Genomic DNA, 72089 nt, shown 5'->3' with positions numbered 1-72089 from the left:
TCATAAGCTCTTTTATGTTCCATGGTGTACTTATCCCAAACCATCATCTTTGAATGTTGCAAGACTTTCACCTTGTATGTAGATCGGGGTAATTACATTCATTGCATTCCTAGTCTGAATCACAATCTGATTTTATGGGTGGTTACCTGGCACTGTAGGGTTGCCACCCGTCCTTTAAAATACGGAATCGTCCCGTATTTGAGAATGAAATTGCGCGTCCCGTTTTGAATCAATACGGGACGGGATTTGTCCCGTATTTTTTTTATCATTTTTTTTAAAGCAGCGTCTCATGCAAATTATCCCACACGCATTTTATGAAGATGCCTCCTTTCCTACTTTTGATTGGGTAATACTTGATGTCATTGTTAGTTTGATTGGTCCTTTTAACTGTCCAGTGAGGAGGGCGGGTCTTTTAAGTAGAGTCTGCAAAGTGTTGGCACTGGGATGTGGCACCCGCTGCAGTATGCGTCCCTTACGCAAACCAAGTGTGATCAAGAGTACTGGTTCGATCCCCACTCACTCCTATATTTGCCGTTTTCAGTAGTAAGCTGCTCTTTTTGTTAATATTATACAGTACACACATGCACTTGATTTGTGTCTGTACTTGCGCTGTTACTTAGAGAGTCAGATCGGGGGGTTGGGTGATGTTAGAGCGGGTGAGCTTATTCAGTGCTTTTTCTTTCAGTACATGTGCCTTCCCTGTTTGTTTGTATATCTCTGCCTGTCTGTCTCTGTATTACGCAGTGCTCTGTCTGTCTGTGTGTTATGGATCTTGAAAAAAATAAGTTATAAGGACGGTTTGCTGACTTGGAGCACCACTGCCTTACTGTGCCACAGAGACGCGAGTTCAATTCCCAGCTTTGAAGAAAGTGTTTTTTTTTTCCTCAAACGGACATTGAATTTATATATTGGTATACACTGTAAATCGTTAACTTTAAATGTCAATCGCGGTTATTTCTGTTGATTAATTCATGCTTTTTTACTTAGAGTCAGAACAGGAGCTTTTTCAGCTTATTCAGCTTCTGATCTGACTCAAACAGCGCCAGTATAACTTCACACCCAACCTGACGCTGTTCGTTTTCAAATAATATTGCATTACTTCGACGATGTTTTCTGATTGGTACTATTCGCGTCATAAAATGATTTCTTCAAAACGTCACATATATTTGTCTCTTTCTTTTTTTAAAATGTGTGTTGTAGCACTCAGCAACTGGCCACCTGCATGTTCTTGCGCACACTAAACAAGACAGCGCTATATGCAATCATCAGATTCAAATGTTAAGTTATATAGCACAGAATGGAAATCAGCAGTTCTTAGCATTCCACCATGCAAGCTGTCATATCAACCGCCTACTGTAACTTGCTTTCTTTTTTCTTCGGTTATAGTCTTGAATAAAAGTGCACTTGTTTTGTTATACTTTTACATCAACATATGTTCCTGTGTTTGAGCTACATGGGCATGCTCAAAAAATACACGTATACAGTAATGCCACAAAAAGTGCATGCAGACACTTCAGTTCGCAAGCATTGGTACGACAATGCAGTCACAAGTACACTGCAGGGCTTTAGCGCGTCTTTATGTGAAAACAGCATCAGATGGGGAGTGTCTGATGATTGCATATAGCGCTGAAGTTACTGCTCTTTACTATGCTTTCCTCTGCATGTCCTGGAGTACAAAAGAAACAGCATACAGCAACATGTGGGGACTGGCAATATTGGGGGAAAAAAACACGCGGTCGTATGTATCGTGATACACTGCAGAACTATAGCGCGTCTTTATGTAAAAACAGCAGTGTCAGGTGGGGGGGCGGTAGGGATGGATCCTGAACGCGACTGAGACAATGAAAAGTGAATTTTAAAAAAATAAAGCTAACCTTTACAAATATCATAAATTACACCAGCTGTTACAGACTGAAATCAAAATGTATCTTTTTATTCTAAAATAGTGAAAATAAGAACACTTCTCAAATGGGAGTTGTGCAGGATCGAACTCATGACCTTCTGATTCCCAGTCAGCGACTGATACTGTTACGCCACGGAAGCAGCGATAGTTAATTCATATCACTGTCTCACACTAAGGCGGGTTTTTTTGGCGGTGGCTTTTTTTTTGTACCTTTTGTGAAAGTGTTTCTTTGATATTTGGACTTCAGGCTTCATACATTATATAGTTTATGCCTACATTTTGTCAATTGCTACTAGAATATATAACACGTTTCTGTTTTAACAATGTGTTTACACAGATTACTGTAGAAATGCAACACATATGAAATGCGTGTGTTTCAAATAACAATCTTATTATTTCTACTCTAAAACTCCACTTCACTCCCAGGTAATCAATCAAGGCAAGAGCTGGGAAAAGCCTGTTTACGTTCTAAGTCGTTGGGGGGATGGAATAGCCAGCTGCTGGCAACATGTCTTTATCAGTACATTTAGATGACAAAAGACGCTGGCGGAGAGGTGAGAAAAAGGTTTTAAGAAGCGATTTAAGGTGGGCCGGATATACGAGTTTTTTCGTAGGCTCTGGTAATTCTAGTGTTAATAGTTTACTTTCAAATAATGCAAAGAGTATGCGACACGTGTTTCTCCCTAATTCTGGGCTCATCAGGCATACACACTCACTGCATCCCCTCTCGGGAATCGAATCTCTATCGTCAGCGCCAGAGTTGAAGCCCCTAACGTTACTGTCAGCAAGTCGGCTAACATCCGCCATGTGCTGTCTTTCAGTTGCGAGAAGCAGATCATAGAATGGTTGAAACTGTTGCCCCTAACGTTGCGCTACGGCGTGTGGTTCGTTTATATCTCGTGTCTTCTCATTAAACTTTTATCTCGCGAATATGTTATTGCAATTCGCAGCGGGAGCGTTTCTATAAACTTAATTTAAACTTACGTTTTACACCATGCTTTGTTTCCCTTATGAAGATGCTTGTATGCTTCACTCGCTCACTTCTTATTGTTTCGCTCCCTTCTCAATTGTTTAATGAATTTTTTGTTCTTCGCTGTTTGCGGCTCCTCCTTCATTTGTCCCTACTGCGTTCACAGTCTTTTCACATGATTACGTGGGAGGCGTGATGACGTGACACTCAACTCCTCCTCCCATGGCCATCGAGCTGCCGTCCATTACAGTATATTGTGAAAAAAAAGGTTCCAGTTATGACCATTACGCGTTGAATTTCGAAATGAAACCTGCCTAACTTTTGTAAGTAAGCTGTAAAGAATCAACCTGCCAAATTTCAGCCTTCCACCTACACGGGAAGTTGCAGCATTAGTGATGAGTCAGTCAGTCAGTCAGTCAGTCAGTGAGTCAGTGAGGGCTTTGCCTTTTATTAATTAGTATAGATTATTGTCAAGGCCAAAATTGTACCTCAAATACATTTCCCTGAATTCAGTTTGTCAAAAATGTACCCAGAATTACACTCTACTTATGAATTGTTGTGATAAGCTCTTTAGTGTGATAGATTATACAACACTGTAGCTCACCACCTTATTTTGCTTAACTGGAAGAATCCTAACCCACCTACTATACTACATTGGGAAGGAAACACCCTGTACTTCCTAAACCTAGAAAACATTAAAATAACCCAGCATGGAAATTCTCAAAAATAACTTAGTGTTTGAAGTATTCAATGAGAACACAATTAATAAAGGGCTGCCATACACTAAGTGTGGATTATATTTAATTACCTGTAGTGTGCTACAGAACTAATCTTGATATATATATATATATATATTTACATGTGACAACACTAAACCATTGAACCTATATACTCTAAATAAACTTGATATATATATATGGATTGTGACCTTTAAGAGCTGAACTTGAGCTAATCCAGAATTCAGACATTCCTAAGGACACCAAAATAACTTTAAAAATCTGTTTTTGTTATAAAACAAAATAATAAATCACAGAATAATCCAGGGAACTGGAAACAATAGGAACAGAGTAAATGAAAATAATTAAACTATAGCTGCAAAAGACCTAACTAAACAAAAACTCAAATCCTTACTGCATTGCAGGATGGTCATTCCACATTTCTATCTCTTCTTAGCTTGATATATTGCTCTCAATGACTCCATGCTCAACTGGTTTATAATCCTACATGAAACAAGTACTAAGTGATACCCAGCTGCCACATCTGAGCTAGGAAACTCCTGGGATCATCCTGTAGGAAACTCCTAGAAACTCCAGGGACCTCATGCATAACGCTGTGCGTAGAATTCACACTAAAACATGGCGTAAGTGGAAATGTTCGTACACACAAAAAAATCCAGATGCATAAATCTGTGCGTATGCCAACTTCCACGTTCTACCACTACATAAATCCCGGTCAGTGTGAAAAGTAACGCACGTGCACGCACCTGCTGCCACTCCCCAACTCCTCCCAGAATTACGCCTCTTTGAATATGCAAATCAATATAAATAGTGTTCTGTGAAAAGGCAATAGCAAAATCACAGGGGAAAATTGAAGAATTTCAGCGAATACTAAATGGAGGCAAGGAAAAACATACTATTTGTTGGTTTAAACAGTGGTATAAACAAAAAAAGGAAGTTGATCGAGTGACATAGAGTGTCAGAGAAACTTGAAAGCTCAAGTTCACAAAGTCGCACAGTGCCCGAAATAAAAATAAGTTGTCAGATATCAAAGTCGCTGTGAAAAGGCGAGTCATAGCCCACCGTCTGAGTGTCATATGAAAGCTTATTAGGGTACAGAGAAAAGAAAAAAAAATAGGGACACAGTGGGGAAAAAGCTTGAAATGTCAACTTTTATCTTGAAATTTCCACTTTAATCACATAGTTTATTTTGTCATTAAAGTAGAGCATCATAAACTTCATCTTAAAATCGTTTAATTTACTAGTTTATCAAATCCCATCGTAACTAAAGTAGCACGTTAAATGCTTTGTTTTGTATGTTCTCTTCTATGTGCTGTATGTGTGTGAATCACTATGTGCTTCTTAAACGGGCTTTCTCTTCTTCTGACAGGACACAGAATCCATTACATTTGTGATATTACAGTTCTCTGAATAATTTAAATACTGAGATGTATACTTGATATAATTTCAGTATTCATATCATATCAATTAAAACATGTATTAAACATTGGAACACGGTGGAGCAGTGATAGTAACAAACTGGCGCCCCATCCAGAGATTGTTCCTGCCTAACGCAAGATGCTTGCTGTGCCATCCGCGACCTTCGATGAAATAATTTATTGCAGCAGTATTGTCTCTTTCAAGCGTACTAACCCCTAATTCCTGTCCTTCCTTTTCTTTCTCCAAGTACCCAATCGCCACAAAATCAGTTCATTAACAGACATTAAGCCATCTGTAAGCTTAGAACTCAGATTCTTCAAAACTTTTAAGAAACATTGAAATATCTTCATAGTACATGTTTAATTATTCTATCCATCTATCCTTCCAGTGTTGTGCCAGCCCCAGCAAGAATACAGCGCGAGGCAGGAACAATCCCTGAACAGTGCACCAGCTCCTTGCTAGCACTGACACACCGTGTCCTCACATGTTTAATTATTAAAAATACAGATTATTTAAATGATGTTAACATTTTATCTGTATAATGTAATAAACATTTTTTGCTGCATTTCATCTTAAAAATGATATCATCATCATATGTAAATACGCGCTATATAAAGTGGCGCAGGTTGTGCAATATTATAACTGTATCGCACAGTGAAGTAATTGTACTTATAAGTACAAACAGTTCTACAAGGAGCACTTGATGGACTGATTGAGTGCATTTATAGTTCTTGGGATGAAACTGTTTCTGAACCGCGAGGTCAGTACAGGAAAGGCTTTGAAGTGTTTGCCTTATGAGAACAGTTCAAATAGGCAGCATGTGCTTGATGATGTATACCGATAATTCTCTTTCCGATCAGCTGCTGTAGAGCTGTGATTCCACACTCAGATACAGTGATATAAATACTCCGAGTGGTGCAATGAGAGTAATATGGTGTCACACACGTGCAATTAGGAGGAATTCAAAGAGCCTAAAGGTGAGTGAACTATCGCAAGATATGAGTTGGTCACGTGGTACTTACCTGGATCTCTTCTTTCCACAGAAAACCAGAAGAAAAGTACTTACCTTCACTTCCGGACATAAAAATGGCCGTGACAACGTCACTTCCGGCCATCCTCAATGACATCACTTCCGGCGCTTACAGGTCACATCACTTCCGTCTCACCTCGATGACGTTACTTCCGGTTCCTGTTCTTAACGTTACTTCCTGCTAACCATTTCCTGTTCCCATAATCCTTTTTGTATAAATCCACCATTTTCTCAAAGTAAAATGGTCAAATGTTCTTGTAAATTCAAAGACTTTGATCTCTTTATTTCTTATATTGTCTTAGGGCAATATACGGGGACGGTCCCCAAAACTTTTTCTTGACTTTTGAGTTGTTTTTTCGGGTTAAAAGCCCACAATGGAAACAGACGATCCGCTGTGGCAACCCCTGATGGGAGCAGCTGAAAGAAAAAGAAGGTGCAGTGACAGTAACAACGCTAAAGCAGCTATGGTATTTGGATTGGCCATTCCATGGACCATTATATTATTACAGGCTAATTACAATCAGATTCCTTAAACTAATAAACAATATGCGGTTAATTTCAGTGTATATGATAAAGCTGCGTCAGGGATGTGGATCTAAAAAAGAAAGGAACAAAAGCACTACTTTAACGCTGGGTGCCGCCAGTTTGCAAAACCGAGCGTAGAACTTGCATACGCCAGGGTTTGAGCTAGCATGAAAATATGCGTGTCTTTATACCAAGTTTAGGTTTTATACATTGCGATTTGAGCATGGAAACGGGAGTATGCAACATTTTTGTGTGTTCACACCATTTATACATGAAGCCCCAGGTGTCCCTGCAATCCTGGATCCCAAACTTCTTTTAAAGGTCCAAGCAATCTATTTGGACACCTAATTAGCATCATAGGGAGCAGGGATACATTTATTAAATATTTAGTCCCCCTGCTGATATCTGGGAGCATGGGGACACAAGGCATTTTTCCATAATCTCCCAGTATCTCACACTGGTCTCTCGGGAGCATCTACTATATCTCTAGAGCACCTCAGTGAACAGTTGCCTATTGTTACTGGCAGCGAAAACATTGTCAGCCACCTGGGCATCTTACTGACTGACTCTTGTCCTGACAGTGTTTCTGAAATTATATTCTCTGTATATATTGTAGTTATTTGATGTAATGCACCTGTTCTTCCAACGTATACTCTTGTGCAGCTTTTTCAAATAAAAAAACATTTGTGTAAAAGTGCTAACCCTAAGAACATTCAAATTCCTCAAAGGGAGCACCCAGGATTTGATAGCCAGTCTTCTTGTTGTGAGACAGCACTGTCATCGCAGAACTACTGTGCTGTGTTCCCATATGTGATTACTGTGAACTTAATGTATTGTTTCAATATTGTTCAAGTTTATATTTCAAAAATGCAGTTGCTTATATTGAGAAGCTATTTGTATGGGAGATTGATAGACATACAGAGCATGGATGGTTTGCAGACATTCTTGTTGTTGCAGTTTTTGTTGAGGAGCATTTGTGAATTGTGTGGGCAACTTTTTCTGAATTAACAATGCGCCTTACAGATAGTTTTGGTTGGCATTTATGGGTATTTTATAACTTTTTAATACTTAAATATAAAGGATTTTTGGTTTTTCATCTGCAAAGTAATACTATTTAATGTAATTGGAAGTATCCCTGTCACTGCTTGTAAGAATTAAGCAATGTGTATAGAGAATGGAACAGAAAGGAAGAGGAGAACAAGGCAGTGTTAGCAATGACAATGGCCAGTGAGACAGTGAGCAATTAATTCATCTTCCTTTATCTTCATTTAAAGGCATGATAGTTGGTATCTAAAAGTTTAATCCACAACTGAAAAGAGGAGTAAATTAATAAATTAAATCCATTATGGTAAATTGTTGTTTGATGTAGCCAGGGGCTCTTGAGACAGCACAAAATTGGCAAAAGCTTAGAAGCATCTGAAATTTACTCCACTGAAAATAAGAGGCACACAGCAGGCAATAATAAGGCTTGGGAAACAGCAGAGCAAAGCATAAGGCATGTAAAAGTGTAATTAACAGTGAATAAAGACCATTAATGGGCCAGCACAGTGGGTAGTACTGCTGTCTCATGGATTCAGCATCCAGGTTTCAAATTTAGCGGCCAGATGACGTCTGTGTGGAGTTTGCATGTGCTCTCTGTGACTAAATATTTTCTTCCTCCACATCCCCAAATATTTGTAGAATATGCCAATTGTGGGTGTGAGCATGCTGGTGCACTATCAATAAATGTATCCAGCCTTGCACCTGTAGGCTCTGGTCTGTTGTGACCTTCAATTGGATTAAGTAAGTTTGAGAAGGTTATATTATGATACAGATGCTTATAGATGCGTAGCACATAACCACTTACTTTACATTTTATTATTTAAAACTATTTAAAAAATTATAAAAATGAAGGCAGTGTGATGTCAGTCTAGATTAATGCTTACATTTACTGAAGCTAAGTATCTTAATACTAACATCTGCAAGAAATGCAATTTATTCACCAACTCAAGTACAGAGTAGCTGATTTTGAGGACGAGGTAGCCAGGTTGTACAGTGAGGTAGAATGTGATTGGATTAGCAAAAATGAAATCAATTTAGTTTAACTTTGGAAAGAAAAACTTCAAGTAAAAGCAAAAGTTAAATAACTTGGAGAATAGTCTAAATTTGAGGGGAAAAAATTACTTATGAAGAACTGTCATAGACATCAGGACAATATGGTATGATATACCATTTTATTATTTGAATAAAACAGGTAGCAGTTTTGAATAATAATAATAATAATAATACATTTTATTTGCATAGTACCTTTCACATGCTCAAAGCACTTACCATAAGGTCATCAAAATCCCTAAAGAAGGACCTGAACAAAATTCAGATTTGGGCAGATACGGATCAAAAGAACTGTAATGTTAATAATTGAAAACTCTTAGAAATAAAAATATTAGTAGCATAACATGAAAATTAAAATTACTTGTGAGTCCTCTGTCTTTGAGTAGATATCTGTTAAAATGTAATAAAAAGTATATTTTACAGCACAGGTTCAAAGCAGATCATGATCACATATGTCACAGTAGGGTGTGTTGTGGGTTTTGTTCCATGTTTCAGAAAGGACATGATAACTGGTGAGAAAGTCCAGGGAAGAGCTACTGGACTTATTCCAGGAAAATAGTATATCAGCTAGGAGGGTAAGACTAAGAAAGTCTAAGAAGAAGAGAGTGTTAACATGTTAGAAATGCTTTAAATTTGTAAGAACGTGTACTATAAATGAAGTAAATGTAATCTTTTCTATACAAAAAGACAGAGTTTTACATGGAGGCTAATTAAGGGCACATTTGCACAAATGTTAAAAACAACTTAACAAGAAATATATTTAAAGGCAGCACTACGAACTATGCATACATGATTCACTGATTGTTACTTTTGTGCATCTGCTTGGCCCTGTGAATATAACTTTACGTTAAGTGAAAATGTCTGGCTTCTTTGGAATCATGAATCACAAACACACTTTTCTTTTCTGAAGATTTCATACACAGTTTTAAAGACACATCACATTTTGACAACACTGGAAAACATCATTTCACCTTTATATTTGCCCAGTTTGAAATTCCCAAAGTCTGCCGCAGCATTGTATTAGCTTTCATTTTTATTTGCCTCTTTGACAGTGAGCCTCATTTTGCCAAGCTTTTCATGATGCAATGAAATATTCTTTGACTGAATGCCTCTCTCTGCATAACAGGCTAAGAATAGCAACAGAGTTTTAACAGAAAGGTGGATATTAAACAGTTAAAGCACAATGGAATGAAGCAAGTCATATTCTAAGACAAGCAGCACTTCACATATTGCATTTGCTGTTTGATACCTTTTTGAAATGAGAATGCTACTTTATTCTGGAGTGACATTTGCATGTGTGTTATTTACATTTGCAGAAGAGGCTTAAGAGTGGAGATCACTGATTCTTGTCCAAATGTCATTACGGTAGGTGGACAAAAGTGCAGTTTTGTACCTTTCATGGGGACTGGCTAGGCTGCTTTCCCAACATATACTCTTCATCTAACACTGAGCTGTTTTCATATGGGTTCATCTAAGAATGTATATGGATTAAACTATTATCCTTTGTCAAAACAAGATCAGTTCTACACATACTTTCTATATACATTTACAAAGACCAGCATTAAGTTACCGTTCAGTTCTCATTCTTGATACTTGGCCACCAGACAAATTTTTGGACTCTCTAAATATTTCCCTTACTACAGGGTCTAATGTACAGATTCATCAGGACCACTAACCACTCATATATGGTTTAATGCTGTGTGACCACTTCTTGTTACCTGGACTGCTTTCTGGAGTGAATCCTCTCACACTCACATCATACAAACCCAGGGCTTTATTTTTCATACTCTTCCTTAACAATTCTAAGATGAATCAAAGCTGCATAGCCGTGCAACCTCTGCTAGGAGTTGAATTATTTCTTGCAAGATCATATTATTCTCCTGTTGTCAAGGAAATTGTAGGTGTAGAAAATGAATGAAAATAACTGCTTAGCAACACCTTTAGTAGATGCGTGCCTTTACATATTTGTGTGCCGATTTTTTTATAATAATAAAACAAAAAATTGTATGTTTTCTGGGTAATTACTGGTGAAAGAAGAAGGCGTGATTCACATTGAACAGCAATCTCCACTTTGCAGCTGCTGTAGGTTATTGTGTGATTGCAGGATCAGTTTCAGTAACTGGTTCCAGTGTAATGGGAAAACAGGGTAATATGTGACAATTCATTCAAAATAAAGGAAAAGCTTGGTGAACCATGATGCTGTTGTTTTATTTAAGTAAGGATTATCTCTCTTCTTTGTTATGGTAGTTATGTCTCTGCTATGTTAAATAAAATCACCTAATGTTCGCATCAGCACAATGTACGAGTTGTTCAGTTGCTTAACCTGGGCTCAGTTGGAGGAGATGGCGCTAGACTGGTGCCAAACCCTTGGCCTCCACAGGCTTAGTTCTAATCTTACTGTATTCTTCTTCTCCTTCTGTAGCTACTCCCCTTTTTATATGGTGTCGCTATGTTTTTTTTTTAAATAAGTCTTCTCTAATAGGAAGCCTCACAAATAAACTGATTTTAAATCAGCCCTGTACTGTTGTCCTTTTTTTAAAGCAATGCCTCTCTTTTTTATCCTCACTGCAAAAATGTCTGTTTCATGCATGCATGAAAGTTAAGGATAGTTCAAGGACAGTTGACATGCACTAATGTGTAGCATCGTCATATCATCTGAAATAAAAGTAACAGTTTTAACCCTGAAACAGACAGTCCATTCATGGCCACTGTTATTAATCTGCACTCTCTGTCCACATCCATTTAAAAAGGTATTTTCTTCCCTATGTTCAAACAAAGAAAAATCTGACTATTAAAACACTACCTTTGTATTTTACATTTTTTATACACACTTCTCAGCTAGATACAAAAGTGCTTTAAGAACACCTCATGGAATTTAGCCTACTTGTTCAATAAATGCAAAGCCATGCTCAAGTGGTACCCATATAATTAATAGACTTTATACATTAGCAATGTGCATGCCCTATTAACATAATAAACACTGACTGTAAATCTAAAAGATTCATCGTTAAATTTAGAAAAGATGGAAATGCCACCCATCACCAAACATCTGTTTAATTTTTAGCTTCTTACAATAGTGCACCTTTTCACAGGATTACTTTCATGACCAGCAGCCTGCGCTAAGGTATCACCATGCAACAATTTGACAAACTATGCCTGTACTTTAGTCTTCACTTCTAAGTCATTACTGATATTGTCAAATTTAGTACTCCACCATGAATAATCCCTCTGCACTTACTAAGCAGTAAAAGTGTCAGGTTGTATAAAGATTAAAAGTCTGTTTATTAACCAGTAAAATCAGTGCATGAGAGAAAGCATTTACTTGCATAACCACATTCAGAATCCTTAACAACCCAACAGGCTATTACTAATACAGTATATATATATCCAATGTTAATCTAGTTCATTTTTCTTGGGGTCCAGAGAATGGCACCATCATGTTCAAGACAAAAACTAACCAAGGACAGAACCCTAGATAGATCAGCGAACTTTTCCACATGGCAGGACTCCGAGTTGTATTGGAAGTCCGATGTATATAGGCTGAACAGGACTGGAGAAAGTACAGTCCCTTGTGGCGCTCCTGTGTTGCTGACCACAATGTCAGACGTGCAGTTCCCAAGACGCACATACTGAGGTCTGTCTTTAAGATAGTCCACGATCCATGCCACCAGGTATGAATCTAATCCCATCTCTATCAGCTTGTCCCTAAGGAGCAGAGGTTGGATTGTGTTGAAGGCGCTAGAGAAGTCTAGAAACATAATTCTTACAGCACCACTGCCTCTGTCCAAGTGAGAGAGGGATCGGTGTAGCATATAGATGATGGCATCCTCCGCTCCCACCTTCTCCTGATATGCAAACTGCAGAGGGTCAAGGGCGTGTTGAACCTGTGGCCTAAGGTGGTGAAGCAGCAGCCTCGCCATGGTCTTTATCACATGTGATGTCAGAGCAACAGGCCGAAAGTCATTCAGCTCACAAGGACGTGATACCTTTGGGACTGGGGTGATACAAGATGTTTTCCAAAGTCTCGGGACTCTCCCCTGTTCCAGGCTCAGGTTGAAGATGCGCTGTAGAGGACCCCCCAGCTCCGATGCACAGACCTTCAGCAGTCGTGGCGATACTCCATCTGGACCCGCTGCTTTGCTGGCATGAAGTCTCCTCAGCTCTCTGCTCACCTGCGCTGCTGTAATTGTGGGTGGGGATGTCTCTCCTATGCTGGTATCAGCAGAAGGATGTGTGGAGGGTGCAGTACTCCGAGGTGAGAGTGAGAGTGGGTTAGGGTGGTCAAACCTGTTGAAGAAGTTGTTCATTTGGTTTGCTCTCTTCACGTCTCTCTCGATGGTGGTACCCCGCTTTGAGCTGCAGCCAGTGATGATCTTCATCCCATCCCACACTTCCTTTATGCTGTTATTCTGCAACTTCTGCTCCAGGTTTCTCCTGTACTGCTCCTTCGCCGCCCTGAGCTGATGTTATAAAATTAGCAAGTCAGAAAAACTAATGTATGCATTCATGAAAAACCTGTCCAGCGAAATGAATACAGTTATACATCTATCTATCTATCTATCTATCTATCTATCTATCTATCTATCTATCTATCTATCTATCTATCTATCTATCTATCTATCTATCTATCTATCTATCTATCTTATCCTACCAACTATACTAAAATTACTATCTATCTACTGTATCCATGTGAGGATTCAGCCCGGACACAACCAAACCGACACCTACAGTTCTTAAAACACACACGCTTAATAAACAAAAGGTCCCAAAACCCAAGTCCCGCACCAAACACCCTTACATGAGCCTTTAACTGTTCATGGGCCGCCTTTCTTCCTCCTGTCGCTGGAACGTCATCCGCCTCCATCTCCCGACTCTCACTCCCTGACTGTAGGAAGGTGGCCCCTTTCATATTCACCCGGATGTGCTCCAGGTGCTCGCTGATGTTCTTCCGGCAGCACTTCCTGGTGTGGCGGAAGTGCCGCATGAGCACCCGGAAGCACTCCGGGTGTTGCTGGAAGGTCCTTCCTCCACCTTCCCAAGTGTGGTGGAAGTGTCGATCTCCCGGGCTTCATGAGGCTAGGGGTGCCCCCTGGCGGTAACCACGGGCCCCCACAGGTTTGAGCCTTTCTGCTACTTCCCCGTGGTCCCCTTGCTATCCAGGGCGGTTGCCCCCTCGTGGCCCGGGGGATGTATGGATCTCCTTCCAGGCATCCCGGCTGGGTCTGCCCCCCAGCCTCCTGCCACACCATCTATTGAATTTATTTGCCATTTGTTATTTATCTATTAGACTCTTAGCACCAGAATTATTCTATTTTCAAACTTGAGCAGGTTGTGTCCCACTCACTTGGTAAAAAAGGAACAAAAAGGAATATTGGCTTTCCTCCTACTATGGCAACAAGTGACATCTTATTCAATATATTTCAGGACTTTCAAGGAAAGTGAATATTCATTTAATAATGAAGCAAGCCTAATGAACAGACCAATAAAAATAAATAACTGATTACAAGTCTCTTTAATTCTCAATGAAAATTTTGGAGCAAGTATTTCCAGATTTCAACTAGTAAAATTTCAGCTAAAATTTAAAAACTGCAAACCATCTACCCAAGTACAATTGTTCATTTGAATGTGGTTTAACTGAAGAGGTAAGTAAATGGAGGAATTATAGTGTATTGAGTTAGACAAAAAATGAACTGTCAGCTGTATGTCATAAATTCTAACATCAGATTTATTAAGTGGCCAGATGTCATAAGATATATTTGCTCAATTATTTTACTACCTGAGGCTCCATTACCATTATCCACAGGAATATTCTATTCTATGTAGTCTCTACTCTACAAAGTAAAGCCATGGAGTAATACCCAAGGAAGATTTTTTACTCATTATTTTTTTTTTTGGATACATATTTCTTTACATTCACATACTGACTACCGACCGCAGTAAAAGCTAACTATCCTTTACATCTCATCAACACATTGTTTAAACAAGAAAGTTGTTCAATCCTCTTCTACAAATTATATCCATGTATTGTGAGTAGGGGAATACAAGTTAACAGCAATTTGTGCAGAAAATCAGTAGAGAACAGAATTATATTTTCAAGAAGGCTTGATTTGACAAGACTAAAACTTACTTTTTAATTAAATATCTTATGACCTATTGAGCAATCTATACTGATTTATATCAACAATATTTTTTTAATAAAAAAATTGCTGTATAAAACAAATCCAAAAGTTGATTGTGTTTATAAAAACAAATTTTAAACTTACTGTATGTGTTGTGTTCAATAAAGCTATTGCGTGCTTGTACACAATAATTATGATCATCAAATTAGCTCTTGGAAGCACCTTCCTTTCATAGGTTTAATGGACTCTAAACGTCTTTAATATTTGGAAGTTGCTAAAAGGCCAAACAGATTTAAAGGATACATTTCAGATACCAAGAACTGGGTGCCCTGCCTTATAAATTTGACCATAGACATCAGTGACATGAGGCAGGTCTTATCATTCCATAGGAAAAAAATTGTGACACCACAAGTTCTTTCTTTTCAAAGGACTTAGAAATATACCAAGATCAGTCACAATAATGACGTCACCCATAGCAGTGTCCAGGAAAACCAAAATGATGTCACAGGAAGATGCAAAATAATTTCTGACTTCTAAAATGGCTGAATCCAAGTAAATTAATATCATGATTCAAGGTCTCAAAAAACCCAGAAAGACTTAGAAACCAAACAAACTGCATGGAGAAAAATGAATAAAGTACACAAATAATAACAAGAACATCCTAAATGCCTGAATAAATTAACCAGGAATGCCAACTATTTACAGGACTGACCCCAGACTCACTGGATGAATTATCAGAAAATGGGACAATGGCAAAATCTGAGGAGATTACAGCTAATGCTGCCCATCTTTCCCATGCCATGTTGTACTGGACCCCCTTAAGCCACTCGCTCATTCAACCAAAATATACTCAAAGACAAATCTTCTGATTGTGTAATTCCTCTATGGCAGCCATCTTCATTCTAGCCATTTATATAGATACACTAGTTATGATATTATTATTATAACATTATTAATATATTATGTATATAGCTCTGTAACTTGCACTTATGTAATATTATACAGTGTTTTATGACCTGTGTGTTTGTCCTATTTAAATCTGTTAACATTATCTTGAAAACTGAAAAGTAATGAGTTCTAAATATTAAGTTCTGATATTGTAACCATTTATTTCTGTGTTACAAAAATGAAGGTAATGACAGGAATGTGAACCCTTGACAACAATGAAAAGCAATTGTGAAGAGACAGTCAACAACCATTGTCTCTTCAAGTGGAATATTTTTTATTAAAATAGAGCACAGAATGATTTTTACTTTTAAAAACCAAACAGCACTATTCAGTTGGTGCCAGCCATTCAGAGTGCATTAAGTATGTCCAGGCTGTACACTTCAAAGTCACCAGTTCATTGGGATCATTTGATTTATTTTATTGTAACTGAAAAAAATGTTATTTGATAAAGAGTGGAACCCACTGTGGGCAACAAATGTTTGAAATTTAGGCTATGTGCGACTGCCTAAAATTTGTGTCTATAACTGTGAGTCTGAATGCAGAATTCATTCTTTGCATATTCAATGGCAAATAACAGCATGCAGTTCCATTGTTTTCAGGATTCATTTTACTAGCTGTTTTAAGTTTAATTCAACTCAATATAACACTTACCTTTTAGTACTAATTTAGGTTAAAAAAAACATTAAAATGTATACAAACCTAATGTTTTTACATAGTGTTTCTCTTCAGCTGTGTTGTTATCAGTCTTACCTGCTCAACCACATTTCCCCATCTATTGGTCCAGTAATGACGGAGAGAAAAACATGAGAGAGAGAAACACTCTGCTGCCTATATTCTTAGAGTGAAGTGACACACTCTTAAATAAACACTTGGACAACTGTGCTCACCACTCTCTGCCTCTCATTGTTCTCACTGCTCTGTGCTCCTTTCCTAATGGTTTAATATAAATTGAAACTCAATAAATCTTGATTTTCTGATGAATTGAACGGAGTGGTCAGAAGATATTTAAGTGTTCTCGATATTGATTGTTACCTCCAAGGAGACACAGCGCAATCAAGGATTAGTTGGCTAGCGGTAGTTTTGTGTACTTACACTTTTTTTCTTAAAAGCTTGAGGAATCCTTGAGAATCCTTATCCCTATTCTGTGCCATGGGAACCTGGCCTATGTCTGTGGCTTTGAGCACAACACAAGAACCAGCTCCAGACAGGGCAGTATCTGCTTTTCTACTGGCGCTGTACCACCTCTGCCATTGCATATATTAGCAGGTAAAACTGGCAATATTTCATAAATAGTAGATGGATGTCTTATCCTTGAATTTATCAGAGTTTGTTCCTCACTGTGTTGACTATTTTTTTCAATTGTTTTATGATAAATCTTGTTTTGTATTTGAGATGTGCAGTTGTAATCATACATTATTTAGTTTTCTCATGCTGCATGACCTCTGCTCAGTTGTTTCTAACCTTCTAGTGTTCTATTGTGCTCTTATTCTCAAGTTTCGCCCCAAGCGCTTCATGCATGCAAACCAGTTTGTTTACATATATTATTTATGTAATTACATCACAAGCAGTAACTTGCCTGACACAAACTAAGATAATGATGATATGAATCTGTGCAACATCCTAAGCTGCTATGCCACACTGCCTATCACATACAAATAACTGACACAATAACTGAACACCTACATAAATTGCTCTTATTAGTTTATGGACCAAGTTAAGTCAACAGAACAGTTTTATTGCTCCTTGGCATGCATTTTTCAAGTGCCAAAACACTGTTCTTCCATTGAATATTTCCAAACTTTTTCTTTATTATTTTTATTGATTTTAATTAGAAGCAAATAGCATTCCATACAGTCAAGTTAAACTCAACAAACCAAAATTCAACCTCCGCCCATGCATTCCTTTTCTGAAATATTAAGCGAAAGATCCTTTCCCCATTGTACTCAGGGAACTTTGAAAGGAAGGGACTTTAAAATATTTTTATATATTGTAGAGATGCTAAGACAGATCAATATTTCTTCTGGAATAGAAACAGATGGGAGGTGAGGAACATTGGGCCGGTTCTATTTAGCAAAGTTTCTAATTTGAAAATAGTTGAACAATTGTGTTGTTGAGAAGTTAAATATGAAGTGTAATTGTTCACTGAATGAAAAGATATTATCTTTGCATGCAAATCTCTAAGTGTTTTAATCCTGGATATTTTTCAAACATTAAATACAGTGTACGTTTGACATGGTGGAAAATGGTGGTTGTCATGTAGAGGTGCAACAGATAAAGGCCTCTCTGTCTTAAACTGCATCCTACATTAGTTTCATATACTGAGTGAAAGAAGGGAAACTGGGTTATTAGTGTATTGACAATAATTTGTATTTACTGGGGCAGAAAGCAGGGAATATAAAGAAGTACTGCAAGATTTTAATTCTATTCCACACCAGTCTTGTGTATGTTCATCAATTTGTGTCAATGTTCAGATCTTTATAGCTTGAATATTTACTGCTCAGTGATAACATTGAAAGGTAGTGCCATGCCACCTTTTGCCTTAGGTCATTGTAGAGTTGCCCTTTGGATGTGTGGATGTTTAGAATTCCAAATAAGTAAGGTTATGATTGACTTTAATTTCTTAAAAAATGATTTGTTACATATATATATGAATGCTTTGAAACAAAAAAGAAGCTTGGGAAGGATGTTAATCTTAACAATGTTGATTCTCCCTGCTAATGTGAAATGGGGGGTTGACCATCTCTTTACGTCTTGTTTAATTTTTCCATGCAGACAGAAAAATTTTGTTGAAAAAGAGCTTTATATTTACTTGTGATATTTACCCCTAGATATTTAAACTGATATGCTATGATAAATGGGAAGGTGTACAGTCTAATATTGTGTGCTAGAGAGTTCCCTAGAAAAACACACACTGTTATTCAAATTAATGTGAGTCCAATTATGTTTTGAAAATCTGCTAGTGCTTTTATGACTGCTGCCACGGAATTTTGTGGTTCAGATATATACAGTACCATATCATCTGCATAAAGTGATACTTTCTGTTCAAGTCCTTTTCTGATAATCCCCTTTATCTCTGATGCATTTCAAAGTAAACAGCCAATGACTCAATGGTGATTGCAAAGAGCAGTGATGATAGGGGGCATCCTTCTCACCATGTTCTTGTGGTGTAGCAGGTCCACAGCTCACATCAAAAAGGCCACTTTTTAAAATAAATAATCGCCACACTCGTGGCTTAGCAAGGGGGCGTGGTGTGTATGGCTGAGCAGTTCCTGGGTGAATTTGTGATGCGGGCGGTCCTCACTTAAGTGCACAGGTGAGGAGTCGTCCGCATCCATAACTGTTCCCGGGAGCTGGTAATTGCCACATCTGATCCACGTCCCCGTAATAAATAGAAGCGTGAGGCAGCTAGCAGGAGAAAAAGTGAATGGAGGTTAAGAGAAGTAGAAGAAGGCAGGAAGCAGCAAGGAGAAGCCTGTGCATTCATGAGTGAGCGAATGTGCTCTCTATGAAGAAGGCAGCTAAGCAGTGAGCCCTAGCGGGCCCTAGGGCAGTCGCTGAGCATTTTGAAGAGCAGGAGTGACCGGAAGAAGGATGGCTTGCTGCAGAAGACAGCAGGAGCTGGGAGGCTTGGGAGGTGGATTCCCCAGTGTGAGTATCCTGGCCGTTGGGGAAACCCAAGTCTTGGTCTGGAGAGTGCTGAACCGAAGCCAGGGATCGGGAAGCCTCCAGATCAGAAGGAAGAATGAAGGTCAGCTGCAGGTAGGGTGGCTCCCCTGGTGCATAGCCTGGACGGGAGAAGCAGGGGAGTCACCAGTAGAAAGGCACCGGGCTGATTTTAAAAGGACAGCTTGCAGACATTGTTTTAACCTCGTTGTTGTTTTTAAAAGATTTTTGGCTATTGGATTTTAACCTTCATTGATTCACTTCTGTTTTAATGGATTATTTATTTGAAAATTTTTAAAGCACTTCACTATTTATTTGGACACTGTTTTTTTGTTTGTTTTTAAATAAAAGCACTTTGCACTTTTTGCACGATCCCTTTGCTTCATTGTTGTGCCTCACTGCCTAGCTCATTGGTGATATTACCGACGATGTCGGGTTCAAGAGCACCCAGAAGTAAGACGGGAGTGTTGAGCGAACCCGCACAGTCACAGTTCTATTTTGAAGTAGTCTGAAATACTACTAATACTATTAATACAGTTAACACATTCTGAGGTTTCAGGACAAACCCAAATTTGTGCAATGTGATGAATAGGTAGTCCCATCAAACATATCGAATGCCTTTTCTACGTCCAAAAATAATAATATCTCTGGGGTATTAGATTTAATGTGTGGATATATTTCATTAAACAAGCGTAGCATAGGAGAGACATCCCCACCCACAATTACAACAGAGCAGGTGAGCAGAGAGCTAAGGAGACTTCGTGCCAGCAAAGCAGCGGGTCCAGATGGAGTATCGCCACGACTGCTGAAGGTCTGTGCATCGGAGCTGGGGGGTCCTCTACGGCGCATCTTCAACCTGAGCCTGGAACAGGGAAGAGTCACGAGGCTTTGAAAACATCTTGCATCACCCCAGTCCCAAAGGTATCACATCCTAGTGAACTGAATGACTTCCGCCCTGTTGCTCTGACATCACATGTGATGAAGACCATGGAGAGGCTGCTGCTTCACCACCTGAGGCCACAGGTTCAACACGCCCTCAATCCTCTGCAGTTTGCATATCAGGAGAAGGTGGGAGCGGAGGATGCCATCATCTATATGCTACACCGATCCCTCTCCCACTTGGACAGAGGCAGTGGTGCTGTAAGAATTATGTTTCTAGACTTCTCTAGCGTCTTCAACACAATCCAACCTCTGCTCCTTAGGGACAAGCTGACAGAGATGGGAGTAGATTCATACCTGGTGGCATGGATCGTGGACTATCTTAAAGACAGACCTCAGTATGTGCGTCTTGGGAACTGCACGTCTGACACTGTGGTCAGCAACACAGGAGCGCCACAGGGGACTGTACTTTCTCCAGTCCTGTTCAGCCTATATACATCGGGCTTCCAATACAACTTGGAGTAACTGCCACGTGCAAAAGTTCGCTGACGACACTGCTATCGTGGGCTGCATCAGGAGTGGGCAGGAGGAGGAGTATAGGGACCTAATCAATGACTTTGTTAAATGGTGCGACTCAAACCACCTACACCTGAACACCAGCAAAACCAAGGAGCTGGTGGTGGATTTTAGGAGGCTCATACCCCTCATGGACCCCGTGATCATCAGAGGTGACTGTGTGCAGAGGGTGCAGACCTATAAATATCTTGGAGTGCAGCTGGATGATAAATTAGACTAGACTGCCAATACTGATGCTCTGTGTAAGAAAGGACAGAGCCGGTTATACTTCCTTAGAAGGCTGGCGTCCTTCAACATCTGCAATAAGATACTGCAGATGTTCTATCAGACGGTTGTGGCGAGCACCCTCTTCTACGCAGTGGTGTGCTGGGGAGGCAGCATTAAGAAGAAAGACGCCTCACACCTGGACAAACTGGTGAGGAAGGCAGGTTCTATCGTTGGCATGGAGCTGGACAGTTTGACATCTGCGGAAGAGCGACGGGCGTTAAGCAGGCTCCTATCAATTATGGAGAATCCACTGCATCCACTAAACAGTGTCATCTCCAGACAGAAGAGCAGCTTCAGCGACAGACTGCTGTCAATGTCCTGCTCCACTGACAGACTGAGGAGATTGTTCCTCCCCCAAACTATGCGACTCTTCAATTCCACCCGGGGGGGTAAATGTTAACATCATACAAAGTTATTGTCTGTTTTTACCTGCATTATTATCAATCTTTAATATTTTTTTTTTGTATCAGTATGCTGCTGCTGGAGTAAGTGAATTTCCCCTTGGGATTAATAAAGTATCTATCTATCTATCTATCTATCTATCTATCTATCTATCTATCTATCTATCTATCTATCTATCTATCTATCTATCTATCTGTCTAGAAGATTAGAAGCTATGTGCTAAGAGCATGCACTGATACCACACAACGAACGTGTCTATCTTTAATAAATACAGTTTGGTCATGATAGATAGATAGATAGATAGATAGATAGATAGATAGATAGATAGATAGATAGATAGATAGATAGATAGATAGATAGATAGATAGATAGATAGATACTTTATTAATCCCAATGGGAAATTCACATGTGATATTATAGAGGGAACACTTTCTCATTTCTTCTGACTAGATCATTGGAGAGTATCTAAACGTCATTATTCAGAAGTAAAAATTTCCAGACAATGTTTTGATGATGGTGGTAGAAAACATTGACTCAGGTGCCAATTGGGAATGTCACATAACAGTAATCTTAATTGTGTTTGTACTGTATTTAGCTCAAAGTTGCAGGAGTTTGTAGGAAGGCTTAAGCAAAATTAAGCCGTCCTGGAGGGGTATATGCAGAGATCAGAGAGACTAGAAAGAGAAGACCCATGCAGAGGTTTATTGATAAAGGTAAGACTGTCCAATCCATGCAAAGTTTCTCTATATTGTTTCTACTTCTATGTCATAAATGTGCATATCAGATTGATTATCTACTTAAAGTTAAATATAAGTTACATCAGGGTCTAAATGTGTCATATACTGCACTGGCATTCCTCAGTGGTTGGTCCCAGCCTTGCTCCTAGTACTAGTAGGATAGGCTCTGGCTCTCCACAGCTCAGAATTGAAGCTGCTGTGCTTTGAAAAAGGGAAGATATACAATCATTAATTTATACTTATAGTGTAAAGCTTAAAATATGAATGATTGCCTGGTTAAAACTAATAAACAATTATTCAATTTCTAAATAAATGACACACATATTTTTCATTTAATGGGGAGGAAAAATATCATCGTCTTTAACAATTATTTTTGGAATATGAATATGAAATTTGTCTAAAAGAAATTAAGCTCTGCCTCCCTGCCACAATACTGATGAATTAAGTGGGTTTGATAATACACTGATAGCCTCTCAAACACAGTTTTTTTACTAAATAATATATCGTTTTGTGAATTGTGAGCTAGAAATTGAAATACAGTAAATTGAAATAAAGCGTCCTGTGATATACTAGTGCCTTGTGTAGGGCTGGCTCCTAACTTGCTCCCTTTAATAGATTGATGGATGAATTGAAGGATTTATATGCAAGAACAAATGGCCTAGTTTTCTTGTAGCTATTTTTTTCCACTAATGTGATAGTGCTTTGTCCTGCTAATTGCTTGGTCAATGGCAGCTGGGCTCACTGCTGCTCCCTACTTAAGAAAACTTTGAAAGCTGTTGTACAAGCATCGTCGCAAGTATCAGCCCTAGTGTGCAGTCCTCCTCATGTGAACACCTACTAGCATAAAGACCGGTAAGTCTACCTGTGCAAGTCAACTGAGCAAGGACACCAGACAAAGCAACAGACACTCCCACTTGATTAAGGTACCTTTATACTTTCCTGCCGTTTCACTGGCAGGGATGGAGGGACAGGTATTCTTACATCATAGTGCCTGAAATTCACCCCTCTGGGTAATGAATGTAATTTCACTTCCTTTGAATTTAATGCTATTGATGTCCCCCTTCCAATTAACATGACCATTATTGTTGTTTGTCGCCCTCCAGGTTTTCTCGGGATCTTCCTTGATGAGCTGAATGGACTGCTCTCTTCCCTCCCAGATGACAGCAGCCCACTTCTGATTCTTAGGGACCTAGACATCCACCTGGAGAACTCTCCTGCTACTGACATTCTCACTCTTCTCTCCTCATTCAGCATTATATTTTTTCATTCAGTTCTCTCTGCTGCTTCCCTCTTCTGACTGTTTTCTCCCCACCCCACCCCCACTGTATCCTTCTGCTGTCACCTCTGCTCTCTCTCTCCCACCCATTTCTCTTCCATAGTCTCCTCTTCACTCCCTCTTCCTTACCACTTCTTCTCTCTTGACCCAACTTTGTCCTCCTGTCTTCACAATGTTTGTCCTCTCTTTGGACGAGGAATGCATGCTAAAGACCTGGCTGTCTGGCTTTCCAAAGTATTCTGCAACCAATGAACCAACCTCAGGACAGCCAAAAAGAAAGGGAGGAAGTCCAAGGCTCAGACTGACCTGGTTAAGTATGAGTATCTTCTTACATTCTTTTCTTTTGCCACCATCAATGCTAAGGTAAAATTCTACCAGACTAGAATTAACGGCACCACTGACACACACTCTCTGTTCTCTGTTTTCACTTCCCTTCTTAACCCTCCTCCACCTCCTCCCCAAACCTCCTTATTTGCTGATGACTTTGCCACCTTTTTCCAAGATGGGGTGGCTGCTGTGAGCAGTCAGTTCTCACCCTTGTTAGCACATCATTATACATCCTTCCAAGTAACACCCAACATTCTCCTCATTCTCTCCACTGTCTGCCGCTGATGTCTCCAACCTCCTCTCCAATCACCCCACTACCTGTCCACTTGATCCTATTCCCTCACATCACTTTCAGGGCATCTCTCCTTCAATCATTCCAGCAATTACATACATCATTGTAACACCTCTCTCAGCTCAAGTACATTTCCTACCATTTTCAAACACTCTCTGATAACCCCACTTAAAAAACAACACTTAATCCATCAAAATTTAACAACTACAGGCTTGTCTCTCTCCTTTCCTTTCTGTTTCTAACCAGAACTCATCCATCCTTGTACAGAATTAATTACTCAATACCAATCAGTCTGGCTTCAAGAGGAATCACTCGACTGAGATGGCTCTGCTAACAGTGACTGACCAGGCTCACTGTGCTAGAGCCACCAACATGTCATAAGTCCTGATTCTGCTAGATCTCTCCTCTGTCTTTGACATCCTTCTTGCCACCCTCTCTGACACTGGCGTCATTGGGACTACACTCAGATGGTATGAGTCCTACATCTAGGTACATCAGACATGCAGAGGTGTACCCCAAGGATCAGTGCTGGGTCCTCTATTCTTTTCTCTGTACACCTCCTCACTGGGCTCCATCATCCAAACCTATGGGTTCTCTTATCACTGCTATGCTGATGATACACAGCTGTATCTGTCCCTCCGGAGGACAATATGGTATCAGCTAGAGTCTCTGCATGTCTTACTTATCTATCAACCTGGATGAATGACCACCATCTACAGCTCAACCTGACAAAAACTGAGCTTCATGTGAGTTTGTTTAACTCCCCATCTCTGTGCAACTTGGCTCACTGTCACTAACACCTGCCAAGTCAGTAAGCAACCTTGCAGTAGTGATTGATGAGTAGCTTTCTTTTTCTGACCACATTTCTACTGTATCTTGTTCATGCAGGATATACACTGTATAACATCCTTAAAATCAAACCTTATCTGACAGAGCATGTAGCACAACTTCTGGTCCAGGCTTTGGTCTTGTCACGTCTGCATTACTGCAATGCGCTTCTGGCAGGAGTTACCCACATGTGCTATAAAGCCGCTGCAGATGATACAGAATGTATAAATTGAATTTAACCAGCTAAGATGGGCACATGTCACTGCTCTCTTCATGTCACTACATTGGCTCCCTGTAGCAGCAAGTTCGAATTCTTGATGCTTGCCTACAGAGTAATCAGTGGGTCAGCACCTGAGAATATGGAGATACTGGTGAAGTTCTATACTCCTTCTTGCCCACTCAGGTCTGCTAGAGAACAGCCTCTGATGATGCCACCACTACGTGACATCAAGTCTCAATCCAGAGTCTTTTCCTGTGTAGTTCCTAGTTGGTGAAATGAGTTGCTCACCTCCATCCATACTGCTGACTCCCTTAATGTATTTAAGAAGTGATTGATCTGTTTTATGAATACAGTAATCCCTCCTCCATCGCGGGGGTTGCTTTCCAGAGCTACCCGCGAAATAAGAAAATCCGCGAAGTAGAAACCATATGTTTATGTGGTTATTTTTATATTGTCATGCTTGGGTCACAGATTTGCGCAGAAACACAGGAGGTTGTAGAGAGACAGGAACGTTATTCAAACACTGCAAACAAACATTTCTCTCTTTTTCAAAAGTTTAAACTGTGCTCCATGACAAGACAGAGATGACAGTTCTGTCTCACAATTAAAAGAATGCAAACATATCTTCCTCTTCAAAGGAGTGCGCGTCAGGAGCAGAGACTGTCATAAAGACAGAGGAAAGCAAACAAATCAATAGGGCTGTTTGGCTTTTAAGTATGTGAAGCACCTCGGCTCAAAGCTGTTGAAGGCGGCAGCTCACACCCCCTCCGTCAGGAGCAGAGAGAGAGAGAGAGAGAGAGAGAGAGAGACAGAGACAGAGACAGAGACAGAGAAAAACAAAGAAGCAAAAATCAATACATGCCCTTCGAGCTTTTAAGTATGCGAAGCACCGTGCAGCATGTCGCTTCAGGAAGCAGCTGCACAGAAGGTAGCAACGTGAAGATAATCTTTCAGCATTTTTAGACAAGCGTCCGTATCGTCTAGGTGTGTGAACAGCCCCCCTGCTCAATCCCCCTACGTCAGGATCAGAGAAAGTCAGCGCAAGAGAGAGAGAAAAGTAAGCTGGGTAGCTTCTCAGCCATCTGCCAATAGCGTCCCTTGTATGAAATCAACTGGGCAAACCAACTGAGGAAGCATGTACCAGAAATTAAAAGACCCATTGTCCGCAGAAATCCGCGAACCAGCAAAAAATCCGCGATATATATTTAAATATGCTTACATATAAAATCCGCGATGGAGTGAAGCCGCGAAAGGCGAAGCGCGATATAGCGAGGGATTACTGTATCTGTCAAATTGATGAAGGAAAAACACTTTGCTCTGTGAAACTTTATATTCTTGGTTAATTTGTTTAATTTTAATTGCTTTATTGTTTGTAATCTATGATTGTAAATGTATTATTTATTACATCTTTTCACTTGTGGCAATCAACTTCTGTTACCCGTCCTAATACACTTGCTGAACAAACAGGCCCTAGCCTAATGTTACTTGATTGTTTGCCTCTTTTGTAAGTCGCTTTGAATAAAAGTGTTTCCAAAGAAAATAAATGTAAATGTAAATGAAAAAGAAGTGTGCACTAGTGTCTTTGTCTGACACCATTTTCTAACTGTATGTTGTAGATTTTGCTACCAAAAATTAAACCAAAACAGAAAAGGGAAACAACCTTTGGATACAACTAGAGTATGCTGACTGTATTCTCCATCTTTATAACAATTTAGTTTCAGAGTGAAGGCAAAAGATTGGTAAATGGGCCAATGGAATTGGTTGTCTGCAAGGTTGGGATTTATGCAGTCCATTTTCACCTACCTAACATGTGTCCTCAAAGGCATGATGGTGCTAACATTTCTTGCTGAGACAACTATTTAAAGTTAAAATATTCATACCGATAACAAAGTCTATATTTCTCTTTTTAATCGCTAACAAAGCCATGTTGTTCAACAAGCTAAATACTAAAAATAAAGTAGACTTTCTATTTCTTTGTGAAACTTGGCAACAGCCTAATGATTGTATACACCTGAACACATTTATTCCCACTGGCTACAGATACTTCACAAAGCCCATAGTGTATTGTAAGGATAGTGGTCTTACTATTGTTTTACTGTCAGTAACAGGTATTATCCTTTTAGTGGCTACATCTTTTGAATTTTTTTGCTATAAAACTTAACAGTGTTGTTCCAGTTTTGTTTATCTTGGTTTAACACCTTACAAAATCTGACATCAGTATTATGTCTGAATTTACTAAATGGCTATTGATATATTTTTCTGTCTACTTGAGAATTCTTCTTTTAGATGACTTAAATATTCATATGAATTCTCCTTGCTGTTCACTAAACACTTCAAATTGTGTCTATACTGGACTGTTTTGATTTCCTTCAGCATCATAGATATATCAAACCACAAATGTATTAAATTTACTCTTGCATTTACTATCTCAATAAAATAAAAGAAAAAGTCTTGCTTCTCTTATTTTGTGTTTTGAGTTACTGGAATTTATTCAAAATAAAATACATGGTATATAAGAACAATTACAATTCTGCTATATGTGTGTGTTTGGGATCTTTGTTTCACCTACCAGGTGGGACAGCAGAAATATGATGAGATCTATACAGTTTACGAACAAGGTTCATAATTTCTAAAAGCCTACATTAGTTTGGACTTTTTCTTTCCAATAGAAAAATGCACATAACTTATGAATTCTGATCTATCAATTAATGTAGTCAACATGTATAAGTTTTTCAGCTTTTTGTTAAGTATCTAGAGTCTGCTCACAGCTAGTCAACACTAGACATCCCACACAGTTCCAGTGTGTGTGTGTGTGTGTTTTCTGCGTATGTGTATGTGTGTGTGTGTGTGTGTGATGCTGCCCTGATTTTGCCAACTGAATTTAGTAAGAGAAACCTATAACAGCTTAGAAACTATCCATCACAAGGTAATTACTTTCAATTACAGTGATATCAATAACCAGAATACATTAGCTGGCTTTATCCAACCACTAAGTAGATCTATTTATGGTTTGGTTCTTGTTGACTCCAGTTGTAGATGATGCTTTCTTCCAATCCTTCTGGGTCACATTCATCTAGTAGGACTTAGTAGGACTTCAGCGTGCTTTTTCTTTCTTTTTCAGAAGCACTCTTCCCTTTCTTTACCTTGTTTGCACATTGTGGTTGTGGGTGGTTCAATAGTTTCTCTTTGAGTTTTCAAAAACTGTGTTCCTCATTTGCTAGCATATAATTTTCGTCTGTTTGCAATGGGTTATAAAGGAAGGAGTAGATGTTTTGCCATTGGTTTATTGGGTGCACTTAAAATTTCTGAAATGTTTTGTCTGTCAAGGTTATTAATTGTTTAGTTATGGCTCTGTGTTCACAGACAAAGTGTTTCAAGTGGTGCAGCAAGGCAATATCCCTGGGTGTCATGTTTTCTGTGATCAGATAAGACTAATTCTAAAAAGGTGCTACAGGGAAAGAACTGACACTTCAGCTGAAGTTAAGAGTGTGTGAAAGTTGCCTGTGTGCCATAGCAAAGCAAAATGGGTAATGCCAGTCTGTCCAATATGTTTACTTGTTCATGTGACCCAGCATCAACATCACGGGGGTATTTTCCGTACATCGCTTAAATCATCCGAGATCAGATGCCTCATCTTGGATGAGTTAATGCCGATGAAACTCATCCTGGATAAGTCGGTTTTTCAAATGCAGCCGTGTAGTAGATTAGTCGAGCTGGATCTAATCATCCGAGATGAATGCGCCTACCCGCGCTGACTGAAAAGCCCATATATATTGAGACTAGAAAACATGATCAGCAAGTCTTTGATAGGCTGTAACAAAATGACGAAAGAACAGGCGCATTTTTTTTCCACACAAGCGGAGCAGGACCTTCTATTCGAAGGACATGAAGAATTTCAAGATTTAATATGCACAAGGGGTATCACTGCAATAGCAGCCCAAACCAGAAAAGACCGCTGGCAAAAAATGGCCGACAAATTAAACGCTAAGTAATGTGCATTGTACTTACTGAATGCAGCGTTTCATTTCCTATGTGTCAGATTAATTATTATTTAATATGTCATAATTCCAGATCAAACGTGAGCACAAGGAGAACATGGGAACAGGTTAAAGTGAAGTACAAGAATATACTTCAAACTGGTAAATATTGGTATATAACTATTTAAAGAATTGTTGACATAATCATATATAATATAAAAAACACTAATTTTTAAAGCTAATAAGAAGGCAGACAAGCAAAAAACAGGTGGAGGTCCACACGGTCCAGACCTAACCCCTGCAGAAGAGTTGGCTAACCAGCAAAATGCCCATCGCCCTGTTTCTGAGGGCATTCCGGGGCAAAGCTCCTCCTCAGAACCAGTGGCAGGATGCAGTGGTCACTTCATTTCAGGTAAAGGATGGTCATTGCATATATTAGTCCTCCATGTGTGCCACAGGTATGTTCCATATAGCCCTCTTTTTTGTTGGGTCAGTTGCAGGGAATGTCATATCCCTAGAACCTGTGTCTGACCTATGAGATATTGACGAAGGTCAAATACTTGATGAAGACACATTGTGTCTGATTATTTATCAGAAGGAGAGGTACATTGTCCAAATAATGTTTGATCAAACTCCACTCTGATCAGTCCCATGTGCCCCAATCACATTTGGAAACCCTGGGTAATGAGAATGTTAGGCTGATTGTGAGATTCTTTATGGAACTGTGGGTGTTTTTACCTTTGTATTACCTACCTGCAATGGCATGAAACACCTCTTTTATTGTCTGCACACGCAGGTGTCCAGGAAACACTATGAAAACCCAAAGGAAATATTTCAGAGCCAAACAGACTTTACGAATTGCCTGGCAAACTGCACTTTTAGATAAATGTTCTGCATCGCCTACAGTATATAAAAAAGTGCCACTTGCAAAAAACCTCAAAGCAATGCATACTGTCTGTGTGGTTGTGAGAGCCCAACTTCGCCGAGTTTGACTTCGAATATAAGGTGCTAATAAATCTTTGAGGCACAATATTCCCCCCTGGCTAAAGCAGTATCTTTCGAAAAGAATTTCCTCCGGGAGCAATAAAGGATCTTGCCGATCACGCAAAACCCTCTCTATATGAAATTCTCTTCTTATAATTTGCGCACCGATATCAATTGGTTGCTCATTCACGAACGGCGAGGCCATGACTGGATGACTTCCATGCACCGTCACTGATTACGTGTGTAAACTAATCCTTGTTTACGTAGAACAAACCTGCTCTGAGCAGGTTTGAGGATTAGGATATGTTGCTATGACAACACATCCAGCAAGAGTTTCGAAAAACCGACAGATCCAGGATCAGGCCAAATCGTCAACAATTACATCTGGCTAAACGAGTAATCCACGTATGAAAAATACCCCCCACAGCTCAAAATCTGTATTTCTGTTCTTTCAGTATATAGTTCTCGCATTGTACACAGTTTTCTTGCTTCTGGTCTGGGATGTGTCTCTTTCAGAATTGCCATTGTCACTCCTATTCTCAAAAATCTTTCCTATGACTTTGCAGTTCTCAGTAATTACAGAACCGTCTCTTTCTTTCAAAGATTTTTGTGAATAACTACAAAATTTCTTTTAATAGCACATTTTCATAAAAGGCATGTAACCCAAAGTGCTCTTCAATTGGTTAATGGAAAAAAATGGAAATAAATAAGTATATGAATGAACAAATGAAAAATAAAAAATAGTAAATAAGAACAAAGAAGGTAGTGTGATGGTAGTGGTCTCTCAAATACAGGCATGCTGTATATGTCTAATAATAAATTACAGGAACCTTATCAACCATGTTTCCTTACCCATTACAGTACAAAAATGGCTCTTTTTAGAGTTGTAAATGACCTCCACTATTCTGCTGACTCTAGTCTTGTCAATATTCTACTCCTCGTAGTGCTGCTTTTGATACAGCTAATCATAACATGCTATTCTTCCATCTGCAATTTCACCTTTGAAATTTGCGATACTGCTTTATCCAGGTTGAGGTCGTTCCTTACTGATAGGATATACTTCATATGTATTGGGAACACAAGTCTCACACTTATTCGGTTTCTCAAGGCATTCCATAAGGCTCTGTTTTAAATCCTCTTTTGTTTACCATCTACTTGCTTCCTCTGGGCTCTATTATCCATTAGCTTGGTTTTCAATCTCATTTTTACATGGATGACACCTGAATATATCTAAGCAGCCATCCCACTGGTCCCCTTCCACTTTCTTCTCTGATAAATTGCCTCAAGGATATTAAGCACTGGATGGCAACTAATTTTCTAATGTTAAATAAAGATAAGACAGAGATCATGTTGATAGGGTCTGAGGCTGCTCTTTTAAAGGTCAGTGATTTTTCTCTCAATTTACATGGAACTACAGTTGATCTTTCTGATGCGGTTCATAATATAGGGGTTATTTTTGATTCCATACTTTCTTTCCAGACACATATTAACTCCTTAACTGAAGCCGCATTCTATTAAGTACATAATGCTGCCCTTCGCCACTCTTCACTTACTTTCCATGATGCAGAAAACTTAATTAATGCCTTTATTACCTAACGTCTGGTTTACCGTATTTCATTATATACTGGTCTCCCTGTCAAATCTCTCAGTAAACTGCAATATATCCAAAACTCAGCAGCCAGGCTACTCACCCACAGATATTACTCCCATTCTTTTTCACTTACAATGCCTTCCTGTACTCATTTGTGTTCAATTTAAACTCCTCACACTTACATTTCAAAGAACTGAATGTGCTCGCTGCTTCTTACCTTTCTGATATTTTTCAATCTTAAAACACCAACTCCTACCCTTAGGTCCTTTGGATCAGGTCATCTCTCTGTCCCCCTCAAAACACTATCTACTGTGGGTGTCTAGTCATTCAGTGTGGCTGCTCTCAAACTGTGGAGAACTCTTCCTTCAGTCACTCTTAGCAACTGCACAAGCCTTTCCTCTTTCAAGTCTAATATTATCTATTGACCCAACATTACCATTCCATTATTAAGAACTAACAGTTAATTTTCTTTTTTTGCTTGTACATTTTAGATGTTTTAAGTTATTTATAATCTCTGTTTATATTGTGTCATCTGGATTTGTTAACTCAATTTTGTAATGTTACCTTGGGTTTTATAATGTGCACTACAGTATATAACTAAAACATTTTCATCATCTTCATTATTATTATTAATAATAATATGGAAGAGTTTTTACTTTTTTGCTCTTTTTATTTTATTTTTATTTTTTATAAATTTTATTGTATTTATTGTAATCATTCCATACAAATAGATCACCCCTGAGAAAGAGAGCATGGCCAACGGAGTAAAACTTAAAGCTAGTAAAAATAAATAAATTGATGAGTTTAATAGGTGGATAAAGACAAATGGAGAAGAAAAAGAAATGGGAAGAGAATCTGTTTCCTCAGTGCTTTAAGAGCTTATTCTAAAATATTATTGATTAGATCCTGCCAGGTTTTGAAAAAGTTCTGCACAGATCCTCTAAGTGAGAATTTCATTTTTTCCAATTTCAATTAATATAAAACATCAGTTACCCACTGACTTAACACTAGAATTACCAGAGTCTACGAAAAAACTTGTAGATCCGTCCCACCTTAAATCGCTTCGCACCTCTCCATCAGTGTCTTTTGTCCTGTAAATGTGTCGATAAGCAGCAAGCAGCCTACTATCACATCCCCCCACCGCCACACAGTTTTCTCAGCTCAGGTCTGTTTAACTGCGCATTAGTTGCTTAGAGTTGTATAGAGTGAGAAGTCAAGCAAAATGACACCTTTTATAAATACTATATCGTTAATTGGAACACATGCATTTCATGTGTGTTCCGTGTCTACAACAATCGATGGAAACGCATCGTTAAAACAGACTTAGTATGACTTTTCATGACTTAGTAATAATTGACAAAATGTAGAAATTAAGTGTATAATGTCAAATATCAAATAAACACTTTCACAAAAGATACAAATATAACAGAACAAATGAGCTTCTATTCAAGAATATAACTGCAGAAAAAGAACATGCGTTAGGGTGCAACATTGACACGAATTTGCTACGACCGCTTTGGTGGTGCAACGGTATTAGCTGTTGACTGGTAAACAAAACTTCACCTGTTCTAATTCTTATCATAGATTACACTCTCGTATTAGAGAGGAGGTCAGTTGGTTAACTTTTTAAACACTGTTCATTTGCTACAAACATTTGTTTGTTTTTATTACTTAGAAGAATTGTGTATTGTATATATATCTGAGTATACTACTGTTTTGTCTTGGTAGAGTAATATATTGCTCTACTTTCCCCTTTTGTATTATTAATATGTAGCCTTTGTCAGAATGCCTCAAATCTCACAGACTTACCACTGTTTATAAGGTATTATAGTATATAACTTCTCCCCACCTTCCCTTCTACATCTATAACCTCAGGCAATTAGGTGTAGTAAAAGACAAGCAGGAGTTTAGTTACAATTTAAATAATGTATTATTGATAATATTCATAAATAATAACAATAAGCAAAGTACATTTGAATATTGGAAACCATACCAATAAATGGTGATAAATGGTGATGTGTAGTTTCAGGCGGCACACAGACTTGTTAGTTACTTAAAAATAACTCTAGTTAAGGCATCATTTTGTTGGTCAGCTTTCTTCAGAACAGGCCGCTTTGCCTGTCTCAATATGGCTGCGGAGCTGTGCTCTTCATTGTGTTGTTTTTTTCAGTTCATGGTGTGAGATGGTCATTCAGCAGTTTGGTAAGAGAGAGAGATGCTCCTTCATCAGATGTTAGTAAAAGATGGTCATTAAGCAGTTTGGTAAGAGAAAAAGAGATTGAGGGAGTGAGCAAATTTATAGATGTTCTGTCCAACCCCTAGAGCCAATAGGACATCATAGTACTTAAAGGCTTCTGATAGAAGTCAGTTCCAAACAGCCATGCTTCAGACCAATGGGGCAAAGAACATCTTAACACCTGCCATCCCCCAAAACCATATGTTAAGGTAAAGTTTGGCAGTTAGGCAGCCTGGCTTTCTTGCGGGGGTGAGAGAGAGACTTTAGCAGAGAAACATTTGTTTTAAGCACTTCCCCCAACTCTGTCGTAAAATTCACTTTCCTGACTTAGTTTTGCCTAAGTTACAAATAAAGACATACAAAATATTTATCAACTTATATGCAAAATCTCACATCACACAACAAATTCAATATCAGCTTTAAAAATGTTCATGCTAGTTACAGTATATTTTATGTAAAAAAAAAGGCTAGCCATTATCAGACAAGATAAATAATTGAAAACGAAAACCTGGCATTGATATACAATTGAGATCATCCAGTAAACTATGCACCATGGCCGTCTTTAATTCTGGCTCAAGGTGCTTACTGAACTTTGAACAACTGGTTCAAAATTTAGTTCAGGACCACAGAAAAATTTTTTTTGTTCTCATCCCAGATTTTCTCTGATTCATATCTGTATAAACTATGTTGTTTTAGAATATGTGATTCACTATTGGATCATTAAATTTAATTTATATCTCAGATTAATAGGTAGCTATAAATGGGTAAAATGGAGGGAGCTCTAATTCCTTTTCATTATAGACTTTTTATTTTTCATTGTATTCATTTACTTGGTTTTAATTATTGTTCGAATTGAAAATGTCATTGCATATATTCCAGATCAGCCACTGACTTTTTAGTCTTGCCTTATAACACCCCAACAGCAACTCTGAGGTAAAATTTTTTGGTGCAAATATTTTGTTAGTTGTGTCGTGATTTTATGTTGATACATTAGTCTGGTGTTTTACATGGTTCAGTCTGGGACAGACTGACATGGCGGTTTCTACTCATCACTCACAAGGCAACTTTAAATCTGTGGGACCGAGAACCATTTTTTTTCTTTATGTGGCTACAGGACAGTGGCAGTGGAGACTGATGGATGTTTGGTATCGTATTGCAATTGCAAGGTTGAAAAATGAAGTTGGGCCAAAGAAAAAGGAAAAGTGCCAGACTATCTAGGGATTATTCTGTCTCTGAAATGAAGCCGACAGATGACAAGCTTGAAAAAGAAATTGAGCAAATAAAAATGTTAAAATGGGTCAAGAATGAAGGAAGACAAACCTTTCACAAGTCATATCAATCTTTCAATTCACTGTCGTATGCAAGTGGGATAACAGAATGCATCATTGTATTTACTTTAAATATGTGTTTAATGTAAGTAATATAGATATATATGACATACAATACATATATACATATATTTTATATTATTATTATCATATACAGTAAGTGTTAAATAAATAAAATTTGATTAAATTTGGTCAAGTTGAACAGCAAGCAAAACGTTTCTTGAAAATAATAAATTTCCAAAGCTGTTAGCTGCTGCCAGGAAAGGAAAAAAGGACTTCCAAACAGATACAAAGTTTGACGAGCATAGCTTACAATAGATAAAAAAGTAACAGTTGAACATTGGAAAGGCAGTCATGAGACATGGACATCTTATACCTCATCCAGTGAGCTGATGTAAGTGAGCTTTTAAGATCGTAAGACATCTTTTGTTAAAGAATTCAAAAGGGAGGACAACAGAGATGTTAGTTACGCATACATAAATCAAATGACATTGTTAGGTATCACATCTGCCCGTCTGGCCTAACTAGGGACAAGAGCAGTAAACAGCACAACTGTTCTTTGATGTGATGGGACCAGGTTGTCAAATCACATAGATTGGAGTGAACTAATATTTCCATTATCCTTGGCCCAAAGTAAGCCTTTTTGTGTATACCTAATCAGAGATCTGGATGACAAGTAATTTTTGTAGTGATCCTGTACCACTAAGATTCACACTGTCGAGGATGGTGATTAATTTATTTTTGTGGTGGAGATTCCAGGGACGCACCCAGCCTTGGCCTGACCCGCACGCACTCACAAACAGAGACAAAAACAAAGCAAACTGGTTATCAAACAACAATTAATGAATGTAATGGAAACAAATGAAATAAATGAAAACAACAATGCCACCTCTGTTCCCCTTACGGTGATATTACATTAAATACACAAAGCACAAACAAAACACACACAGCAAAGTCCATGAAAAACGGCAATGGTTGAAATGAAAGGATGATGATAGATAGTCCAGAGATCTGCACGTTGAATGGAAATGTAAAGGCAATCGTACTGGTAGTTCCTGAAATGGTGAAAACGGGTGGACGGGTTCAGGAGCGCTCCTTTCTTTGCAGGATGGCCATGAATCCACTTACAGTCCTCATGTACACAGGCAGACGGCAGACAATCCAGACCCCAACAACGAAACAATCTAGGACAAAACGATTAAGTACAGGTAACCCGACAGAAGGCAGACGGACAGGAACTTGAAATACAGATTACAAAAAACACTTCTCTTCCTTTTGGTCACTGCCCACTTTTTAAAAGCCGCACTGACCTCCTTTGACCCCAATAGCTCCTGCACCCTTGACAGAAGACCAATCAGAGCCACTGCAGGGACTGCTGGGAGTTGAAGTTTCAAATTCAAGTAGCACCGCTACTTCTTCATTCATAGTAACTGACTATTTCGGACTGAAACTTGAAATGAGAAAACCTTATTAGTATAAAAATGAGATACCACAGTGAACAGTGGCAATGGAAACCAGAATGGTGTGATGTAATATAGTAGTACAAAGGAGAGACTTAGATCAAATGAGCCAGTTGGACTCTAATGCCATTCTGAAATGTTGCACAGCTTATTCAAACTTTTATTTATACAGTAATCCCTCACTTATCGCGGGAGATATGTTCCAAAGACCACCCGCGATAAATGAATTTCCGTGAAGTAGGGACACCATATTTATTTAATTATTTAACGTGTATTTGGACGTTTTTAAACCCTCCCTGTATTGTTTACAACCCACCCTTTACTCTATTAATAACAGGGACAACTGCTAAGCAATATGAAATCGGTAGATAAGTTTACACTTACTGTATAGCGAAGTACACGTAGCTATATATGACGTGATGATGGTGATGAATATGCTGCGCAGTAAAAATGATGACGATGAAGGTGATAATACCCTGAACGCAGTAGCAAGAGCACGTTAATGCTGAATGAGTGAGATGAGACTTCCTGGTTAATGCAGCGCTCCGTCGCTGAGCCAATCAGCAGCACACAGGAACTTAACTGCATGCTCTGATTGGGTAGCTTCTCAGCCATCCGCCAATAGCATCTCTTGTATGAAATCAACTGGGCAAACCAACTGAGGAAGCAAATACCAGAAGTAAAAAGACCCATTGTCCGCAGAAACCCGCGAAGCAGCGAAAAATCCGCGTTATATATTTAGCTATGCTTACATATAAAATCCGCGAAGTCGTGAATCCGCGAAAAGTGAACCGCGAAGTAACGAGGGATTACTGTATAGCACATTTTCACACAAGAGTGTAACTCAAAATGCTTTGCAAATACCAAAATAAAAAATTACAACTAGAAAAACTGTATGAAAAATTAAAATGGATGAATCCCTAATGGATATGAATGTAAATTAAATTTCAGTTGAATTCAAGCAGTCTGTAAATTTCTAATGGTCATGATGGAAAAACTCATTGTCTAATTTCATCACGTGGTCTGTTCAGATGGACAGGGAGGACAGGAAAACGAAAACTCCAGCCAAGGTAGGTGCTAGGGACAATAATCATATAAGGACCCTAAGCCCTAAACACCACCCTTCACCACCTTGGTATACTAAAATACTTAAGTATGATAATGTTATCACCTTTAAGAGTGAAGTCTGTTACAACCCATTGTTTGCTTTTGGAACTCGGTGAACTGCATTTATATTAGAAAGTAGTTGTGTAAGAGTGAACCAAAAACTACACTCAGGGGTTCGTCATGAGATTTTATATCAGGGCCACATATTGCAGTGTCATTGTGGTGTTCAGCTCTTCCAAAATGACTTTAAAGAATACAAATGAGAAGAGCACTGTGCAATGTTTGGTCCAAAAGGCATGTGTGTGTGCAGATAAATACCTGTACATCAGTAAGTGTAAAAAAAGCCCTTGAATATGTTGTTAAAGAGAACACTTATTTGGAAAACACTGCCAAGTAGTGAAAAGGAGTACTATAACTGCAGCAGTTTATAAAATTAAAAAAAAAAAAAACTATAGCAGGTCCAATAGTGCTACTCTTCAGTTAGACAATGTGGCACTTGACTGAGGCTATAATTGCTTCACTGGTAAAATGTAGCTAGGATTGGCAAGCAGTATGTTTGGAGGGGGAATGGGTCTCGGCAAACTTAGCAACAACTGTAGCTTTTCACTTCTCTTGAAAAGCAGTTCTGATTGTCTATTTAATATCAGTTTGTTAGGAAGAATTTTTCCCATAGGCATCCTATTATTATGAATTTCTAGAAAACTCTAAATTTGTATTCATCTGCAAAGCCTTGCATACTTGCTATACACTTGTGAACAAACTCACTGGGAGGTGTTGATTGAATATTACTTATGAAACAAACACAGTCTATGACACTGAAAAATTAAGATGTTCCCAAAGCCTTTCTCTCTGTGTTCATAGTAATGATGTCTGAATTTATAAATTAGTTGTTCAGTTTCTTTACAATACAATACAGTTTATTTTTGTATAGCCCAAAATCACACAAGAAGTGCCGCAATGGGCTTTAACAGGCCCTGCCTCTTGACAGCCCCCAAGCCTTGACTCTCTAAGAAGTCAAGGAAAAACTCCCAAAAAAACCTTGTAGGGAAAAATGGAAGAAACCTTGGGAAAGGCAGTTCAAAGAGAGACCTTTCCAGGTAGGCTGGGCGTACAGTTTCTTTAGTTGTCAAGAGGTTGAGCTCTGAATGTAGAGCCTGCCTTTTCCTATGTAGAGCCTTGCTTAGAAGCCTGGCATGTTCTTCATCTATTCTAGTAATTTCGCTTTTTAGCTCTGATACTTTCTTGGTTTCTAATTTATTCTAGTGGGAAAGATATTAAATAATCTGTCCTCTTAAGAAGGCCTTTAGAGTTTCCCAGAGTATTCCTGCAGAGACCTCTGAGGATGTGTTTGTCTCTAGAAAGAAACTGATTTGTTTGGATATAAATTCTGTACAGTTCTCATCTGCTAATAGAAGCGGGTTAAGACGCCATCTACGAGGTAAGTGTGTGGGACATAGTAATTTTAGCTCCAAGATCAGAGGTGCATGGTCGGAAACAATAATAGCATCGCACTTGCAAGATTTAATCGTAGGCAAGAAATTATTATCTATAAAGAAATAATCTGTTCTTGAGTAGCAATGATGTACTGGTGAGTAGAAAGAATATGTTCTTGAGTTTTGGTTTAGAAACCTCCAGGGGTCTGATAGGTTTTGGTCAGTTACAAACTGTGTAATTATCTTTGCAGTGTTAGATGTTGTCCCCCCTGTGACAGGAGTCCTATCTAAGAGTGGATTTTAAACACAATTAAAGTCCCTGGCCATTATAATTTTATGAGTGTTCACATTGGGGATGGATGCAAATACGTTTTGTATGAATTCCTTATCATCGACATTAGGTACATAAACATTTATCAAGATCATTTTACAGTTAAATAAGTAGCCCATGACCATCACATATCTCCTTTCCGGATCAGATACTACATCTGATGCTACAAATGAGACTGTTCTATGTATGAGAATTCCCACCCCTCTAGTTTTCTTTGTAAAGGTAGAATGGAACATTTGGCCAGTCCAGTCCTTTTGCAGACAGAACTGATCCTTGCTTACTAAATGGGTCTCCTGTAAAAATACTATTTTAGCGTTTAAACCTGTTAGGTGAGAGAGTACTTTCTTTCTCTTTAATTCGTGATTCAGGCCTTTAACATTCCAGCTCACAAAGTTGACTGTCCCATCATGGAGATATTGATTCTGAGTTTTTGATGTCATTTTATAATCTTAACTGGTATAATTATAAGGATTAAAAGGATAGATTAGATATAGCCTGCTCTCTTTCTCTCCCCCCCTTAACTCCCCACCCCCCCTTTTGCCTCCCCACGTGAGGCTGGACCCCACTTCACAAAGTCTCGGTTCTCTGACATACCTTGAGATAGAACACGTCCAAAGCAAAACAAGCCCCCACGCAGCGGTGTTTTAGGATTAAAAAGTAGAGATATCTATTGCCAATATAGTCCAAATACTATATGCCTAAAGTTCAATCATTAACAAACTATGATTATATATAATCATTAACAAACTATAAGCATAAAATATATAATATACCGTTCAGCAATCTTAAAGTAATAAGATAATAAACCCAGGGGATGGTGTTAGAAAGTGGTCCAGGATAAGCATAATAAGTCTTAATGCAATAATAACAATAAACCAAGGGTATTATGTTAAACAGTCTCCTTTAGAGTAGTAAGAAAAAAAAGGGTTCATTTCTTCCACACACATGTCTATAACTGTAATTAAAACATAAACAGAAAGCATCCAAGTAATTATAATACCCGTATCATTACAAGTGGATCAGATAGCAGGTGATATCTCCTTGCCATGCCATGACAAGATGTGACTCACTTTTGTGTTTCAGAATAGTAAATTCCTTTTCTGCTTCCTCCTTGCTTGAAGAGACGTGATATTGGCCTTGAACATCTATCTGACATAATAATCTCTCGAAGCGGATAATAAAAGACCTAGGTCTAAAGGTATTTGATCCGTGTATGCGATAAGCTGCTGCTATCTCGGTATCTGACTTTGAGTCCTCTCCAGTTATTTTAGAAAATAATTCTGCAGCGAATTTCACTGGGTTTGGACTTTCACAATTCTCAGGCAGACCTTCGATTCTAATATTATTCCTTCTGTTTCCATCTTCCAGAGCAGCGAGTCTGTCTCTGGCAGCTGTTGCTTTTCCATCAGCGGTGGATGCTAGATTTTCGGCTATTTCAATTCGTGTCATGAATGCCTGTTTAACATCCTCCAACTGATTGGCAAGTGTGCTCAGTTTAGACGCGCTTTCCTGGATATGCTCCTCAATTTTATCCAGCATGGCATTAAAGGCCGCCTCAAAGCGGATATATACGCGTTTCTCCGAGTCTTTACTATCCTGCTGCAGCTCTTACAGCTCCCGCCATAGCAGCTTCTCACTTGCCTTCTCGCTTTTCTTTATATCTTGCTTTAGTGCAGCGATTATCACCTTCAGTTCGGACAGGTCATTTCTGCTTTCAAACACCGTAGGTGAAGCGGCAGGCTCTATTACAGCCGATGTTCCTGGCTCGCGTGGAGTAGGTGAAAGCACGAACTGCAGGGCCTTTTCCAGTTTCAAATGATCTTCTCCAATCGGTGAACTATTGTGACCTGCATCACTTGTACATTCGCTCCCCATTTCGCTGTCAACTGGAGATGATGCAGTGGACCGTGGTCCTGAAGAGTCAGGGTTTTCGCCCATCTGTTCCAAGTCAGTCTCTGAAAGGTCGTACCTTGAGTTTGAACTTGGATTTGCTGCTCTGGGTTTGGATGTAGCTTTAGTTTTCTTTTCCATTTCTTTCTGAGCCCCTTTCTTACCGACCATGTTTATATATGCTTGCATATACTGCAGTAGAACCCTCGGGTTGGATAAATACAGGATATCTCAGGATAATAAAGAAATAATATTAAAAAATAACACAGCTGCTAACGGAGCTCCGCTTCAGACATCCATCTCTCGCAACGGATGAGACCAAGCTTTTAGCTCAACAAATCCACAAGCAAGAAATTCGCAATGCAATCCCAGTAATCACCAAAACGAATGGAGACTAAATCATTGACCATAAAAATATAATGTACACATTTAGAAGACTATTATAAATCCTTATATACTACTGAGTTCAAAGAAGACAACACACAATATAATGCATTTCTGGATACATTACAGTTACCACAAATAGATACTTTTATTGCGGAGGAACTGGATAAACCTCAGGCACTATCAGAATTACTAGATGCTATAAAGTCACTTCAAGGCGGGAAAGCAGCAGGCCCTGATGGCTACCCTGCAGAATTTTATAAGAAATTCTCTGCTCAGCTAGCCCCCCTCCTATTAGCAACATTTACAGAAGCTAGAGACAATCAAATTCTACCTCAAACTTTTCGCCAAGCATTAATCACCGTCTTCCCTAAACAAAATAAGGACTTATTACAATGTGCATCATACAGACCAATTTCACTTCTGAATAATGATGTTAAGATACTCTCAAAAATCATAGCTAGAAGGATGGAAAAAGTGCTGCCTCTGGTAATATCACAAGATCAAACTGGATTTATCAAGGGTCGACACTTATCCTCCAATCTTCAACGCCTGTTTAATGTAATAAACTCAACAAAAAAATCAAACACCCCAGAAATATTATTATCATTGGATGCAGAAAAAGCATTTGACATGATTGATGGAAATACCTTTTCACTACATTAGAGAAATTTGGGTTTGGCCCGAACATTTGTGCATGGATCAAACTACTGTATACCAATCCAGAAGCTTCAGTTTGTATTAACAATATTTGTTCAGACTACTTTAAATCAGAACGTGGTACCAGACAAGGATGCCCCTTGTCACCACTGCTATTTGCAATCGCCATTGAACCACTGGCGGTTCACTGTCGAAATGCTGATCAGATAAATGGGATTATCAGAGAAGGACTAGAACAGAAAATTTCTCTATATGCAGATAATATGGTACTGTATATATCAGACCCACAAAATTATGTGCCTGCAGTCTTAACAGCACTTACAGAATTTCAAAAGATCTCTGGTCTCAGAATTAATTTGAATAAAAGTGTACTTTTTCCAGTGAATTCTCAAGCACACAATATTAGATTGGACACCTTCCCTTTTATTATTGCAGATCAGTTTAAATACCTAGGGGTAAATGTCACAAGTAAACACAAAGCTCTTTATCAACAAAATTTTGCCAGCTGTATGGAAAAAATTAAGCAAGACTTGGATAGATGGTCAACCCTTCATCTCACTCTAGCTGGAAGAATTAACATTGTTAAGATGAATATTCTTCCTAATCTTCTTTTTTTATTTCAAAACGTTCCAATATACATCAATAAATCATTCTTTAAGCAATTAGATTCAACAATAACTTAATTTATTTGGAACTCAAAACATCCACGTATCAAAAGAGCAACCCTACAAAGACCTAAGGCAGAAGGTGGCATGGCTCTACCTAACTTCCAGTTTTATTACTGGGCAGCAAACATACAAGCTATAAAAACCTGGACACAAATAGATGAACATACACAGGCTTGGTCCGCAATAGAAGTAAAATCCTGCAGTACTTCTTTATATTCCCTGCTTTGTGCCCCAACAAATGCAAGGTATCGGCAATATACTAATAACCCAATTGTGCTTCACTCACTCAGAATATGGAACCAATGTAGAAAGCATTTTAAGATGGAGAAGCTTTTATCTGTGGCCCCTCTGTAAGAGAACCACCTTTTTCAACCCTCGTAAACATAGGCAGTTTTTAATATCTGGAAAAGATTTGGGATTAAATTGCTCAGAGATCTTTATATAGACAACATCTTTGCATCCTACAAACAATTACATTCCAATTTTAACTTTCCAGCTACACATTTCTTTCACTACCTTCAAATTTGGAACTTTGTTAAACAGAACCTGCCCAATTGTCCTCATCTTGCCCCCTTGTCCACGCTGGAAAAAATACTGCTCAATTTCAGGGACTTAGACACCATCTCTGCAATATATAAAATAATTTACAGTCCCTCCCTTTCAAAGATCCAAGAGGACAATGGGAAAAAGATCTCTTAATATATCAGAAAAGGAGTGGAAAACAGCAATGCAGAGACTTCACTCGAGATCCATATGCGCAAAGCATACAATTATACAACTCAAAATTATATATCGAGCACATCTGTCTCGCCTAAAACTGTCCAAAATGTTTCTAGGGCAGGATCCAACCTGCGAACACTGCAATCAAGTCCCAGCCTCACTGGGTCACATGTTCTGGGCCTGCGCAAATTAACATCATTTTGGACCAAACTTTTTAAGTGCCTTTCAGACAGCCTTGGCGTCACAATCCCTCCTAACCGATTAACAACTGTGTTTGGTGTTCTTCCAGATGGGTTTAAAGTGGAGAAGGACAAACAAACTGTGATTGCATTCACTACATTTTTGGCACACAGACTTATTTTGCTGAACTGGAAGAATCCTAACGCTCCTCTTTTAAGTCAGTGGGCAACCGATGTTTTATACTATTTGAAATTGTAAAAAATCAAATATACAGTTAGAGGTTCTGTACAGAATTTTTTTAAAACCTGGCAGGATATAATCAATAAAATTTTAGAATAAGCTCTTAAAGCACTGAGGAAGCAATTATCTCCGCATCTCTTTTTCCTCTCCATTCATCTCTACTGGCCTATTAAACTCATCAATTTAGGTATGTCTACAAGCCTTAAGTTTTACTCTATTGGCCATGCTCTATCTCTCTTGGGTGGGGGGTCTACTTGTTTTCTTTGTTTTTTTTTCAATCGTATTATTTGTAAAAAATCAATTGATTTGTATGAATTATTACATTCAAATTATAAATAAATAAAAAAAAGATGTTCCCAAGGCCACGTGTGATTGAAATCTATGGCATCCCAGCCACGTGCTTGCATTTCATAACCTAGGCAATGGAGAATCAGTTGTTCACTCTGACAAAGTGTCTCCTCTTCGATATACAGTGTCTTCAGAAAGTATTCAGACCCTTTCACTTTTTTTGTATTTTGTTAAGTTGCAGCCTAGAGCTAAATCATTTAAGTTTAGTTTTTCTCAAAACAAACAACACTCAATATCCCAGAATGTAAAAGTGAAAACAGGATTTTAGGAATTTCTAAATATTTATTAAAAAGAAAAACTGAAATCTCACATTGACACAAATATTCAGATCCTTTTCTATGACACTTGAAATTTGTCCAAGGAGCATCCAATTCTATTGATCATCATTGAGATATTTCTGTACTTTGTTTGTAGCCCAACTATTGTCGGTTTATTTGACTGGGCATGATTAGAAAAGGCACAAACCTGTCCATAGAAGGTCTCACAATTGACAATGTGTATCAGTGCAAAACCTAAGCCATGAGGATGAAGGAAATGCTTGCAGAAATTAGAGACAGGATTGTGTCAAGGCACAGATCTAGAAAAAGATACAAAAATGTCTGCAGTATTCAAGGTTCCAAATGACACAATGGCCTTCAATTTTAAATGGAATAAATTTGGAACAACCACAACTCTTGCTTAAGCTGACTACCCAGCAAAACCGAGCAATTATGGGAAAGGATCCATGGTAAAAAAGGAGACCAAAAGCTCAATGGTCACTGTGGCTAAGCTCCAAACTACCTGTGTGGAGATGGGAGAAATACAACCAACACTGCAATACTCCACCGATCTGGGCTTTATGGCATGCCAAACAACACATGACAGCCCACTAGGAGTTTGCTAAAAGGTATCTAAAGGACTTTCAGACTATGAGAAACAAGATTCTTTGGCCTGATGAATCCAAGATTGAAATGTTTGGCCTTAATTCTAAGCATCACGTCTGAGAGAAACCAGTCACTGCTCATCACCTGTGCAATACCATTCCAACAGTGAGGCATGGGGGTTGTAGCATCATGCTGTAGGCTTGTTTTTCAGTGGCAGGGTCTGGAAGACTATTCAGGGCTCAGGAAAAGCTGAACAGAGCAAAGTACAGAAATATTTGTTATGAAAACCTATAGAGTGCTCTGGGCCTCAGACTGGGCCAAATGTTTACCTTCTAACAGGACGATGACCCTTTGTACAAATCAAGGTGTGTGAGAAACTTATCACATCATACCCAATTAGATTCCAGACTGTAATTTCTATCAAAGGTGCTTATACTAAATACTGAGTAAAAGGTGACATTGTGTCAATGTGATAGTTAAGTTTTTCTGTTTTGACAAATTTGCAAAAAATGTCTAAAATCTTCATTTCACTTTTTCATTCTCAGGTATTGAGTGCTTGCTTAATGTGGGAAAAAATGAATGTAAACAATTTTAGCAGAAGGCTGCAACATAACAACATGCAAAGAAACTGAAGGGGTCTGAAAAATTTCTGTAGACACTGTAGATGTCAGTGTGATCTGCCTTCTACTTCCTGAAGCCTACGATCACCTCCTTTGTTTAGTTGACATTAAGGCAGACCTCTTCTCTGTACACTGTCTCATCATTGCTGGTAATCCGGTCAATGATAGTGGTGTCATCAGCAAATTTACTGATGGAGTTAAAGCTGTCTATGACCTCATACTCAGAAGTAAACAAGGAGTACAGAAGGGGCCTCAGTCCACTTCTCTGTGAAGTGCCTGTGTTGACAGTCAGTGTGGAGGATGTGACACTGCCAATTCATACATGCTGACCTCTGTTGATTAGTAATCCAGAATTCATTTGTAGTAGGAGCCATAAATTGTGGGGTTTTGTGGTCATCTTTGCTGATAAAACATTGTTAAACACTGAGCTGTGCTCTATAAATAAGACAATGTTTTGATTATCCAGATGTGCTAGAATGGTATGAAATGTCAAGAGACATGGCATTCTCTGTGGACCATTTGTGATAATTTGCAAATTGGAGGTGATTGTGACTTTCTGGAATTCTGTGTAATGTCTCTCCAAGCATGATTACATGCTTGGAGTGACTGCCACTGGTCTGTAGTCACTTAGACAGTTTACTTTTGTTTCCATAGAAGGGAATAGGAAGGGACCACAGGTTCTCCCAGTGAAACATTAAAGATGTCACTGAAGACTTTGGCTAATTGGTTCCGAAAGGTTTTTAAACATGTCCAACAATTCCATTCAGACTGGATGCCTTATGGACATTAACTCATTTCAAAGTCCTATTTACGTCATGTATAGAAGCTAAGAAGGATGAATAATGTGATGCTGCAGGCAATCCAAATGGTGGATTATTTGTTGTCACAATATCATAGGATAAGACCTTAAACGATTGCTAAATAATCTTTTAAAGTATCAACAAGAGTAATTAGAGGCATAATTTAAAAGAAATTAAGTATTATAAAAGGTAATTAAAAACAACAATATTATACTTTATAGTCAAGTTTGATTATTGCCATTATCACTTACCAATGTAAATGGAGTAGGCTTCCTGTGTGGGAAATAGTAGATAAAATATATACTGTATTCATGCCAGATACCAGCATACTAGTGTGCTCTGAGGCAAACTGGTCTGCTTTTTCTAACCTAATTCCCCATCTCTCTCTCTCTCTCTCTCTCTCTCTCTCTCTCTTTGGAAGTTTTTTCGACCTAAACAGAAATACTGTTCATTTTAGTCATACCCATTGGGCTATATATTTTTACGGACAAACACACACCATCGTGTAAAAAAGAAAAAAAAAATGAGTGAGCAAGCAAGAAATCCACTGCAGGATTCTATTCCCTTCCAGTATTAATCCAGACCAGTATATCTGAAATGGTGACTCTTCCTCAGACTCATGATCACTCATTAAGCAGGCCACTGGATAGATAGATAGATAGATAGATAGATAGATAGATAGATAGATAGATAGATAGATAGATAGATAGATAGATAGATATAATTTATAATATATATATATATATACTGTATATATATATTATCGCGCCCCCGTTACATTACGGATTTATTAATACTATCATTATTACTAGGGGCCTGTTCGCTTTGCTCGCCCATCCCCGGGTTCGGTTTACCAGATAAACAATTTAAAGTGATTGTTATTTTCATGGGAATTGTTACATATACATTATTTTCATTTTTACTTTAAAACTTTTGTAAAAACAATATTTGTCCTTTATTTCCTGCCCCGGGCATGGTTAAATCTCTTTCTCGTGGCACTTATAACGCTGCTCGGGTTGTGAAGGGGGGGTCTGAACGCATGCTAAAAAGATGCGATCAGTTCTGCTGGTGTCTTGCTGCTGCTGCTGGCCAGCTGTGTGTTGTGCTCGTCGCGCTTTGCATCAATCACTTAAAAGCATGTAAAGCAGCTGTCCTTTTTCCACTTTGCGTCTTTGCCGCTTGCTTTGTGAACGGGGGGAGCTGAACGCACGCTAAGCAGAAGTGGACAGATCAACTACAGGCTGCTTCTACCAAGATGCCTGTTCTGCTTTTTGCTCTGCGCGTTCTGAAGGGGCGGGGGAGGGGTGAGGGCTGAACGCATGCTAAGGAGAAGTGCTTGGATTATCTAATGGGTTTTTGTAGCTGCTGCTGGCAAGCTGCGTGTTCTGCTTCTAGCCAAAAGCATTCCGACAACTGCTAGGTTAGATATCAATGAACTTGTTCTTAAATTGTTTGTAAGTAGGGCGTGTCACCAAAGTGTCTGTCCGAAATGATCCGGTCTCGATCGCTTCGCTCAAACTGACACCCCCCCTCCCCCAGAGGTGCGCTACGCTCCTGCCACTTCGCGTTGTGAACACAGTGAGGTGGGTTAGAGCTGAATGCACGCTAAGGAGAAGTGGACTTTGTGCTGGCTTTGTGCTGCTTCTGCCAAGATGCTTGTTCTGCTTGTTGCTCTGCGTGTCAATTATTTAAAAGCCTGTACAGCAGCTGTCTTTCTGTCTCACTGCCTTGTCTTGCGTGATGTTGAAATGTTTTCTAATAGAGAGATGTTACTCATATCCTTAGCCCGACATCCACATATTATATGTGTTTACAAAGTGTGTTTTAATAAGTTTATATGTGTTTAAACCATGTGGGGGGATATTTTAAGGCTTAAACTCTAAACAAAAATGTGGTCTTTCTATATCATGGATTTTGACCTATCGCGGGTGGGTCTGGAACGTAACTTCCGCGATAGGCTTTAGATCACTGTGTATATATATATATATATATATATATATATATATATATATATATATATATTGTCAATGAGTGGATGCTAGGAGTTGCTCCGTGAAACCCAACAGACAGACGTTCAGGACACACTTGTAAAAGCACTAAGAAGAATTAATTTCTTAACTAAAGTGCACAAAAGCACCACACACGCCACAATACACCAATAACAATAATTAATAATAATACAACAATCAATCCTCCTCTCCCAGCAGCTCCGTCACTCTCCCTCCCAACTCTGGCTCAGCTTGCTCGGTCTCTCATAGTCCTTTATATAGTCCTTGACCCGGAAGTGCTCCTGTCCTTCAGTCCATGTGATTCAATAGCACTTCCGAGTCAGATGAAGACTTATATTTTTCTTCAGCCCGGAAGTACTTCTGTTCTTCCGTCTCCATGACTTGGGAATACTTCCGGGCTATAGGGAAAATAAAATCCCTGCGTTTCCCTGCAGTGTCACACGGTGGCACCCACGGTCCCCAGCAGGGTTGTGAATCCAAACTCCATCTCCCATGATGCCCTGCGGGAATCAGGGGCACCTCTGTGCTGCAGGGAGGACTCCATCTAGCGGCCTGGATGTGTTGGCCAGGATAAGCTGCCGGCCATCCATCACAATATATATAAAAAAATCTTGGGTCAAAACATGATCATCTCGGAGAGAGACACTGATGTCACGCGAGACTAGACATTACAACCTTAAGAAGCAAGACCTGTGAGACATTGACCTTTGCACGACACACCCTACTTACAAAAAATTTAAAACAAGTTCACGGACATCTAACCTCGCAGTTGTTGAAATGCTTTTGGCAGACACACTTCATGTGATCCCAGCTGTTAAAAATGTCATACATTCTAGATGGCACGTGAACGACTAAGCGAAGAAGAAAGACTAGGGTGCCGAAAAGAGACACAAAAGTGTTGGAGTGAAAAGAAGGCAAAAAAGGATGCACAAGAGAACAACAATAATCTATGTGCAAATTCAGAAAATAAGGAAAGTAATAATCAGCCTGAAACAAGTGGAATTGAAAAGCTCTAGGTCCAGTCGCAGTCAGAAATAAAAGACTTCATAATGACGTTCAAAAACATTGGCGTGATACACATACAGAGCAGGTTTGAGATTATTAGAAATTATGAAAGCAGTGGAATTCGAAAGGCTCAAAAAAAACATTGGCTCGATACATATGCAGAGCAAGTTATAGATTATGAAAGTAGTAAAAATTTGAAAATATAAAAAAAAACAAATGGAAATTATTACTCCGTGAAATAATGGAACAGCAAAAAGAGATCGAATATATGGACATAGGTGATATATCAGAAGTATGTAGATATTGTAAGGCTTTAAAATCTAATTCATGTTGCCATCAGGGAAAAGTAGTGTTTCTTCCCAATGAAGAGGCGTATCCGCAAGAATTAAAAGATTTGTTATTTGGTGAAAGTGAAATCCACAAACACTATAGGCAAAATATCCGAGTCTAAAATAATCTTTACGTGTTCACATCATTCAATGCTCAAAATGTACATTTACACGATTCAAGACCATACGCTATGAGAATCTGTGGTCCCGCAACAATTAAAGCTACTGCAAGTTTAATTTCGAAGACACAACTATTCGGTCAATATATTTTTAGGATCACAAAGAAACGATGCAACATAGAATTGAAACGGTGTTTGGTCAAATCAGAGCATACATTTAAACAATCGAATTTCAAAAATGGGGTTTACCTCACATGCATTTATTAGTTACTTTGCAAAATAAATTATTAACAGCTGTGAATGTAGATCGCTTTGTCTGTGCTGAAATTCGAAACAGAGAAACCTATCCTGAATTATGGTATAAAGTCATTAAACACATGTCTCACGGACCACATTTAAAAGATTCAGTATGTTGGGACTCAAAAGAGAAAAAGTGTTAAAAGAAATTTACTAAAGCGTTCGTTCAACAGATTTGACTAAGGCTGGCTTTCCAGATTATCGTCAAAGAGATAATAATCACGAACAACACACTTATCATGGAAAGAAAGATGGTAAAATTGTGATGATCGATAATTCAATGATTGTACCATATAATCTGTATTTGCTCAAACGATTCGATTGTCATATTAATGTTGAGTATTGTGCATTGGTTATGAGTAGATAGATAGATAGATAGATAGATAGATAGATAGATAGATAGATAGATAGATAGATAGATAGATAGATAGATAGATAGATAGATAGATAGATAGATAGATAGATACTTTATTAATCCCAAGGGGAAATTCACATGATTATTAAGTACATCTACAATTACATTCATAAAGGGCACGATAGAGTACGCATAACTTTATTGAAAGAACAGTCTCAGGACGAAGTTCAAGCATATTTAGATACTCGGTACGTCAGTGCAATGGAAAGTAGGTGGCATTTAATGGAATTGCCAATGCACGGTCGAAGTCATTCTGTTGAATTATTAACGATTCATTTACCAGGTCAGAATATTATTCAATTTAAAGAGGGCGAAGAAGCAGAAGCTTTAAAGGTAGCGAAAAACAGAAAAACAAAATTAATGGCTTATTATGAACTTAATAAAACAGACGTAAATGCAAAAGCATGCTGACCATGCTCTCTCTCTCAGGGGTGGGGGGCGACTTGTTTTCAATCCTATCTTTTGTAAAAATTGATCTGTTTGTATGGAATGATTACAATAAAATAAATAAATAAATAAAGTTAACCCTTCCGTCCAAAAAAAAAAAAAAAATAATTAAAGGAACACTTTTTAATCAGAGTACAGCATCAAGTCAATGAAACTTCTGGGATATTGATCTGGTCAGTTAAGTAGCAGAGGGGGTTGTTAATCAGTTTCAGCTGTTTTGGTGTAAATGAAATTAACAATAGATGCACTAGAGGAGCAACAATGAAACAACCCCCAAAACAGGAATAATTTAACAGGTGGAGGCCACTGACATTTTTCCCTCCTCATCTTTTCTGACTGTTGTTTCACTATTTTTGCATTTGGCTACGGTCAGTGTCACTACTGGTAGCATGAGACAATACCTGGACCCTACAGAGGTTGCATAAGTAGTCCAATTTCTCCAGGATGGCACATCAATACGTGCCATTGCCAAAAGGTTTGCTGTGTCTCGGAGCGCAGTCTCAAGACCATGGTGGAGATTCCAGGAGACAGGCAGTTACTCTAGGAGAGCTGGACAGGGCTATAGGAAGTCCTTAACCCATCAGTAGGACCAATATCTGCTCCTTTGGGCAAGGAGGAACCAGATGAGCACTGCCAGAGCCCTACAAAATGACCATACAATCAGAGACAGACTTCATGAGGGTGGCCTGAGGTCCCAATATCCTCTAGGTGGGCCCTGTGCTCACTGCCCGGCACCGTGGAGCTCGATTGGCATTTGCCATAGACTACCAGAATTGGCAGGTTCACTACTGGTGCCCTGTGCTTTTCGCAGATGAGAGCAGGTTTACCCTGAGCACATGTGACAGGCGTGAAAGGGTCTGGAGAAGTTGTGGAGAATGTTCTACAGTCTGTAACATCATTAAGCATGACTGGTTTGGTGGTGGGTCAGTCAGTGATGGACTGGGGAGGTATATCCATAGAGGGATGCACAGACCTCTACAGGCTAGACAACGGCACTTTGACTGCCATTAGGTATCGGGATGAAATCCTTGGACCCATTGTCCCTTGCTGGTGCAGTGGGTCCTGGGTTCCTCCTGGTGCACAACAATGTCCAGCCTCATGTAGCGAGAGTATGCAGGCAATTCCTGGAGGATGAAGGAATTGATACCATTGACTGGCCCCCACGTTTGCCTATCCTAAATCCAATAGAACACTTCTGGGACATTATGTTTCGGTCCATCCGATGCTGCCAGGTTGCACCTCAGACTGTCCAGGAGCTCAGTGATGCCCTGGTCCAGATCTGAGAGGAGATCCCCCAGGACACCATCCGTCGTCTCATTAGGAGCATGCCCTGATGTTGTCAGGCATGCATACAAGCATGTGGGGACCATGCAAACTACTGAATACGATTTTGAGTTGCTGCAATGAAATTTCGGCAAAATGGATTAGCCTGCTGCATCATTTTTCCACTTTAATTTTCGGGGTGTCTTTGAATTCAGCCCTCTGTAGGTTGATACTTTTCATTTTCATCAAACAATGTGGCATCCTTTCATTCCTAACACATTACCCACTCCATATCAGTATAAATATCCAGCATGATTTTTTTTTCCCATTGAGATCTGATGTGTTTTTCAAAGTGTTCCTCTAATGTTTTTATATATATTTATATATATATTTTGCTGGCCTCCATGTTAACTGGAATAGGTTTCAGCAATTCATACATTATGAATAGAGTATGTAAAGCAGAAAAATGTTTAAGCTTGGCAGTTAAATATTGCTCATTTTTCACTAAGATATTGAAAAATGGAGAGGCCAGTAAATTTAAGTTATTACCTACAGTGATAACTTTATAAAGAGCATACATTTGCTGACAAAAACACAAAATATAGACATGCCATAGTAATATTAAAAATAAACAGTTTCTACATATTTATGTTGGCATTTTGTAAACTAGCTAAGTTCTAGCTAAGTATATTCTTAGAATCGCTGAGGTCTGCAGCATCCTCATCACATTGCTGTCAATGTTTCTTCACAGCCTAACTTCATTTTTTTATAAGTTGATGAAAATCATATTAGAGCATTATTCATTTCTCCCAATCATCTTTTTTTAAATACTTCAGTAATTATTATGTGTAAAGTGTCAGTAAAATGCATAATTTCATTTAGGTAACTTTATTAATTATTTTAATATAATTCAGATCGCAAAGCCTAAAAGAACAAGCACTTTAAATGTTCAAAACTGGTGACAAGTCGACTAGTAACTATGGAGGCACAGCAGGGGGAACAGAACTCTATGCCACAGAAAAGACTAACTGTCGGAATTCTGAGACTTCATTGTTAATGTTGGGAAATGAAGCAAAAATACTCTACTGTCATTTTCATAACATGTGATGGTATAGTTCATTTGTAACCTCCTCACATACTGTAAGAAAATGTTTGTATTAATATTGCTTACATATGTTAAAGTAAATAAGAGCCTTAAATTAACATTCATTATGAATTTCAGATCCTTAATTGAACATGTCAGATTTTATCATTAGCTGTTATTAATCTTTTCTCTTTCTTTCTCTTTCTGTCTTCCCCTTCATCTCTCATATATTTTTATATGTTTTAATTTTCAATGTTATGGAAAATCACAAATAAAATCTCTTTTTTACCAAGAAGAGCATAAATTCACCAAGAAGTGCAATCTCATTGATCAAATGCTCACGTTTCTTTTTTTATGCATGTTGTACACAATAACAAGGATTTTTCATCACAAATATAACAACTAAATGCCTTGAACCTGAAAGGATCTGAATATTTCTGAGAAAGGGGTCCTACATTATCCTTAGTGTTTAAGCTCAAGTATTCTATACATTATATTTAAGTATGTTGACTGGCTTAGTAGATATTACATTGGCATTTAACCACAAGCTACTGTTTCAAAATCACTCTATTTAAATTGTGAGAAACTGAGCAAAACTTCAAACCTATCAATGCTCTCATTTTAGAAATATACAAAGAAATACATTTGTGTCATGGCATATAATAATACATATTATGATGGATTGGTGTTCCAGCGACAATGAACCCTGCCTTGTTAACTGGCTGATATGATGGGTTGCCAAAGGCAAGGCGTTCCCTGTCTTAACCAGGAGACTGGCATGGTGGAGGAATGGGTGGAGTGGGGTCCCAGAGAGGTTGAACTGAAGACTCTTATCCAGCTGGGATGTCAGTGTTTGTATGTACATGGGGAGACAGCCTTCCAAGTATGAATTATCCTCTGATACACTAGATGACAGCATTCCTGGTCTGGTGCATCCATATACACTCCTCCACAGGGCATACTGGGAACTATAGTCCTGTTAGGCAGCCCTGCTGTGTTCCTTGGGTACCTCCAGGGGGAACTACAGGGAATTTCTTTCCTGTTTTGTGGGGCTTCTTCCTGACCTGGAAGTGCTTCCTCTGTGCAGTGTCCTGGCATCAGAAATACTACCAGGTTCTGCATAAAAGGGGGCACCTCATCTCATTTGGGTAGTTGCAGTTGGGACGAAGAGGACAATGCTTTCCTGGATGAGTGAAGACAGGAACAGAAAAGAACAGAAACAAAATGTTGGTTGTTGTGAGACCTGTAAGATGGTATTTTATGTAATAAAAATATTTATTTGAACCAAGGACTGGATTTGTTGCAATTCTGTCTGAGGTTTGGGGGTCTGCAATGCCATTGGCCACTATATATATTGTCACATGCCTGGTTACATACTTCTGGCTCTGCAAGCTGAGTCTGTTGTTCCCCCACCTGCACCTTAAGAGCCTGGAGTTCCATGGCCAGGGCCTGGATAATTGTTGCCATATCCTGTTGTTCAGTCATTTCACAACTTTTTGTATATCCTGCCAACTATGCCACTGTAATAAACAAGCAGAGACAGTAAGAAGTATTGGGGTATCCATAGGGAAACCCCATATAACTGATATCTCAAAAAAAAAGTGCAGTTAAGAGCATTAAGATGTGTCTTTCAGAAGGGAGTCTGGTTACGAATACCAAAGATGGCAGTTCTTCCAGCTATGAGAGATTCTGACAGGAAGAGGTGGATCCAGGTGAATGGACACCAAAAGTAATGTCAATGGTGGAAAAATTATCAATCTTCCTGTTTGCAGAGAGAGAAGAGAAGGCATTATCCAAGAGCACCAACCTTTGAATCGGCAGAGAATTACCATCACCAGAGCCCTTAAACTTCCCCCTATGCACACACACATGACAACAGAGAGAATATAAGTATATATACTTTACATTTTGTCACCTCTACAGTTTTCAGACAGAAAGCTGTTTTGACATTCTTACAGGACTCTCTAAAGAAACAGGAATTTGAGGTCTGACTGAAAAATCCTTTTTATTGTGTGCATAAAAATTAAACCTGTGAACATTTGATCAATGAGACTCCACTACTTGGTTAATGTAGGCCCTTCTTGGTATAAAAGAGACCATTAGTTGCTCATTTACCTTGTAAAACCTAAAAAGTGGCCACTCAAATATGTTACTAAACATTGGTGCGGTGATGTTCAAAGAAGAATTTACAGGAGGATCAGCTAAATATGGTAAACTACTGTATGTTTATTGTTATAAACATCTTGTTGTACTAAAGATATTACAGGGAAGAAATGCATGCTTTTCCCATAAGTATAGTTAAACCAATTCCTGCTTCAACTAAAATTATTATTTTTAGACTAATTTTACTTCAAGGAATTCATGGCTTTTCATCATGTTTGTGCTAAATCGCGATTAACAATCAAGAGTAGAAATTTTGCACAATAAGGTACTGTATGTTTATGAACCGTCTTCAATGTGTTTCGCATTCATATCCATTTTACAGAAATCATTTTGGAAATTCATCTGCAACTATCTCAGTGATGGCTGTTGAAGAACAAATAGTGTTTTTAAGTTATGATACTTGTAGCAAGAGGACAAATCAAAAGGTTCAGCTTTTACTGGTACAAATAAGAAGTAGGTTACTGAAGTGTAAAAAATACTTCAAGGAAAAAAGGAATTCTCATAATTGTGTGTAGTATAACATAGAAGGAAATGGTAACTATACCCTAAACTGTTTGCATATCTATCCTTCAAAAATGACTGGTACATCCTTACTTTAGCTGCTCCCAAGGGTCTCTCTCTTTAATAAGATTAATTAAATCACAGATGAATAATAGTGAAAGCCCATAGTAGCAGATTTCAAACTATTAACATTAGAACATGTTGAACATAAATTAGTTTTTCTATTATTTATCAATTTATTTTTTTTCTTCACAAAAAAAAAACATTTGCTGAATTCATGAAGAAGGTGGTTTCAGTAAAGCAGAAAAAAAATGACATCCTAGGTTTTAAAACAAGAAAGAATACTGGCGCAGAGCATACCGAAGACAAGGTCCCATGGTGCTGGTATTGATGGGAATGGCAAGTATGTAAATACAAACATTAAACATCCAAGGGTCTGTGGGAACAGCAATGGAAGGGTTCAGTTCCACGTGGTTCAAGCATATATGCATACAAAAAATAGGTATAATGAGAGGGGATACACATCACAGACTGAGTGCAGCATTCAGCTTCCAGGGAGAGTGACAAAGAGTACGGAAGGGTGAATGAAGCAAACACTATCTTGAGTAACAGATTGTTACCAAAAGGTGCACTTGGGAATCAACCAGTTACTGATCAATTGGTGTTAGTAGTGTTAAGACAAGTTAGCGCTCCATAGCTATTGCTGTAGGAGATACAAAAGCATGGAGAAAGTTTTGAACATATGAGTTTGGTTCACTAAGAGCAGAATCAATGCCCTGTTAAAGTGCTAACTCCTCACTATACATTCATGCAGCCCAGGGGCAATATTATGTGTGTACACATTTAAATGGACAACAGTGCTTGGTAATATTGTGTCTTTAGGGCTCTCTAGAAGATGCCATGGCTTGGTGGTTCCAGGGATTTTTGAAAAGGTAAGCTGCCCCTATTGTACACCCATGATGGTATGCTTGCTAGGGGGTTATTTTTTGTGAATACTTTTTCACTGTTGATGATTTGTTACGTTTGTCTGGCATCGTTCTAATCTGAACCACAATGGCATACACCAGAGCCTTCCTTTACAAAATATATAAATTAACATGCATCGGTTCTTTATCAAACTTGCAGTTCAAGGCTGGGATTACCAGAAGCTAAATTGGCCATACTGAGAGCAAAGGGGGAACTCTCCCAGGTCAGGACACCAGTCTATCACAATTCACAATACATACACACTCAAGCTCACTTATACAGGGCCAACCTACAGTTGATAATTAACCTAACAAACACCACACTGAAATGTGGGAAGAAGAGAACTGAAGCACCAGGGAAAATCTGACAAACAACAGGAACACAACACAGGAAGTGCTGACGTGGCCATTATTTGAACTCAGAACTCTTAAGCTATGGAGTAGCAGTACAAACCAGTAGCCTTCCTGAAGTCAACATTACACTGTTTAAATTGTAACATGACATTCTGAAGCTGGCACAAACAAATTCAGATTTACAGTAGGTCAGGGGCTATCTTGGCAGCAATGGTTGCAAGTCTGGAAACAGACAGCCTTTGACAAAGCACCAGTCCTTTGAAGGAACTACACATTCACACACACAAAGGGGCAATTTGGAATTATTATTATTAACTGAAGCTGCACATCTTTGGAGATGTGGAAGAAAAAAGCTATGCAGACACAGGAAGAGCACCTTAAAGACAAAGATCAGGCATGGACTTCGGGATTCATGATGTAGCAGCGTTTTTCCAGTTTTGTGTTTTTTTAATTTTTTTTAATTTCCATTAGTTATAAGCGTAATAGCTATACAATTTTTGTAGTGATATTCAGCAAACAATAGCTTTCTGTTTTTCTCAGTTTTTATGAAATGTGTAGTGTAAACCACACCTGTGGAAAGATGATGCAATAAAGGACAGCATTACTCTATAATGGATATCTTTTATAATCATTCACAGAAATGTTTCATTTTTCGGTTGCTAAAGAATAAGTCATATATCCTTAGAACCAAACTTTGCTTACAGAGACTACAGTGGGCATCCTATCACAATCTATGATCTATTACTATTTTTATTATGGGAATATTTGTTATATTTCTCTGAAATGATCATTTGAAATGAGTTTAGCAAAATGCAGTACATTTAAGTTGATGAAGTGAAAAATGCATGAAGTGATATATATTTAAACATGACTAAATTAGATCTGACAGAGAGCTTAGGCCAGCATTAATAATTAATACCATCCATTCTATAAAAAGTTAGCCAGTAATAACAATTAAATCAAACAGTTAAGACAAATAGTCAAAAGTAAAAATCTTACCTTACTTTTTTAGTTATTTTCCAGTTTCATGCTTTCTATGATAATGATTTTGTAATATGAAGTCAACATTATATTACATATAACCGGTTACTTAATATTAGCCTCTTTGTCCTTCCCCAAAACCTTTATGAGTTTAAAATAAAATAGAGAAATGCTTCTCCTAAAGTGAGCAGTTAAATCTTTAGGAGAAAAGGCACAGTAGCAAGACAAGTACAGCATTTGGTTAAGACTAAATAGCAGTTAAGATTACAGAGAATATAATGATATCTAAGATGCCATTATCAAGTCTGTAATAACATCATTTTAACTCCACACTCTTCATAACTTCTTTTGTTGCTTTTAGCGAAGTCAGTATTAGAAGCTTTAAACATCACCCACTGATCTTCTTCGGCAGCGAGTGAAATGCTGATTGAATGTCTTATTTTCATGTGCAATATAAGTCTGATTGAGCTTTGAGGAAAACCTCAAATCAATGTGTTTTGCTGTTTTCTTCTACGTTGATCTTTCTTTTTAAATAGTGTTTTACCCTGAGCTGCTGGATGACCCACTATATAGAAATTATATATTTTCACCATGGAAATTGGAATGCATCATTTAAAGCTACCCAGACTTAAGCATAAATATATAACATGTCAAATTATCATTTAGATGGAATATTAGACTATATCTGAAATCATTTAAAGACGTCTTAAAGGTTCATCAATGCCTCTCTAAATCGTTTGTATACAAAGACATTGTCAAACGAAGCTGAGAGGACTTGAAAGGAAGCTGTCTTTAATACATTTTCCAATGTCCAGGACTTCTTTAATTCACACTTTGCCTTTTTGAAAAGTAATTTTCTTTGCTCCTGTGGCTAGTGTGGGATGGGCATTCATATTATATATCAGATCTATCGTACTTAGGAGGAATAGATTTTTCAAAATAAGAAGTAAGTCAGATTTTTCCTTGAACTGCCAGGCTGTCAAGTTGACAACCTGACAGAAAGATGTGTTTTGATTATATAGATCTTGTTTAGTTCTATAATGAAGAAAAACCTGGGGGTGAAGAGGAAAATGTATTTCTGTGTGTTTCAAGCTTCAAGTTTCAGTGATCGCATCTTTCTTTGCCTGCCTGTTTGACAGGATGTTTGTCTTTCTATGCATGTCCCAGTGACAACAAAGGTGTTGATCTTTTAATGCCCCAGAGACAATGATTACATTATTTATTTATTTCCAGACACAGCTACAGTGTACATTCTTATGACAATGGTTCCTTCTTTCTTTGTACAGCTTGATTACAAAAACATATTTTGCATGTCCTGTGACATTTCCTTGCTTTGCATGCTTGTCTGACTTTTCCACCCATATTTGCAGGTTATTTGTGATCCTGGATCTGGGAAATTTGACAACCATACTGACAGTGCAAAGAAATGAAAATTAATGTTGCCAAAGTTAAAAAAGAATGCCTGTATGTCTATATTTATTTTGATCTCACAGGCCTTTTGTACCATTTTTTACATTTAATCTGTGATGTGGAATCTTGATCTTTACCCTTGCGAGTTTATAATTTGCTATCCTGTTCCCTTTAATGTATTGGCACATATGCACATTCAATAAATTATAAGATTTGGCTTTTATTGTTATGGCTCTTTAAAGCATCCTGTGATGACGCTTGCATTTAAAAGTATTAAATAAATTAAAGTCTGATTGAATGCAATATTGATTTTTATTTTGAAGTTGCTGACAATGTTTTGAAGTTTGTTTTTTTTAATAAATGAGATGGATTGTTATACAGTTTTAAATCTGAATATGTACAGAAGGAACTGATTGTGCAGTTATTTAAATAACTGAAATACAATACAAATAATTATTTTATTGATGTATAGGCTTCAACCTGAATATGTTTATTAAACCATTACCTCACTAAGGGATAAAAGATACAGTATATGAAAATGAAAAAGCAGTTAAAATAAAAAATGTAGTAAAATATAAATAGTTAAAAATACATAATCAGAAACTGTAGATGATATGATTTGCAAACATGCAACTAAATTTTCTTTTTTTCATTTTCATTATTTGGAATGGTTAACCATACTGTAGATATTTGCTTCATTCTGTTATCTATAAAGCACACCCTCTCTTTGTTTGTTTGCTATTTTTGAACAGCTATTTTTTTTTCAGGACTTGAAATTTGTCACACAGGAATTTCTCACCATTTGTCAGGTTTTTGACTGATAACTTTCAGCTTGGCCCACCTAGTAGACGGAAGTTATGTATATGGATTGGAACAAAAGGCAAGAAATCCTACAGTGTGAAGTCTTGACTGAGAAACAGTGCTGCACTGGGTGTGATACTTGCCTTTCAACCTGAAATCTGGGTTCAGTTCCAGCATCTTTCATGTAAAATTTTGTTTAACCAGGCACTACATGGCCCCAAGTCATCCACAGTGAGTCCATGTTGCATTTGGATTTATCTATTGCAATTTGGGACACTATTATACCACCATTGAAACCTTTCTGACACTGGTATTTCTGTCATATGTAAACTAGACACAATGGGTCTCATTCATGAACGTTTGTAAATTAACAAACACGTTTGCACGCAAAAGGCAGTTTTACTTAAATCTTACGCCACCTTCACAAACCATGAGTAAAGCCTCAATTTTTTTCTTAATACCCTATATAGGTTCATAAATACCAATCAATAGTGAATTAATCAATTCGTGAATTTCCCCTTGGGATTAATAAAGTATCTATCTATCTATCTATCTATCTATCTATCTATCTATCTATCTATCTATCTATCTATCTATCTATCTATCTATCTATCTATCTATCAATTGTAAATTGTCAGCCGCATGCACATTCTCAGTTCATTACCATAATTCCCACCCATCAAAGCCCCAAATCTTACCATATAAGGATGTGCTGCTGCCACATGTGCCCAGGATCTGCCAAAATGTCAAAAGTGTAAAAAGAAAGGAAAAAAAACTTCAAAGAAATGGAGATAGTAGTGCTTTTAACGGGCATTACGAAAAGAAAACAGTATTTTCTGTAGAGCGAACTCTTCAAGAAACAAAACGGAAATGGATTGATTTGAAATTAGATGCAAAGAAATGCATTGTTGCTCATTGAAAAAGTACCTCCACTATGGGAGAGGGTCCCTAGTCTTCTCAATTCTCTGTTTCAGATGAGTGCATTGTATCCATTACTGTTAAGGCACCTTTAGTGGGTATTATTCCCCAGAAGGAGACAGCAACATGCCTCTGACTATGAAGAAGTCATTAAATGTGAATTGTAAGTTCATTGTTTCATTCTGTAATAATGATGAGCTGAAACATTAATTTTGTAATTATTGTATTTATTATCTGTGGTGGGCTGGCACCCTGCCCAGGGTTTGTTCCTGCCTTGCGCCCTGTGCTGGCTGGGATTGGCTCCAGCAGACCCCCATGACCCTGTGTTGGGATATAGCAGGTTGGAGAATGGCTGACTGACTGACTTACTGTATTTATTATTAAAGATGAACAGGGAGACTTCATGTAAGACACCTAACACTCCATATGCTCAGGAACCAGCATACCAGACAAGCAGGTGAAGAAGCGGTCCAGTTTTCACAGATGAAGTTATCATAAATCTAAAGCAGCCTAATCAAGCAGTCAAATGAATGTGCTCCACTCTGATAGACATGCAAACCAGTTTGAAAGACTTAAGCAATAGTTTGAGTGAAGTTTTACAAAATGGTACCAAATGCTAAGTAATTTAACAAATGCTTGCATGGTTAATTTGTGTTTTCAGCATTTTTAATAATTAAGACATTGTTACTTTTTATTATTTGGTGACATGTCAAAATTGCTGCTGCAATGGGGTTTTCACCAGCTGTGTTAACTACAAAGAGGACTATTTCATTTATGTTAGGTAGAATGCCCAAAGGGGACTGGGTGGTCTCGTGGCCTGGAACCCCTACAGATTTTATTTTTTTCTCCAGCCTTCTGGAGTTTTTTTTTGTTTTTTCTGTCCACCCTGGCCATCGGACCTTACTCCTTTCTATGTTAACTAATGTTGTCTTATTTTAATTTCTTATTTGTCTTTTATTCTTCTTTTCTTCATTATGTAAAGCACTTTGAGCTACTTTTTGTATGAAAATGTGCTATATAAATAAATGTTGTTGTTGTTGTTGTTAAACATAGCAGGCTAATAATATTTTGCACAATGTTTTAGATGAATATAAAATAATGTCACATTTTATATCTAGGCACAGCCATCATGCCTTCAAAATTCCATTGCTTCGCTTGATAACAGCCCACACTTTTGCATGTGCATTATTATAAGTCCATTCCTGTGGAATCTGTGGGTTGTTTAGAGGTGTCATAAGCCATGTCTTCAATGGGTAATTGACCCCTATGAATATAAACAGTTGCCTATTTATACCTCTCAAATAAACACAATTTAATCTATAGGAGAAACTTTACTCTTACCAAGAAGCCAGCGGTCTTGCACAGCTTCTTATTCCAGATGCATGCCAACAGAACTGTGCTGCAGAAGGAAACTATTCCAGGCCATTGGGCAACAGCATTGAGCAGCACACACTTTGCATCAGATATAAGCTGCACATTTACAGAATGGAAATGTTTTCTATTCATATATGCAAACACATCATTGGATGGAGCTTTGATGCATACATGTGTGCAGTAAATTGCACCAATGAACTTGGGTAGGTTGGCCAGCTCGTAAAACCCTTCACTAACTTCCACTTGTCTTTTTCCCACCATACGGTATAAGAACTGGATATAACACTGCTTTAGTGTTAATGTGCTGTTAAGTATTCCATGTAATATGTGGCTCAAAGATGGTTGAGAAATCCCAGACCAGTCTGCAATCTCCCACTGAAATGTCCCTATAGACACAAAGCCAAGTGTTGACAGGGCTTGCAGATGTAGATGTATGGCACAGCTTCTTGTTGTTGCTCTTTTCAGAATAGGATCCACAATAGTGCGTAAATGCACCAAAATGGATCAGGGTAGTCTAAAATGCATAATCAGCAATCATCACTCTCTGCCAACACATCAGAGTAATCCCAGAATCTGTGCTCTTTCCACAGTGCACCCTGGGCCAAATCATGCAGTAGTGCAAGATCAGCCTTTGTTACGTTCAATCAATTCAGGTTCAAATCGATGCCGTTTTATAGGAAAATACACTCAATTAGGTACAGAACTGTGTGATGTGTTTACTGAGAAACAAGACACCTGTGTTGATGAATAATCATCAGACTAGTAGCTAATCTGACAGAGATTTCTTTGAAGGATGTGATATCTTGTAATCTGTAATTCGTAAATTGATATTTATTTTTTCATTTAAAATGTGATATAGGCAAGTGGTATTCATATATCATGCTTTTTATTATGTACACACGCACTACGTTTGGTCCTAAGCATGTGTAAGATACGTTCATTTTTACGAACAGATGGTCCTTACTAAAACATTGATTAATTCTGGATTTTCCCTCTAATAACGGCTTTACGAACAAATTCGTTCTGCTTACATTTCATGAATGAGGCCCAAAGAGACTGTGAGTTATAATGTTTATAATGTATTATATTATTGGTATAATTATTTTTCACATTTTCGCCTGGTCACTTTCTAACCTTGGGAGCACTGGATAACTCACCTACTATACTATAAATCTATGCTACATATATAAATTAAAAGCCTAAAAGTGCAACGATTTTATGTGATATTTTTATGTCAGGTTTTTTGTCATGCATATGTTTGGTATCATTCTTTTCAGAATTTATCAAACTTTAATGTGATGTTGTTAGATTTTAAGATTCTTATTCCATTTTTAAATTATAAACTAAAATATCAAGAACTCGCATCCCATGAGACAAGATTTTGTGCCAACAGATTTAACCACGCCTGGGGCCGGAAATAAAAGACAAAGATCAGATGACAAAGACAGCTGCTGTACAGGCTTTTAAATGTTCGAAGTGCCATGCAAGATGTACATCAAGCAGTAGCAGCAGCTACAGCTGCAGCAGAGGTGGCGGAGGCAGCAGCAGCAGCAAGCCAGCAGCTGATCAAGCAAAGAGGAGGTTTAAAAAAAAAAAACTGTATTTGATGCCCATTGTACCACCGTTTAAGGGGGGGTTTCATGGGAGTGACCGCGTCTCCTTAGGGTGCGTTCAGCCCCCCTCTTCACAACACAAGCGGCAGAGACACAAAGTGGCTGGTGTGTAATGCAGGCAAGGGGGGGTTGGCGAGCAAAGCCCCCTAGAATATATATATATCTATACATATTAATAAAAGGCAAAGCCCTCACTGACTCACTGACTGACTGACTCACTCACTCACTCATCACTAATTCTCGAACTTCCCGTGTAGGTGGAAGGCTGAAATTTGGCAGGCTCATTCCTTACAGCTTACTTACAAAAGTTAGGCAGGTTTCATTTCGAAATTCTACGCGTAATGGTCATAACTGGAACCTGTTTTTTGTCCATATACTCTAATGGAGGAGGCGGAGTCACGTATCGCGTCATCACGCCTCCTACGTAATCACGTGAACTAAAAACAAGAAAGAGATTTACAGCACGAGTCAAACGCGGGAACGAAGGTAAATGACGTTAATTTTTGAGTGTCTTTTAATACTGTGTAAGCATACATATTAACACGTGCAATTAAACGTGTGCATTTACGGGGTGATTTCTCAGGCTTAAAAGCTCGCCTTTTATCAAACGCGGGAACAAAGGTAAATGACGTTGTTCACTGTCTTTTAATACTGTGTAAGCATACATATTAACACATGTGCAATTAAACGTGTGCATTTACGGGGTGATTTCTCAGGCTTAAAAGCTCGCCTTTTATTAAAAAGGTAAATGCAAACTGTTTTCATTCTGAAGGGCACAAACCACGTTAGATTTCAGCCGTTAAACGCGCAAAAATGTCGGTACACCAGATAAATAATCGCAACATATTATCAGTTGTATTGTATGCTTACAATACATATAGAAATGTGTTAATCGTTAACTAATATTATGGGATGGTGTTTTTCGACTCGCGCCTTGATTTAAACAATTGCATTTCTTGGTGGGTTTGCGTAGCTTATTGTCAATATCTTTACACCTCTTTTTAAGACTTAATTTAAAAAGGTTTTCTTTTCTTCTTAATTAAAATTTAAAAGCAATACTTCACCGCTGCGAAGCCCCTCTAGCACTGACGTCCGAGGTTCGATTACCGTAAGCGAGTGCAGTGAGTGTGTACGCCTGATGAGCCAAGAATAAGGGAGAAAGACGTGTCGCGTACTCTTTGCATTATTTGACAGTAAACTATTTTCAATCATTCTATGATCTGCTTCTCACAACTGAAGGCACCGTGGCTGATGTTACCTCACTTGCTGGCCAACCATAAGCATTACCTGGTAGGTAACCAGCCACTCACTTCACTCCCTTACGGGAATCGAACCTCGGAGGTTTTCTTTTCTTCTTAATTAAAATTTAAAAGCAATACTTCACCGCTGCGAAGCCCCTCTAGCGCTGACGTCCGAGGTTCGATTACCGTAAGCGAGTGCAGTGAGTGTGTACGCCTGATGAGCCAAAAATAAAGGGGAAAGACGTGTCGCGTACTCTTTGCATTATTTGACAGTAAACTATTTTCAACCATTCTATGATCTGCTTCTCACAACTGAAGGCACCGTGGCTGATGTTACCTCACTTGCTGGCCAACCATAAGCGTTACCTGGTAGGTAACCAGCCACTCACTTCACTCCCTTACGGGAATCGAACCTCGGACGTCAGCGCTACAGGCGAAGCCCCTAAAATTGCGCCACGGCATGTGGTTCGTTTATTTGACAACATGTACATCGGGGTAATTACATTCACGGCATTCGTAGTCTGATTCACAATCTGACTGTATGGGTGGTTACCTACCAGGTAACGCTTATAGTTGGCCAGCAAGTCAGCTCGAAGTGATCCCTCGAGTGAAGGCAGGTTCACAAAAAAACAGATCCTTAACAAACTGTTATTAGTATATTTTCCCTCAATTTAAAAAGGTTTTCTTTTCTTCTTAATAAAAATTTAAAAGCGGTACTTCACCGGTGCGAAGCGCGTGGATTTGACCGACTGATACATACAGACATATTCATGAGTGCAGGTACTTCGGAAAGAAAGCACCGTGTACACCTAAAGTTTAAATTAAATTCATAGACCTACAAAAGGTTGCCATTCATTTGAGGCAACATTGCTTTTCTTCTGTACAACTATACGTTGCATTCTCAAGAGTGTGCTTGCACGGCTTTGGATATAGATATATATATATATATATATGTATGTATGTCTATATATAAATATGTATGCTTGTAAGTACTGCCTTACTTCTCTTTAAGAAAGGAAGATGTAATGATACTTGATTTAAACGATTCCATGTCTTCCTGGGTTTGCTTAGCTTATTGTCAACATCTTTACACCTTTTTTTAAGACTTATTGACTGAAACGGGCTTTCACGAAAAAAGTTAGGGCTTTGCTACAGGATACACCCTCCACAAGTTAAGCAAGTAAAAATAAAATATATATTTCTGTTTTATTTAAACCTTTTAAGTTCGTATGCATAGCCCCATTTGGCTGTTTTATTTTTTTTTTTTCTTTCTTCAGTAATATTTAATCTCCTTAAAGAAAAAGAACATATCCATTTTACTTTTTTTGTACTCTTTAGTAATATTTTAGTGTAAAAGGATAACCAGTATTTAAACCTTTTATGTTACTTTATAAATTTATTTTACACAATGTTGAAAAATTAATAAGAAAGCTACATATTTTGGCAGCTGCTGCTTTAATTTTCAATGAAATGAAAAAACCTCTCCAAGAGAAAACGTCAATGAAGAAGAAACAGTTTGCACTATCTAAAAATGAGAAACCCTCATTTATAAAAGTTTGCTGCAGATGACTTAACTGAAAATAAATGAATAGTTCCTATGTGTATAATACATATTTATCTATTTTACTTATGCCTTCATTCCAGCAACTTGCAACATCTGAGGTACAATTTCTTACATTACTTTTGTTTTTTGCAGCACAGGCACCTGAAGTGACTTCCTCAGGGTCACACAGTGGTGTCAGTACCAGGATTTGAACTGACAAGCTCCGGGTTTACTGAAGAAAAAAAACGAAAACGGGCAAATAGGGCTATGCATACAGATGTCCATCCATCCATTATCCAACCCGCTATATCCTAAATACAGGAGCCAATAAGTAGATATGTATATATACAGTATATATATATATACAGTATATATATATATATATATATATATATATATATATATATATATATATATATATATATATGTGAATGTATGTATGTATATATGTATGTCTATATTTATATCTATATCTATATATATATATATATATCTATATATATATATATATATATATATATATATATATATATATATATATGTAGATATGTAAATTTGTATATGTATATATATATATGTATATGTGGATGTGTATATGTATATATATGTATATGTAGATATGTGTATATGTAGATATGTATATGTATATATATATATGTTTACATAACCTCTTTAACACACTACTTCTCCGCTGCGAAGCGCGGGTATTTTATATATATATATATATACATACAGTGCATCTGGAAAGTATTCACAGCGCATCACTTTTCCACATTTTGTTATGCTACAGCCTTATTCCAAAATGGATTAAATTCATTTTTTTCCTCAGAATTCTACACACAACACCTCATATTGACAACGTGAAAAAAGTTTACTTGAGATTTTTGCAAATTTATTAAAAATAAAAACATTGAGAAAGCACATGTACATAAGTATTCACAGCCTTTGCCATGAAGCTCAAAATTCAGCTCAGGTGCATCCTGTTTCCCCTGATCATCCTTGAGATGTTTCTGCAGCTTAATTGGAGTCCACCTTGTGGTAAATTCAGTTGATTGGACATGATTTGGAAAGGCACACGCCTGTCTATATAAGGTCCCACAGTTGACAGTTCATGTCAGAGCACAAACCAAGCATGAAGTCAAAGGAATTGTCTGTAGACCTCCGAGACAGGATTGGGATCTGGGGAAGGTTACAGAAAAATTTCTGCTGCTTTGAAGGTCCCAATAAGCACAGTGGCCTCCATCATCCATAAGTGGAAGAAGTTTAAAACCACCAGGACTGTTCCTAGAGCTGGCCGGCCATCTAAACTGAGCGATCGGGGGAGAAGGGCCTTAGTCAGGGAGGTAACCAAGAACCCAATGATCACTCTGTCAGAGCTCCAGAGGTCCTCTGTGGAGAAAGGAGAACCTTCCAGAAGGACAACCATCTCTGCAGTAATCCACCAATCAGGCCTGTATGGTAGAGTGGCCAGACGGAAGCCACTCCTTAGTAAAAGGCACATGGCAGCCCACCTGGAGTTTGCCAAAAGGCACCTGAAGGACTCTCAGACCATGAGAAAGAAAATTCTCTGGTCTGATGAGACAAAGATTGAACTCTTTGGTGTGAATGCCAGGCGTCACGTTTGGTGGAAACCTGGCACCATCCCTACAGTGAAGCATGGTGGTGGCAGCATCATGCTGTGGGGATGTTTTTCAGCGGCAGTAACTGGGAGACTAGTCAGGATAAAGGGAAAGATGACTGCAGCAATGTACAGAGACATCCTGGATGAAAACCTGCTCCAGAGCGCTCTTGACCTCAGACTGGGAAGACGGTTCATCTTTCAGCGGGACAACAACCCTAAGCACACAGCCAAGATATCAAAGGAGTTGCTTCAGGACAACTCTGTGAATGTCCTTGATTGACCCAGCCAGAGCCCAGACTTGAATCCGATTGAACATCTCTGGAGAGATCTTAAAATAGCTGTGCACCGACGCTTCTCATCCAACCTGATGGAGCTTGAGAGGTGCTGCAAAGAGGAATGGGCGAAACTGGCCAAGGATAGGTGTGCCAAGCTTGTGGCATCATATTCAAAAGGACTTGAGGCTGTAATTGCTGCCAAAGGTGCATCGACAAAGTATTGAGCAAAGGCTGTGAATACTTAGGTACATGTGATTTCTCAGTTTTTTTATTTTTAATAAATTTGCAAAAACCTCAAGTAAACTTTTTTCACATTGTCATTATGGGGTGTTGTGGGTAGAATTCTGAGGAAAAAAATGAATTTAATTCATTTTGGAATAAGGCTGTAACATAACAAAATGTGGAAAAAGTGATGCGCTGTGAATACTTTCCAGATGCACTGTATATGTATATATATATATTGAAAGCTGGAGCACTGATCGCACCCTCAGAGGACACAGACGCCCCTGGGAGAAGCCCTGAAAAACAGCTGACGGTCTACCTTCACATTGCTCCTTACCCTTCTTACTTGCGTTATAACGCGCGATAAACCTCTCACGCGGTATTCCGTTTACTTAAAAGTATTGTGCAGCGCCCGTCAGCTTTGGAACTGGTTGTTTTGCTTCTCTCTCTTTCTCTCTGACATTCTCTGCTCCTGGCGGAACTGTCATCTCTGACTTGTCATGGAGCATGTTTAAACTTTTGAAAAGAGACAAATGTTTGTTTGCAGTGCTTTGAATAAAGTTCCTTTTTATCTACAACCTCCTGTGTCTCTGTGCAAATCTGTGACCCAAGCGTGACAAATATATATGTATATATACACACACACACACACACACACACATAGTATGTATACACTAAGCATACATAAGAAACACTAGTATTAAATTAACTAAAGTGTATACTGAGACATTGTTCCATAGACACACTTTAAAGGGTTAATTTAACACTATAAGAAGTAATTTAATAATGTCAGTTTTTCCAAGAAACATTTTGATTTTTACCAAGGAATATACTAAAAAAATATATCAATATCTTGATGAACATAACATTCCCATGAAAAGCCATCATGGAATTAATGTTCTCCTTTTAACACCAGCTGATGAAGCAGTATTCTAGTATTAGCAGAAGATCATGGACAATTCCCAGCCCAATTTGCTGCCTACAATTAAAATTCAAAGAGCTATTTTGCAAGTCTGACAATTTCTTGCAATGGGATCTTTTTTTTTTTTTTGATCCACAGATGCATTGGCTGAGATGAAATAGAGAGGAATTTTTGCATTCTGACAAGTTTCTAAGCAGGGGACGGAGATTATTAAGATTTGTATTCAGTACATTTTAATTGAAATGTCTTAATTATTGGTTTTATTTCATTTAATTCTTCTAAGGAAGACTTTGATAATTTTTGGTTTATGGTATTATATTGTGGTAGGTAGAATCCTATGAAAAATTAGATAAAAATGAATACTTTGGAAGTAATAACAGGCTGAGACCATCAATTCCATCCAGTCCCTTAACATTCAGTATTACCTCCTAAATCGAAATGGTCATGAGGATTACAAGAAATACAAACCCTATCACCAAAAGTGTTTCCTGATCCTGCCCCATCATCAGCACTGTATTAGAGAATACAGAAGTTCAGTCAGGCTACTACACTGGAGAGAGAAAGAAAAAGGTAGAAAGAGGTCAATTTCTGTCTGAGAATTACTATTACAAAAGCCATCCATCCATCCATCCATTAACCAACCCGCTATATCCTAACTACAGGGTCACAGGGGTCTGCTGGAGCCAATCCCTGCCAACACAGGGCGCAAGGCAGGAAACAAACCTCGGGCAGGGCGCCAGCCCACCGCAGGGCACGCACACATACACACATACACACACATACCAAGGACAATTTAGAATCACCAATGCACCTAACCTGCACGTCTTTGGACTGTGGGAGGAAACCCATGCAGACACGCAGGGAGGACCCGGGAAGCGAACCCAGGTCTCCTAACTGCAAGGCAGCAGTATTACAAAAGCCATGAACTAAAAATAAATATATAAATAAAAACAATAAAAATAGCCATTACATTTTCAAACAACAAAGTATATTTTTGAAATATTTGAAATGGATTGAATGTACTTGTGAAATCTTAAAAACACCTGCTGTTTCAAAATGTAATATCAACGCATTGGCCAATTTATAAATGCAGAAAGACAGATAGAAATTTATTTGTCCCAAAGGGGAAAATGTTGCTTTTATATAAACTCAATTAATTTAAAAAATAATAAATACACACTAGAATTA

This window comes from Erpetoichthys calabaricus, chromosome 12 (genome assembly GCF_900747795.2).
Source record: "Erpetoichthys calabaricus chromosome 12, fErpCal1.3, whole genome shotgun sequence".
Lineage (NCBI taxonomy): Eukaryota > Metazoa > Chordata > Cladistia > Polypteriformes > Polypteridae > Erpetoichthys > Erpetoichthys calabaricus.
This window is presented reverse-complemented; position numbering follows the sequence as displayed.